The sequence below is a fragment of the Leptinotarsa decemlineata genome, unplaced genomic scaffold, assembly GCF_025532065.1.
Source record: "Leptinotarsa decemlineata unplaced genomic scaffold, Ldec_3_MD MMD2_tig00026328_RagTag_RagTag, whole genome shotgun sequence".
NCBI lineage: Eukaryota > Metazoa > Arthropoda > Insecta > Coleoptera > Chrysomelidae > Leptinotarsa > Leptinotarsa decemlineata.
The window spans coordinates 4,861,863-4,933,951 of record NW_027412688.1 but is presented as its reverse complement, the minus strand read 5'-3'; the positions used below and the strand labels follow the sequence as shown (position 1 = coordinate 4,933,951).

General features: G+C 35.7%; 3 protein-coding genes across 5 annotated transcripts; 1 reads left to right on the top strand and 2 right to left on the bottom strand.

The window, feature by feature from the left end:
- Nucleotides 1-3,535: 3,535 nt before the first annotated feature.
- On the bottom strand, nt 3,536-10,075 carry LOC111514077 (uncharacterized). 2 transcript variants are annotated; one of them, XM_074182293.1, is made up of 7 exons: nt 10,003-10,075; nt 7,156-7,234; nt 5,151-5,294; nt 4,772-4,807; nt 4,469-4,583; nt 3,842-3,906; nt 3,536-3,661 (listed from the first exon to the last, which is right to left on the bottom strand). In XM_074182293.1, the coding sequence occupies exons 2-7, from the start codon at nt 7,225-7,227 to the stop codon at nt 3,644-3,646; spliced, it is 450 nt and encodes a 149-aa protein (XP_074038394.1). In that variant the 5' UTR covers nt 7,228-7,234; nt 10,003-10,075; the 3' UTR covers nt 3,536-3,643. The 2 variants fall into 2 exon arrangements, with proteins under 2 accessions (XP_074038394.1, XP_074038393.1); XM_074182292.1 differs by lacking the exon at nt 10,003-10,075 and adding an exon at nt 8,420-8,562.
- A 12,659-nt stretch (nt 10,076-22,734) lies between these two features.
- On the bottom strand, nt 22,735-39,351 carry LOC111515932 (uncharacterized). 2 transcript variants are annotated; one of them, XM_074182018.1, is made up of 7 exons: nt 39,283-39,351; nt 35,736-35,815; nt 32,691-32,834; nt 29,881-29,916; nt 27,587-27,701; nt 27,218-27,282; nt 22,735-22,860 (listed from the first exon to the last, which is right to left on the bottom strand). In XM_074182018.1, exons 1-7 carry the CDS (start codon nt 39,341-39,343, stop codon nt 22,843-22,845), a joined length of 519 nt encoding a protein of 172 aa, XP_074038119.1. In that variant the 5' UTR covers nt 39,344-39,351; the 3' UTR covers nt 22,735-22,842. The 2 variants fall into 2 exon arrangements, with proteins under 2 accessions (XP_074038119.1, XP_074038118.1); XM_074182017.1 differs by lacking the exons at nt 35,736-35,815; nt 39,283-39,351 and adding an exon at nt 38,280-38,540.
- Nucleotides 39,352-42,130: 2,779 nt separating this feature from the next.
- On the top strand, nt 42,131-60,578 carry LOC111512886 (uncharacterized). The gene is made up of 7 exons (XM_074182033.1): nt 42,131-42,278; nt 44,001-44,089; nt 50,781-50,909; nt 55,446-55,481; nt 57,234-57,339; nt 60,196-60,257; nt 60,486-60,578. Exons 2-7 carry the CDS (start codon nt 44,018-44,020, stop codon nt 60,501-60,503), a joined length of 423 nt encoding a protein of 140 aa, XP_074038134.1. The 5' UTR covers nt 42,131-42,278; nt 44,001-44,017; the 3' UTR covers nt 60,504-60,578.
- Nucleotides 60,579-72,089: the final 11,511 nt, after the last annotated feature.

The window sequence follows — 72,089 nt, the reverse complement described above, 5'->3', positions numbered from 1 at the left end:
AATTTAGATCACGTATTAAATCACTGAGTTCATTTTGAGAAAACAACTTTGGCGTAGATGTTTCACCCTCCCATTCACTTCCACTGGTAGACTGATTCGATTTCTGTGAATTTGGCAACATCATTGTTTCTGAAGGCATGCAAATCACTTTTGAAACATAAATAGGCCGAGGGAGATTTTCACTGTGTAAAACAGGACATTTTGTAGATTGTATGTCTGGATATCTCCACGTTTGATTTCGATTAAAACCTTTAGCATCTACTACGCAAAAGTAACAATCATCGAAATGATTCTCAGGCTCCATCCAGATCATAGGAATACCAAAGTCTAATCCAGAACGTTCTCCTTTTTTCCACAACCGCAAAGACTCAACGCAAGACTTACAAACTTCGTTAGGAACCCATGATTCATCTAATTTGTCCAGTTTTAAACCTAAATATTCAGCATAAGTCTCCTCAACAAAGTCTGTGATATTTCTTTTTTGTTTTTTTTGATATATAAATACCACAAATATAACAGAATAAATTACTACTATATTTGCACTTCCTTCGTGACAAACTCATGTCTAAAAAGACAAGATAAATATATTAGAACGGACACTCAACAATTGAAACAAAATATTAACATATAACAACTTATCCAGATTTCCGTGTTAGTACTTCAATATTATCAAATAACTGAGTTCTCAGTTGTTTTGCAGAGCAAGGAGCCCGAGAAGTGGGGATCACGTGTTTGTACGCGCAAAGAAGTTGCGCAGAAGCCTAATCATGACTGAGAAAATAATTTTTTTTTACTAACAAGCCGATTATTATTAAAAATACCAGATACGTAAAAATCATAAAAAATAGAGCACATTCAGTACTTTCGTGATTTAGGCACTCGAAAACATAAAAATTTGCAAAAATATCCAGGGCAACACAAAAAAAAAAATTTTGTAGAGCTGTGTAGACTATGAGATATGAGGGGTTGTGTTATATAAAGAATTGATCCGTTTCAGGTAGATTCAAATTCAACTCCAGATTAGTTCAGCTGAACTATTCAAAAAGTATATGAATTAGTAATGGCCTATCAACCTGGAGGGGTGTTACCAATTTTGTTACCAAATAATTTTGTAACTTCCAAGTCAGAGGTTTTCAAACTTATTCTGTGTACCGCCCTGAATTAATTATTTTCCAGCGCCCCCCCAAATTTTTTTACTTTACTACATCTTGAGAATCACAATCGCAGTCATTATTTCAATAATTGAATTATGTATGTCATGTGAAAATAATACTTTCTGATGAGAGGAATGTAAAACACCATTTTGTAAATTAGGAAAACTTTCATTCATGTTATTAAAACAAACACCTCAATTTGAATTTTCAAATTAATCTGATGTGAAGAATGGATTTGATGATTTTCAACAAGTTTGTTAATATCAGGCTCAAATTTACTCAAAAACAGCCGTAAGTCACCTTGTTCGATAATTTGCAACCGATTTCTCTTTTCAGTTAGCAACGTTGTCACAGCAATATTCCACGTGGACTGTAGTAGAATTGGCGGTTCGTACTGGATGATTTTTACTTACCGTGTTTTATGACTGGCTGAAGAGTCATAAAATTAAATTTGAAGTCATATTTCGATGACGGATAGAAATCAGTGAATGCGGCGTTGGTTATCGCCGTCGCGTTCAGTTCAGGAACTGATCGAGATTTGAGTGTTGAAATTCGATATTGGTGCAGTTATGATTACTTAAAATTTTTGTTATCTGTTTAAAATGTGGCGTCCTTGAACAAGTACTAATAGGAATAATTAGTGTCATAACAACGCAGACTTTTTCCAGAGTAGTGATTTCGATAGCGATGATGAACGATGCGATGAGATTCGGATGCATTTAAATATTGAAGCACAGAGAGTATGTTTCAATGTATATAAGTTTCTACGTATCAAGTTTGGTTTCGAGAAAAAAAAAACTATTACAAGCAACATCAGATTTGACCGAAATTCCCTTCTCAACTGTACGTAAAATAGTCAAAAACAAACATTATGAACGCAAGACACGATGTGATACAGGATTACCAAAACCTTCAGATGTTCATCCAATAAAATCATTGAATAAAACAATATAGGACTGTTATAAAAGCAATAAGATACCTACAATTGAAATCATAAGGAAGAAATTGAATACTTCTGGCCATAACATGAGCTGCTGTGACAAAACTCTTCAGAATTGGATAAAGAAACTAGGATTTAGATTTAAAATAATAAACAAACGTCAAGAAGTTGTGGAGAGCAGAAGAATAGTGGAATTGCGTAAAAATATTTAGAACAAATAACTGAATATAGACAAGAACAATGGCAAATTTTCTACTTGGACGAACACAGTAACAAAAGGGTGGACAGATGGTTCGGGAATGTGTACGCCTAACATGCCTGCAAACGAAGGATCGCGAATAATCATTGTGCATTGCGGTGGAAGAAAAAGATGGGTTCCGAATTCTTTGAAATTATGTGCAATGTTGATTATCATAAGAACATGGAAGCTAATATTTTCGAGAAATGGTTTTAAAACACATTGATCCCAAATTTGGATGCAAATAGTGTAATAGTTCTTGACAACGCTTTCTATCATTCACGACAGATCATCAAAGTACAGAATGTAAATCCGAGGAAAGATAAAATACAAAGTGTTTCAATGCATAACATTTTGTATTTTGAAGACTATCGTACCAAAAACCAACTACTTGAAGTTTTACAGACAAAAACATTTGAGAAAGTGTATGCCCTTGAGAGTATTGCTGAATAGATTGGACACACCATAATGAGACTTTTCCCGTATTTTTGTGTTCTCAATCCCATCGAGTTGATTTGGGGAAAGCATCAGGTTTAAAAATAATTCTCCAAAATCAGATAAGAAGGTAACAGAGCTAATTGAGGAAGAAGTATTTAATATTCCGGAGACGACTTCCACAAATATATCAAAAATATAATTTTATTTGAAAAAGACTATATGGAGATTGGGCACTTCCATATTAACGGTGGAAATAAATTCATTACCTATTGATTTAAATGACGGCAGTGATCGTGAAACAGGAAATATGGAAGAGGAATTTTCAGAAGATTTCGAAGAAAGTTAGTGATGTGTTTTTGAAGCGATCAATATATGTGAGTAAGTAGTATTCAGAAGTATTTTCAATTATCATCCTGTTATTTGAATCCCTACTTGCCCACTCTCCTATATAAACGAAATATTCATTATATATATTATATAGTTATTGTGGTTCTTATATAATCAGAAATGATAATTGAAATCAGTTAGCTTCCTAACTATATTATTGAAGTAGAACTGTTGAAATGTAGGTTGCACTATACCGTTTATTTGAACTATACTATTCATTGTAGATATGAAGTGTTTTCCTAACAATAATGTCTTTCCAAGAAACGTTTCACTTTATTCAATGATTCTTGCTAAGAATATGTTTCCAAAAATGTTCATTTGTTACAACTTCTTTGAGCTATACTATTCTGTATATTTTTCCCATCTCAAACAAACACACTTTTTGAGAACAGCTGTTTATTGGGGTTTCTTAAAAATATTCGCTTATATAAAAATAAGTACTGAATATGAATAATATTGGTCGATTTTTTTTCTTCTGTCGACTCCTCAAAACATGATGAAGTTCTGTAAAATAAATGATCATAAAATATTTCTTTCTCATTGTCATATCACGGGAAAGAAAAATAAATTAACAAGTTTGAAATTATGTCGAACTGATGGTGAATTTGACAAAACTAGTTTTTCTTTTAAGACAATTTCTTACTGCCCAATATTTGGGGGAAATACTCTGGAAGAAATACGTACCTCCGGATCTTTTTTGAAAATGCATTTGTGAGCATTCCATATTATGACATGTAATGGTCCTGTACCTGAAAAGTGAAAAAGTGATTACAGCTTTCGTTTAAAAATATATACATCCAAAATATGAAATATTATTGAGAAAGAAGTTTATATTCCTCATATTTCCATGAATGGAAGTATGTTCAGAAACTGCCAGCTAGCCGACCCGGATTCGCACGGGTGCAATGCTAATATTAAATATACATGCGATCACTGCTAATCATAAAGTGTTATCATAGGACGCTATTTATAGGCAGGTGTCGCCAGCCGGTACCGCCGCAACCGTTATGTCCCTGCATTTTGAATCAATCTGTAATATCTTCAGAAATATGCTCCTGAATTACATGCTGTGACAGGCCATATTGCAATGTATATCAGGTACTTAATTGGATGAGGATTAATACTGCAATGCTTAAAATCTAATGAGTAGTTCTGAAGATCTAAGCATACAAAGGGACAAACAGAGGGAAGTGACTTTGTTTTATATTATGTAGTGATACAAGAGATTGAGTCCAACTCACGAATTCAATATGAAAGTGATTTAATTAGAAAATCAACCAAGATATTCCTATTACTATATTTCTAACTTACTGCTAGCTTTAACTTCCTCAAAACAGTCGCCATAAATTTGGGTTCCATTACTTTTGAGAACTTCTGGCATGTAAGTCTGCAATTCGTCGGGATCGATTTCATTATTGACAGACATCTGAAAGTTTCAATAATTCATTTACTATTATTGTGAAACATTTATTTACTTCATTGAAGAGGATATCTATCTTCATTACCTACAAATACTCTTTGTGGTATTTGTAGTAAATGAAATAATAACCCGTCTTCTATTTCAAATTATTTCTCATTCAAGAAACATAAATGAATATTGAAACCAGTACTCACCACACCTGAACCAATCCAAAGGCATGTTATGTATCTCTGTGAAAAAAAAAGGTAGAATCACAAAAGACGACAATTGTTGTTACTTGAATATGAGTAATAATTTATAAAAATCATGCAAATGCTTCCTGTTGTAGGATGAGATAAATGAAGTTTGTGATAGGAAAAAAGGAAATTAACTTCTTAGTGGAAGTTTTTTTCTTCAATTCTGAAAGATTTTCATTCTTTATATAGTAGACAGTTCAGGAAGTATGGAAATATTGATATAAATATTCTGTCTTCTGAAAATATAAATATATTTTCTGAATCTCTGTGGAAAAAAAGGTGCAGTCAATATAGAATTCCGTATAACACTTCAATTCATATCCAGTTAGCAACATACCTGGATTCTTTCAGTAGATTTTTCATCAAAAATGTCAAAGTTTCCATTTTTCAATTCAGAAAGTTCGGTGTCTAAAAGTCCAACTATAGTGTCACATTTCTTATGCCACTCTTTCGCTAGGTTTGACAACTTTTCACCAAAGTCCTGCAAAAATTAAAAAGTGGATGACAAGTGAGTACATCATAGGATATCTGAAAAATGAAAGATGAAAAAAATTAAACTGTGAAATTTCAGAGATATCTCCTGTGATTATTTTGAATATTATATTCACATCAGTTTTTTACGGGTTTTCCTGCAGCTGAAAAAGCAAATGCGCCACTGGAATCAATGAAGTCGCCCTGGAGCGCCAATTAATTTTCATTGTTGTTTTTATTTTATTTTTATCGTTGTTTTAATAAAACTTTACATCAACACTATTGAAAAATAATCAAATTGGAGGCCTGATTATTTTGATGCTTTCGAATTATCATAGCAAATTAGTAAGCTGAATATAATGATAATAATGAAAAGCACATAATTACAATGAAGTAAACATATGTATTGACAGAAGCAAGTGATTGCTTATATGAAAAATACAAGATTTGGATTCTATGTTAAGCCATGCTAAATTTTCGATAATCCAGAAATTATTTATTATGAGTCAGAAATGCTCAGTTTTTCATTATCGAGAAATTAGTTTTTATAGGTTAATCATTTTCACTACCGGAAAATCTATGTAAGAAGTGAATGCTAGTTGAATCGAGTTATTGTTTTTTTTTAGATGATAACATTTGTTTTTGTTGACCATTTTTTATTTATTAATTACTTTCAATTGTTGATCAGATCACTGAAGAATATTTTTTTGTGTTGAGGATTCATTCCTTGAGTTCATGATTGAATGCATCCTTATTTCCTATTAATTTCACTTGTGAAGGCGAATTATTATCTAACTTTGGGCCTAAATAGAATACACTTCTCCATCCAATATTTTTGTCACATCTTGGGACCTTCACCATTTAGCTTTTCCAACGAATGGCATGATAATGTTCTGTGGGTTTGAGTTCAATTAATGATCGGTAAATACTAAGAATTATTTTTTGGTAGTATAACTGTCTTACATCAAGTATTCGACTCAATGAAAAAGTTTGTTGCTAGAAAATGTGAGTTTTTTGGTTTGAATGATTCTCAAAACCCATCTCTGTGAAACATTACCTTTTCCTAGGTTCGTACCTAACCTATAATACCATGAGATAAATGAGACTAATTTGATGCAGAATTACCTGCTTCCAAATGCATGTCCAAAAAATTTACTAAATACCTGAATCTACCAATTAGACCACTAATTTTTTTGTAATGGAGTTAGCGTGAAGGTCCCACAGTAAATGCCTATCAATAATAATATCAAGATACCTAAAGGATCAGATTCGGCTATTTGAATATTCTCATCAATATTCAGATGTCCTAGTTAGCGTAAATTATGTTTATATGAAGTGAATGTCATATAATGAGTTTGTTGTATCGAATCCCCTTTTTAGTTATCTGAAAATCAATCTCTGCATTATGTTTTGAATCTTTTCAGTTATCAGCATTATAAATTATCGCCGTATCGTCAGCAAAATTGAGAAATCGGCCTTTTGAATTGAAAAGTGGCAGGCTATTTATGTATAGCGTGAACAGTAATGGGCCTAACACAGTGACTTGTGGCAGACCAATTGTGACGTTATTCAACTTTTCAACATTTTTCCAATCACTTTGGATAACGATGAAATCAGTGGCCTATAATTATTTATATCTGTTTCATTATTCAACTTATGTAATGGTTTGACGGAACCAATTTTTGGGGCCTTAGGAAAATGAGCTGACTCAAAACATGTATCAATAAAAAAAATCAAAGGACGAACAAGATCAGAATTTCAGGAGATTTTTTGACTTCAAGACTATTTATAGTATCTAAAATTTCTTTGTTTGTCAAAACTACTGAACATGAATGCTGTGAATTTGATATGATTTGTTAGAAATCGCCTACCTCTTCTTTTATGTATGCATATGTGACGGATAATCCAATAGATACCAACGCAAATATGATAATCCTGTTCATAATGGAGCTGAAAATGGAAAACAAAAATCAATTCATCTGAAAAGATTGTAAAAAGTGAAATACAAATATAAATTATGGGTGGACGTTCGTGAGGTGAATTAAATGGCAGTAAATATGAAATCACAGTTGTGTAGAGGTGACAGATTCATTCTGCCAAATAGTATTATTCACTCATTCTGAATGATTTTCAGCTTATTGATTTGGGATCAATGCTTTCACAATCATGTGAATTATCCCCATTGAAACTAGAATGAATTTGTGTATGCTTTAGTCTGTATTCTGGTTGATATATAACAGTGTCCCCAATATTGAGCCTTTGTGTACTCCAGGAGTTACAACTAGTTCACACGATATTTTTCCTGAAAACTTTCTGGCTGCAGTTTCATAAGTAGATACTCAAAGAAATGACGGAACATTCATTATAGAAACGATGTAAAATCAGTCGTATCGGAGGTTTTTCAAAAATGAAGGTTTACAAATGCTTTAATATCTCCTTCATCAGTATTTTTTCAACACCATCAATCAAAGTAGTCTTCGTAAGTACCAAGTACCTCTTTGAATGGACCGCTCCTCTCATGTATTCAGTGAATATTCATCAAACATTTGAAATTACTTGTAGAACATTGAGTTTGAAAATTATTTGTCGAAAATTATGACGTCACTTGAAATAGCGGATTTCAAAAAAAACTGCTGTGTATATTCCATTTCACATTCTGATTATTGGATTCTGAGTTGATTGAAAAAACCAACTGCATGTTGGATTTTTTTCGTAGAGAAGAAACTTTAGATGTAGACCAAGAACCAACGTGCTCTTGGAACACGCACAAAGTACCTATCTATCGATTCATGAGTTCCTCTGAATGTCAACAAAACATTCGAAGATTCAGAGTCAAATTGAATGTTACTATAGAAATTCCTCTGCGCAGGCATGACTTATTACACATCAGGCCATATACATAACCCACTGTAGACACCTATTAATTGGCAAGTAGAAGGAACACAATGTCACCAAATTTCACCAACAATTTTACCAAATTCCTCTGTTAGTAAAGAAACATGTATTGTCTTCTATGAACTGAAGGAAACTCCATTTTTTTCATCTTTGCATTTTCAAAGATGAGGAAAGAAAAGAAATATCACCGAATATGTGGTTAGACGTCTTAGAAAAAAAAAATTTGAAATTATATCTCACCCCCGAGACACAAGCCTGTTGAACACCACATTAACTACTGAAGTGAAGAATTGTGGAATGCATGCAAAATTTCCAGATTGCTTTTTCGTGTTATCGTGATGAGGTCGAACTATATCAAAAAATAGCATCACCTGAGGTCGCGATAATTGGATCGGTGATTACATCAAATCATGTTTTTATCTTTTCAAGACAGAGTAACAATTTGATACTCTTCTGGATTGTGTCACATCACGAAAATATCAGATTGCGTGGAATATAAAGTGCTGACGCGAAGAAAAATACTGTGGCCTGATTAATTTTTCTGATGATGAAAATAGTCGCGATGATTGATATAGCCTTCAGAAAATTCAAGTATAGTGAATCAACACAAAGTTCATTGAGTCGAATAAATGAAAGTATGAAACAAATGAATCAGCAAAACACCAGAGTATATCTGGAAAAATTTTTGGAATGCATTTTCAGAATCGTTTTCTGAATTCAGAGTGATGAAAACATTTCAATTAAATCATTTCTGAAAATTCATTTTACTTGAATTACAGGCTCTTCAATTATAATTTTTTTTTCTGATGAAGATCCATAGTAATTTGTATATCACTTGAAGGAGGTCCTGTGCTAGCAAAACATGTTGTGATATATTTTTCAAATGAAGTTTGTGGAAATCAAATCGTGAGGTGTAGTTTTTGAAATCAAAACAAATGCCTTCGCAAAATCCATTTGTAAATGCTCGTTTCTATTTCTTGTTGCATTTCATTGGTTCTGAATTCCATTGTCTAATATGATATGAATTGATTTGAAATCCCTGAACGAATATGTTAAAAAATATATTAAAAAATGAAAAAGAGATTATCTGGAAAATAACATTTATATTAAGCAAAAAAACTGAAATTGCAATGAAATGAAGTGCAAGCAATAACCAAAAAATACAAACAATTGAACTATCAACACAAGATGAAATTTAAAATATTATTAACAAGAAATGAAAATAGAAAATTAAAACACAACGTTAGTCGTGTAGTAACTTGGGTTGTGACCCGAATACGATTGTAGATACTTTTTTTTTCATTTCTTGTTAATAACTTTTTCAATTCCATCTCGTGTTAATAGTTGAATTTTTTGGTTGTTGCTTTTCATTTCATTGTAATCTTAGTTTTTTTGCTCAATATAATTTTTATTTTCCAGCCAATTTTTTTTATCCATTTGAAAATTCTCCACAGATTTTTTCAGGGATTTTAAATCAATATCTGTATCATATTAGACAATGGAAGTCCAAACTAATGAAATGCATCACGAAACATTGTCAACCACCTTCAAAAAACTATTTCTAGGTGTTTGCATACAATAGAAGAAATAAATAAATGATGGAAAATGTAGCAATTTTGGAAAAAATACACTTCAAAATGCACAAACAAACTGATCGGTCTCATACCTCTTCCTTGAGATTATTGTCATCGATTCGATTTCCTCCGATTCATTATCGATTCAAACAAAAAATAATTTCGTCTTACAGGTTCAACAATATCATTCAAAATCATATTGAAGATGTTCATTATGGAAAATAGACAAAATAAATATATTTTTCTCACCTGCTTTCACCAAAGTATCAGTTTTCGATTCACACTTCAGACTGAAAACAACGCAACTTCTTGTCATTTATATATACTCGATTCATGTTGCAAATCCCCTAGATTTTTAAAAACAAGTTTAAAGAGTTCATAACCGACGCAAATGAAGGTTTTGTTTTTCTTTTAGTGCAGATCGTAAACGAGACCCTATCTTCAGAGTTGTTTAACATCCTTGACAAAATTAAAAAAATACACTTCGCATCTACAGAGTGTATCCTTTGAGTGTAATATTTTGTCCAAAAACCAATTTGGTTTTCGAGAGGGAAAATCAACGGAAGATGCTAGTTACAAATTTTTCAACATCAATTCACACTTCCCTAGATAAATCAGTGCCAACAATAAGTATCTTTCTTGACCTCTCGAAAGCCTTCGATACAGTTAGTCACCAAAAGTTACTGAATCATTTGAATTATTATAGGATTAGAGATAACGCCTATAATGTGTTGAAAGATCATCCGTCAGAACGAACGCAATAGGTGCGAATTGATGAGGTATGTAGCAGTCCTAGAAAAATTACTTATGGTGTTCCGTAAGGGTCTGTTCTGGAACCAGTACCTGGGAACTCATTAATCCTTAGCTCTTATAAGTTTCAACTTCTGAGGGTTGTCGTTCGTAGGGGTGCGACAGCTGGTTAAAGGAAAAACAGGATTTTTTCAGATTTTAGTACTCATAATTAGTTTATTCAACATAGATAGTTCGGCGAAAATCATAAGTTTTGCAGATGATAATATTGGTACTTATAAAGCAAACACTTGGAATGAACTTCAGTAAAATATTGAGAATAATTTTCTTGAAATAGCTGAATGGCTTCAGTACAATAAACTTACACTCAACTTCAATAAGAGCTGTTATCTATCATTCTGTTCCTATTCATCAGAATTGCCACATTTGGGAGATATTGATGTTGGTCTAGATTCAAAAATTCCCAACCCATACAATATCTTGGTATCATGATAGATCGGCATTCCAGCTAGGACCTTCAAATGAAGCATCTGTCGAATAAAATACGAGAAATACTTCCAAAAGTCAAATATTTGAAAGCATTTTGAGATCCTAAATACCTCAAAACAGTTTATTTCGCATTGGCACAATCACAATTTACATATGGAATTTTGGGATGTGATGGAGTGAAAGACTGTTTATTAGACAAGATCAACGTATTGCAGAAATGAATTTTGAAAATTATTTTCGAAAAAAATATCAGTTATTCTTCCGAAAGTCTGTATAAAAAAACTCAAATAATGGATGCTGGTCAAGTTTTCTGTCAAAAAATTCTTGGATTTTCAAAAAGCGGAAAACTAATACTGAAGTATCATAAGCATACTCACAATACGAGAAGACATGAAATGATTTTTCCTCGAAGTGAAAAAACAAGTGGCCAAAAGAACACAAATTATGTCGCGCCCAGATTATGATCGTTGATACCAGAAGACCTAAAGAATATTTCAATCTTTCATTATGGTAAAAGTGAGCTCAAGTTATGAATAATGGAAAATGAGTGTATATTTTTTTATAATTTATTGAAATGAATGAAACCAAAAGTGACAATATACCGAATATTACCCAAACACATGATTGTGACAATATACCAAATATGAATACTTACCAACTATGATGCCAAACACACTATTGTGACAGAGTTTATTTTTAGTGTTTTGAATATCACGCACAAGCAGCCTAATGACTGCACTTGTTTATTCACAAATCAATTTTATTATATACATATTTTTATTATATAGATACCTACCTATTTATATGCTGTATCTATATGTTGTGTATTACTGTGTATTTGTGAAATTTATTTTGTAAAAATTCGTGAATAACCTTTTTATTATTATTATTATCATAAGAGTATCAGTCGCGTATTTTAAACATATTCCTTTATATTTATTTGGTCACACATAATTTACATTTACTTTTTTTTCTGTCCATCATTTCTATCATCCAATTTCTACTGTTTCCTACGTTTGCTTTCGTAAAAGCACTCAAATATATTCCATCTACTTGGTGCTACTGTGACGTCATTCATTTTTTGGGGAGGAAGTCATGATTGACTATACCACAGTCGGAATTTTTAGATTGAAAAACCATGACTATGAGAAGGAGTTGGCAGATATCCCTGAATTTTCAACATCAGTGATAAAAGAACGACAAAGTGGCATACGGAAATATCACAAACAACAAAAGAAAGCAATAAAACAAAACCGGAGTATATTGTTTGATATCTGAAGCAACATTTTTTTTCCAAGTTTATATGTCGCTCAGGACTCAGAGTCAATGTGATTGAAAACATACCACATCCTCTTCAGATATCCAGTGGTGTCTCTCAAGGATCGAAATTGGGACCGTTGATATTCTTCCTTTATGCATTGCATTTTCAGAATACGTCACGCCATTTTCAGGTAGAGTTTTTGTCTGATAATACCCAGTTGAATGCAGAGTCAGATGCTAGAAATGCAATACACATATATAGAGGCGGCTCAAAAACTAAAGAAGGCTCAGGATAAGGAGTTTAATCCACTAAGCCCAAGGATTGAGTGGGGAATGGGAAAAAATACTAACGTGGTTCGAACAGAACTGGCTGGTATCTCAATCGCCACAAAAGAAATAATCAGAAAAGAAATTTCTGGCAAAAACATAACACTGCACTGCACTGACAGTAGACAACTCCTATAAGTCTTCAACAGACAATGTGTTACCCCAGGGCTAGTACTAGTGTGCCACCAAGATTTAGTCAAAGCCTCGGTAAATAATAACATTATCCCGAGGTAGGTTGAAGGGCACGACAGGCGTAAAGGGTATCGCATTGCGGACTCTTTAGTCCAGAAAGCGGCTGGACTAAGAATTTCAGGACCCAGTGACACCTACGGCCTAATAATTTCGACAATTGCGGAGCTTGCCAAATCACACTCATGCTCAATCCCCAAAGAAATGAGATGAAATCAAAGGATGTAGTCTTGCCAGGATCACCCTGGGATGACGCCGAGAAAATATCTGGCGATTACCAGGAAAAATCTTTGCTTGACAGTACGATTTCTGACTGGACACTGTCAACTAAGGAAACACCTCCATAATATGGGGTCAGTGGACACACCTCAATGCAGGATGTATGAAGTGTGAACAGGAAGATGAAACTGTTAGGCATGTCTTATGCGAGTGTCCCGAGTTATCGTCAATAAGAGAGTGTGTGTTCGGCGAGTCTTGGCCTACATCTGCCGATATAAAGGAGACGTCCCCCAGTGACCTGTCCACCTTCCTGGAAAGGACATGATGAAAAATGACCTAGGAGGACAACTCCTCGTGAAGATGTACAATGCGTCACATGTGGCCTAAGAGCTACACTCACCCTCCCTACTCTACAGATACAGATACCCAGTTGCATGATAATGTCTCTGCTCAGGATGTCGATATTGCATTGGATAACATTATCGAACATATTTCGGACCTGATTAGCGACTTTCGAAACATTCGTCTCTTCAAAAGATTCTACAGAGTCAGATCTGGTGATAGCCTGTTGAAAAACAACTTCTTTCCTGAGTATTACCACGATGGACATTGAAATATATTCGACAGACATTTATGCCAGAAGTTTCACATCAGATAGTCTTGCAGATGCATACCGTTCATCCCGCAGCCAGGAGAACGGTCTGAGAGAAAAATGTCTCAACTCAGTTGGGCTAAATATAGTTGCCTTTGGAGAAAGCATTCTCTCAAGGTCTCAAAGCTGGGGGCTAGATCTGGAGAATGCTGTGGATGCGATAGCAACTCAAAACCCAGCTCATGCAACTTTGCCATCATTTCCATTGATTTGTGATACGGTGCATTGTCTTGATGAAACAGCACTTTTTTTCCTCCAAATAGGGCAGTTTTTCCGCGATGTCCTTCTCCAAACGGTCTAATAACGCTATGTAATAGTCGCTGATGATGGTTCTTCCTTCTGAAGATAGTCCATGAATATTATATCATGCTCATTCCAAAAAACGGATGCCATAACTTTGCCAGCCGACTGTTGCATCTTTGCACGCTTTGGAGTCGGATCACCACGTGCAGTCTACTCAGATGACGATCGTTTTGAAGTTAGAGGAACAACTGATAAAAATGTTGACGAAGTGAAGAAAATTGTTATGGAAATCGTCGGACCACTATCAGAGAAGTTGGGCATTAAGCGTGTGGCAGCGAAGTCAGTTCGAAAATTGCTCAATTTCCACCAGAAAAACCGTCGCATGAACATCGCTCAGGAATTGTTGAATGATAATAACGGCGATCCAGATTTGCTCAAAAGCGTCATAACTGATGACGAATAATGATTATATGGTTATGACATCGCAACAAAAGACCAATCGTCTCCATGAAAGGGCACAGGAGAGCCAAGATCAAATATCGAGATTTTGCTGACTGTTTTCTTTGATTACCGTGACGTGGTGCATCAGGATTTCTCGCCACGAGGTCCTACGGTCAATAAGAAGTACTATCTTGAAGTTATGCGCCGCTTGCGAAAAGCAATACGAGGAGAACGTTCGGTATTGTGGAAAAACGATTCATGGCTTTCGCATCATGAAAATGCACCTGCTCACTGGTCATTGCTTGTTCGTAATTTCTCGGCCAAAGACACCACCTTAACCCTCCTGTACTCGGGTAGTGTCTGTGAGACAAATCAGTTCTAATTTCCATTGCTGAATCTACAGTTCGTGTAGCTTCGGGATTTTTAGACATCGGCACGTGGCTTAAATGGTTAGTTTGAGTCAGATCGTGACAGACATAGACACTACCCGAATATTGGCGTAACTAAATTCTCTGATGAGAGATTTGTCATTTTTGCTGTTTTCATTCCACTTGGTGATATTAAAAAATCATGGACCCGTATTTGTAAGATCTTCAAAGAATACAAACATTATATGATGAAGTTTCAACTGATGATAAGGTTCAATATGAGGATGGCGAGCCAAAATTAGATGTGGGCCGTTGTGAATTGAGTGATCACGATTCCAGATGAAGAGCTTGAACATGAAATAGTGAATAAACAATCTACAAGCGGGGGTAACACAAATGTATTCAATAAATGTAAACGTAAAAAAGAAAATCATACAGAAGTAATAAGGTAGTCTAAACACGCACCTATGACTAGAGTTAGAAAAAGACGTCAGAATCTTGTGACACATTTACCAAGCATAAATGGAAGAGTGAAGAATATTACAAATCCATTAGAATGTTGGTCTGTTTCCTTCACTATCGACTTGCTTGAATTGATCGTCGAGAATATAAACAAATATATAGCAACAGTTGCACCAAAGTACAAAGACCCACTGGATTTGCTACCTACAAATATTGTAGAACTGAAGACTGTCATTGGGATTCTCTACTTGATGGGGCTTTATAAAAGTGGGAGAAAAAAAACCAAAGACTTTTGGGCTGATATGACTCCTGCCTCGAAATTATTCGTGCAACAATGGCTCATCGCAGATTTACCTTTTTATTGTCTTGCATACGATTTGATGATGTTCATACGAGAAGTGAAAGAAAGAAGACTGACAAATTGTGCCCCATTGGAACTTTTTTGAATGCTTCGTACAAAACTGTAAGGACTGCTACACTACAGGTTTCTATTAGACATTGGATGAGGCCACTGTGGCTTTCGCATGTACATTCCCAAGAAGCCAGCCCGTTATGGTATGAAAGTGTTCGCGTTGACTGATGCGAAAACTTATTATGTTCAGAAGTTTATGTTGGACTTCAACCCAATGGTCCATACAATATTTCAAATAAAACATATGAAGTTGTGGAAAGGATGTGTGCTCCTATATATGATTCGGGAAGAAATGTTACAATGGACAATTGCTTCACAAGGTTGGACATTGTAGAGCATATGGTGGAAAATCATAGGATATCAATTATAGGAACTATTCGCAAGAATCGATTAGAAATTCCTGCAGAACTGAAAGATATCACGTCGGTGCAAGTGTATTCCTCCATATTTGCATTCCGTAGAAATGCCACTTTGGTATCATATGTACAAAAAAAATGTCCTTTCAATTTCTTCCATGCACTTTGATGACGAAATTGACGCAGCGAAAGGAGACCAGTGCAAGTCAGATATGATTACCTGTTATAACATAACTAAATGCGGTGTTGATTCGGCTGACCAAAGGATGGCTGCATATAATGTAAGTAGAACCACTTGCCGATGGTTATCTTCTATAATATGCTCAACATCTCAGGAGTAAATGCTTTTGTAATGAGTCAAAGCAATGCCCCTCCCCCGGATAACAATTACAAACAGCTTACGACTCAGTTATGGCAGATCTAACTTATCGAGCAATTATTCCACATATTAGAAAAGATATCAGGGGTTTGGCGCTGAAGTTCTTTGGTACGACCACTCTGACTCCGCGATCAAGGCGCTAAAATGAACATGGACATTGTGCTTATAGCAGAAATCGAAAAAAGAGGTATTTTTGCGGAAGGTGTTCGAAATGGCTTTGTTCAGAACACGTTAATACATTATGTAGAGATTGCGAAGATGAAAGTTACGAAAATTAACTTTATTTTTGATTAATTCATTCATAGTCTAATTTTGTCAAGTCATGCAGCAAGTGGAAAAAATAGGTGTTATTTTTTTGTTTGGATTAAATACACCTTTGATACTGTTAATCAATATATCATATATCTGTATCAAGATGGAGTAGTAGAAAGCCAAAAACTTTCTTTACCAAATCATTAAACAATTCTGAATGTAAAGTTGTTTTTAATCTATTCATCTCATTATGTTTTTCAAAACTGGAAAACGTGCCTGACAGACATCACCCGAGTGTGTACATTACTTTGTTTCACCCGAGTGCAGGAGGTTATATCATGCCTCAGCCATCGCATTCACCAGATTTGCCCCCCTGCGAATTTTTCCTGTTACCAAGAATATAGAAATCCATGAAAGGACGTCGTTTTGCGACGATTGAGGAGATAAAAATCGAAACGCTGATAGAGCTCAGGGACATACCAAAAGTGCTCCGAGGATTGGAAAAAACGCTGGTACAAGTGTATTATATCTGAGAGGGACTACTTTGAAGGAGAAAAATAGAAAATGATGAATAAATATAACGTTTTCCGAAAAAAATCAAACGAACAGCGTATTTTTGAGATGTTCAACTTTGAACTTTCAATATCAGAGTTTTTTTCGAGTTGCCCATATGGCCAACACATTTCTTACGAAACCATTCCTGTGTGCTGATGGAAATACGAAATTTGATGGGCAGAGTTATTGCAGTGGTTATATATCATTGAATTTCGTGATGGAAACCATCATTCGAAGAAGCTGAAAAACGAATAATTGATAATTACTCAACCAATCTAATAATTTTCATTTTGTTAAACTTTGAATCATTACATACTTTGCCGAAAATCTAGAAGGCAATAATTGCTTTCTAATAGACAGGTTGGTTATGTATCGTGAAAATATGACTGAGAAGGTTTGACGTACTTTCCGAGTATTCAACCCTGGAAAACATCCATATTCGCTGGAGGTTCACCGCTTTGTCTTTTCTGTTGAAATTCTCCGAGTGTTTGTTGATCTCTATCGCCTCCCGTACCAGTCGGAACGGGCTCGGAGATTATGTGAACCAGAACATCTTGAGAGGGAACTGAAATACCTTGAAGTGACCTTGAGATCGAATGGATACAGTGCCTCCGAGACCAGAAAAGCCATGAAACCGAAGGGCACCACGGTTCAGAAAGCGAGAAAGGATCATATGGTTGCACGCGCATATCTACCGTTTATCCCTAGGGTCACGGACAGAATTTGAAAACCATTGGGCAAACACGTCATCAAAACAGTCTTCAAACGCACGAGGAAGATACAACAAAGCCTCAGGTCGGCTGAAGACAAAAGAGACCCATTATCAGCAGCAGGGGTCTATCGCATACCGTGCACTTGTGAAAAGGTATATATCGGAACCACCAAACGATCCATGGAAACAAGACTAAAAGAGCATAAAAGGAACTGCAGACTAGGCCAAACGGACAAGTCAGCTGTGGCAGAACACGCACTTAGTGAAGGAGACCACATAATTTTGTTTGAAAACACAGAACAAATTGCCCCCAACCAGAGATACTGTAGCCGACTGGTACGGGAGGCAATAGAGATCCACAAACACACGGAAAATTTCAACAGAAAAGAAGAAGCGGTGAACTTCAATCGAATATGGAACTCCACTTGAAGGAATTCTAGAACAACGAACTGTTGTTTCAGGTTCAAGTGTAGGTACGAGTTCAGGTACAAGTGCAAGTACAAGTGCAGGTACAAGTGCAGGTACAAATACAGGTACAAATACAGGTAAAAATATAGCTACAAATACAACTGATTACCTGACAAGGCATAAATACGCTTCACGAAGCCTAAAATGTAGACATAGGACAGCAAGCCATGATGGTCAAACCTCTGAAAAAGCTAGCCACTCGTGCCAGCGAAACGTCAGGAAAAAATTCCAAAATTCCACGGCTTTCAAACTCGAAAAGCAATGACACTGAAAACATTCAAATCATTTTATGTTCCTACAGAGCCAGATATTGAAATGTTTACATCGAAAGACACTCCATTTAATGTCCATCGAATGTTTTTAACTCATATAGACAAACAGTGTCTCCGAGATGTTAACGATGCAGGTGGGTTCATAATAAAAAAACGCAGTTCTCAATATTTGCAATTGGAAGTAAAATTCATGATCCATTAACATTTCTTTTGTTTACATTCTTGAAAATAACATTGATACTATCAGACATTTTGGAACCAACTTGAATTAAATCTATTCACCGTTACAATAATAATGCATTGATCAACTTTTTTCATGTTCCACAATCTGAAAAATATGAAAACATATACACGTGTAGAGAGGGTAAACTTTTCAGTTCACCCTGATAAGTAACTGCGTGAATTCGAAGGGAATTTCAGAAAAAAAATTTCGTATTTGATTTTTTCCTACCAAAGAAACAGCTGATGAATCGTACAGATAGTCATCTTAACGCTACAATGATTTTTGCAGGTTTTTCAATGCTTCGTTTCAAAAACGTCCTTGATAGATGTAAAAGGAATTTCAAAATATGAAATATTTTGTAAAGGACAAAAATACAAGAACTATAGAAAAATCGTTGAGGCGCTCTGAAATATGTTCTGATAATTTCGATCCTGATAAATGTTAATTTATGATATGATTTCGATGTTTTTCTCACGCACTTCCAATGGCGCTTTCCATGAAGTTTTATCAATATGACTTTCACCACGAGAATAAGGTTATTTATGAATTGAATTTTCTGTTCTTTCTTCTGTGTCATTGGGTTATGTATGTGTCGATATAGATCCCAGTAAATTTTTTGTTTTGTGGTGAGCAATGAAAAGTGTCTGTTTCTATGGATATTTGCATGCACAAATTCACAGAGAGGGCATCCACTGATTCTAAGTATGACATCTTCGCCAACGTGGATGAATATCCTTGTCTAACCCTCACTTCTCACTTGACGTTATTTGTATCTGTAGAGTAGGGAGGGTGAGTGTAAGCCCACAGCACTTATGCCACATGTGACCTATTGTACATCTTCTCGAGGAGTTGTTCACCTATGTCATCGTCCATCCTTTCCTTCCCAGGAAGGCGGACACGTCACTTAGAGACACCTCCCTCATATTGGCAGGTGTAGGTCAAGACTCACCGAACACACACTCTCTTATTGACTATAACTCCGGGCACTCGCACACGCCATGCCTGACGACATAGAGGTGTGTCCAAAAGCCCCATATTATGGAGGTGCTCCCTTAGTTGACAGTGGCCAGTCAGAAATCTTACTGTCAAGCGTGGATTTTTTCTGGTCATCGGTCATTCATCTGGTCATTCGGCGCCAGCTTTCCAGAATCGCCCAGAGTGATCCTGGCAAGATTGCATTTTCTGATTCCATCTCATCTCTTTAGGGATTGAGCACGGGTGTAACACTTGGCTAGTTCCGCAATTGTCGAAGTCATCAGGCCGTAGGTGCCACTAGGTCCTTAAATTCTTAGTCCAGCCTCTTCCTTGGCTGAAGAGTCGACAATGCGATTACCTTCACTTCTGTTGTGCCTTTTAACCCACCTCAGGATAATGTTATTATTCACCGAGGCTTTGGCTAAATCTTGGTGGCACTCTAGTACTAGCCCAGACGTGACACTTTGTCTGTTCAAGGCTAATGGGGCTTGTATGCTGTCAGTGCAGATTGTTATGTTTTTGCCAGAACCTCATTTCCTGGTTATTTCTTTTGTGGCGATTTAGATACCAGCCAGCTCTGTTTGGACAACGGTGGCATTTTTTTCATTCCCCACTTGATCTGTAGGCTTAGTGATTTGAAGTACATTCCACATCCTCAGCCTTCTTAGGTTTTTGAGCCGTCTGTATTTATGCGTTATTCACTTCACGTTAATCAGTTTGACCGAATAGAAGAAGAATACTTTACATTTGTTTGTCTGCCTGACTGTGAAATGGATCGAATGAACAAAAAGGTTAATATGAAATCTGAATAACTATCAAAATGTTGGCTATGTTTTAAATATTACTGCTCCAGACTGCTCAGAGAAATCCTAAATCTGTGAAAATAAAAAATAGAAATTCAAACAATTGGCAAGCCACAATCTGTAAGTTAAAATCCACCAAAATGGTTTTTTGTGTTCAGATTGATTCGCAAACAGTATAAAATGGAAATTTGAAATATGGAATGTTACAGCTTCTACATATGTATGAAATGAAGTGAGAAAAACACAAAAAACATTGGTAGACAAAACTTTTGAATGGACGTTTACTGATTTGTGTGTGAATTATTTAATTATTGATCGACTATTATACCCTCAATTCTATATGTTGAGTCATTATTTCAATGTGTATCTGCATGAGTGTCAATGAGAAATCACCCTGTGGATTAGTTTCACGAAAGATATGAAATTCTCGGTATTGAAATGACAATTTTTCCTCACTTGGTTCATACAATATCCAGATTTTCCCAGAAGCTTCTGAATCAATTGAAGTTCCGGAAGTTAATTTATATAATTTGAGAATAATTTCTTCATTATTTCTGTATGACTCAATTCTCAGCTCAGACATCTTATAGGCCACTCCTCAGTGTATAGGTTAGGTTCAAAGTGAGTCGGTCTATTTGACCCTCCACCGCCACCCACAACGATTTATTGTGGCTCACACCTATTCACACTTGGCCAAATAAACCCAGCTTCTCAACGAAGCCGATTAGTTTATATGGTGAGTGGTTTTTCAGGTCAGATGGCTCTGCCGAACTCTTAAAAACCTGATTCGGTCCCTAGCGGGGCAGGCTGCTGTTTCATCGTTGATGAGGTAATCGGATGTTGAAGTTGAATATTCCCACCTTAATACCGGCGACAACATTTCCATATGGGGGTTTTTGCACTACAGCTACACCTGACGATGCTTTAGATTTAGCAGTGCAGGGCTTTCTCGCCTCTGGTTTTGGTAAATCATCACTTGAGCGCAAATGTTTGCTGAACTGCTCATGAGGGGTTTGTTCCTCCACCTGAGACAGATTCTCCGTACGCCGCTCACAAATTTGGTGCAAGGCGACTCAGTTGTTTCCTGGCTGCACCACCAGGTGCAGTTATTGGATCAGGAATTGGGGAGTTGACAGGCTCTTGCTCCTGAACCAAATTTACAGAGAGATCAGTTGGAGTTTTGAACTCGACATCCATCTCCTCTGTGGGCTCGTTTCTGAACTAAATTCACAGGAAGGTCAGTTGGCGTTGTAAACTTGACATCCATCTCCTCTGTAGTCTCGCTTCCGAACCAAATTTACAGGGAAATCCGTTGGAGTCGTGAACTCGACATCCATCTCTTCTATGGGCTCGTTCCTGAACTAAATTCACAGGGAGATCAGTTGGCTTCGTAAGTCGACATCCATCTCCTCTATATACTCAGCGTCAGAAAAAAAATCTTTACTCTGTCCATAAGACGACTAGCTAGGGAAAGAAGGTCAATCACGGCAGAGCCCCGCATTACTATGACAAGGCGACGCTACGACGAGAGGGCGCCCGGTATCTCGAAGGTTCCGTAGAGACAGCTGATAGGCTCAGTGTCATTCATTATCTTGGCTGGGATACACACACTTTAGGATCAGGCCATCGTTGGGGTGCCATTCAGTTAGGAAATAACAGAACCACAAGTGATTTTGTCATTCCTGTATCCAACGGAGCTGCCTGGAAACATGCATCCGATGGCCGGTTTGCTCAACCCCCACATTAAAAGCCAATGCACTCAGGCAGTGAAAGATAATAAGGACAGTCAACCCGCCTCTTCAGAGTGTAACATCCCTGCCTTCAGAAAGTAAAATGATGAAAACCTTTACTTTTTGAATACTTGGACTGCGAACTTTCAAGTCATATGAAATGATTATTTCCTAATTTTTTTGTGCAGAGGCATTAATAAATAATCACTTCTTTATTGTATCTGAATGAGTATTTGAACCCTGTTGTACATTGCTTCCTATCGTTATCTATTCGCATATTCATTTTTATTCGAGAAATAAAATCACGTCACTGTAATCATCACTATCATTATCATTTCATGACTGGAACTCATCACACAACTAACCAGTCTCCACCAAAAATGTCGTTTAAACGTGTTTTCCCACATGGATGACTACTCTGTATTTTATGTAAATGAAACACATTTGCTTGAAAAGTTGTTTATTTAATGATAATTGAACATAATTATTCAAATATTTTTGCAGAGGATCACGTTCTCCTTATGATTAACGTTTTTCTTCTTTCTTCCTTCATCAGCACATGAGGAAGTTCTGGAAAAAAATACAATGAGAAAATTGCTCAGAGTCAAGATCAGTCAAATACCAAAGTTCATTATTAGTGTAAAAACATTATTTTATAACATTACACATATGGAGAATATTTACTTTCTCCCACTTGCTAAGTGAAAAGTAAATAATACTTCACGACAGCTCAAGTTCGTTAACATTTCGGTCGTCGGTTTATGCATCCAAAGTGATTCCATTATATTGTGTCAATATTTTGGAATTTTATCATTTCAAACTTTGCCAAACATGGTGTATGGATGATGTCGTTTGAGTATTTGCTACGGAGCTGATGCGATTAGGAGACGTAATATTATCTTCTGAACCGACGTTGTACCAAACATGAGTAGAAAATAATGAGAGAAACCATCCGAGAAAAAGGCTCATAACTGACAATCAGGAGCCAGCCATCAGTACAAGTTAACAAAATTATTATCTTTCTTATTTCTATCTTTTGGAAACTACAACCCTGCGCTCTTGCTGAGGTGTTTTTTCTCCAGGATGGTGCTTCCACTCATGTACCAGACATGAGTTTATAATAGAGAAGGAAAACTTTCAAGTGGAAGGCTAACAACTAACAACTGCGAGTCAATCATCAGTACCATTCCACGAATTTTCTTTTTTATCTCTCTTTCGGAAACTACAACGCTGGGTTCTTGTTGAGGTGCTTCTTCTCCATGATGGTGACCTTCCTCATGTACCAAACATAAGTGGAGAACAGTAAGAAAATTTCCCAAGTGGAATCCAGTCATCACTATCATTTCACAAATCCCATGCTGTTTCAAAAACTATGACGGTGTTTTTTTGCTCTTCGCTAGGATGGTTGTCATGGTCGTTCAAATATTATGTGTGATATGAAAGCACATAATATATACAGGGCTTTTCATGATGAGCGTTAGTTAGCCGTTTCTGACAAACTATTTAACGGATTGACCTGAAAATTTCACGGTATGCATAAATCAATATGACCTACACGCCTAAAATATTTCAGACGAAGCGTGGAATTCTTTGAATGGTTACTTGTCAAGAGACTCAAGAGGATAAACATTTCCTTGACAATATCATATGGACAGATGAGGCCACAAAAAATGGAGTTTTCAATAGACACAACAGTCATTATTGAGCGCCAGAAAATCCCCATGTTGTCCGCCAAAGGGGTTTTCAAGAAAGATGGCAATTCAATGTATTTTGTGCCATGAAGAATGAGTCAATTTTTTATATCGAGTTTTATGATGATAATTTGAATGCATCAAAATATGAAGATTCACTGAGGAATGGAATTCAAATGATTTTAAATAATAGACCAGGAAGAGAACATGTATGGTACCAAATGGATGGTGCTCCACCCCATAAGTCTCATTCAGTCAGCGAAGCTTTAACCGAAATCTTCCAAGACAGATGGATTGGTAATAATGGACCTTTTCGTTGGCCTCCTAGAACACCAGATGGCAATCCATTAGATTATTCCGTGTGGGGTTTCATTAAAAATATGGTTTATTCTACTCCAATAACAACAATGGAAGATATGACATCGAGAGTTACAACTGCTTTCAATAGTTTGACTCCAGACTTGTTCAGAAGCGCTACACATGACAATCTTTTGAAGATATTACATATTTGTTTGAGTAGAGGTGGAGATGAACATATTGGATATGAACATATTCTGAAATACACTGACGATTAAATTAACTCATTAATTTATGGGTTTATTATTTTCAGTTCGTGTTTCAGCGTTAATAAAACTATTGTTTGAAGAGAAGTTTCATTCGATGGTTGAGGAGTATTTCAATAATTATCTTTTCATTGTATCATCTGTGACTAATTGAGAAACATCAAACGAAATCTGTTTTACATAAATGAGGGATGAACAAGGAAACCATATCAATTTCCATTTGAAACAGTTTATCTCGAAAACGGTTCAAAATATGAATAGTATTATCTGAACAAAGTTAATCTAAAATTGGATGTAGAGCTCGAAAATGTTGAAATATACAGGTATTCCATTTGAAAAAATTGAGTTCCACTCATTTTTTCATGACATCAAAGTATCTGCATTTTTTGAAGACCCTGTATGAGGCAAATGAAAGTATGACTCGGAGCGAAGATCCTCATAGCATCACTCCACTTCATTTCAAATTTGATGGTTTTAGTGCAAGAGAGTTAAAGATTATCAGCATTTATAAAAGTTCATGTTTGGTAAAAAAAATATCGAAATTAATTTATATATTCTAAACGGTAATAGATAGATATAAGGAAATAGTATGTAAATTTGTTGACAAAATGATAATGAATCATAATATGATATTATATACGGGGTGTTCCATTTGAAAAATCAAAGAAGCCGCTACTTTATAGTAGAAGCGACAACGCCGCTTCGTCTAAAATATTTTAGGCGTGTAGGTCATATTGACTCATGCATACTGTGGAATTTTCAAGTTTATCCGTTGAATAGTTTGCCAGAAACGGCTAATTAACGCTCATCATGAAAAGCCCTGTATGCACACTGTACTGCACTACTGAATCTTGCTTCAACTGATATAGCGTCGTAAAGTGATTGCTTTTTCTGATCAATAAAGGTTATAGAACACCCTCTACTTCATGTTTTTCAGCTCTTCATGAGGACTCACCAATCATGAGGCGAGATCACAGCCTTCCTCTACCAGTAGCATTGCATTTTCGGTTGTTTCCATGAATTTGTATGCCATGCATATCACATGGGGGTATACTGTTTCTGTTTACACATTCTTCATCAGCATTATGCCGCTTCGTTGATTTTATATGAAGTCCATACCTGTTCAATTTCCTCCACCTCATCTTGGTATAAATATAAATATTTTACGATTTTCTGTGATGAGTTTCATTGTTCAAAAAACAGTACTTCATTGCACTCCTATATCTTCCCTGCGCAAAATCCTAGATCAGTCAAATTGCGGAGAAAACATTTTGTTCTAGAGGAAATACTCCATTCACACTTTCAGTATATCAACCAAGAGAGTGTTCACTTATCTGTTTCGAATTACCTCCAAAGAAATGGTATAATTTTGGTTTTGGTAGTATTTTTGATGTTTCTTGACTTTGGGGCCCCAAATTTGCGTTAACGTAGCCATTTCGTAGAAGAATTCAGGAACTACTAACAACTGCTGTCTGTCCTTACCCATGCTGCGATTTTCTCAGGCATTACCTCCACATGAAATCAGAGCTCGAAAACAAAGCCCTTGTGATTCAATATCAGACAGTGCTGTTTCGATTTCCGAAGGTCTCATCAGGGGTACTAGACTGAACCACGTATGCCTTGCTAGACTCAATTGCCTTCAAAGGGCAAACCTGAAATAGCGGAGATGACACCATTGATCCACGAATATAAAACATGAACAAGACTCTCCAAGAAGATCTGTTAAAATTCAAGCCCAATATCGACCGCCAAACAAAATTTATCATCTGCCTTCAACTGCAGTCTTCATTGCATGGCTTGATTTTCAAGAATAGCCAGTCCAGCAATTTTTTTGTGGTTCCTTTATGTTTGATATTCGTGAATTAATTTTTCTGTTGATCCAATAGATGGCGCTTCCGAAAAGAGAGATATCATCAACTTTAGTTTCTCAAGGTTGTTCTTTGAAAAAAGTTGAGTCCAGCAATGCATTTGTGATATCTGATAAGACCTTGGCGTGTCAAAATTTGCTGTATGTTGTGGGATCACGATGTTCTGATGTTATTCATGAGCTCTGTTGTCCATAAAGGGAGATGTAATTACCTTCACTTTCAATAAATTTCCAGGTGACTACTGGAATGTTAATGTTCTCAAGCGAATGCTAAGTTTTTACGAGCGTCTGCTTCAAATATTCCACCAAGGGGTGAAAAATTGTTTTAACTGCTCCATCTCATGTTTTTGTGAATCTCAATAGTAAAAATCATTACGGGATTTCATTTGCCATGTTCTGAGAATGAAACTAGATACATATCTATAGAACACAGAAGTTTCGTCCCAACAGTTTTCTTTCTTCTTCGGAATTGTGTTTTTACGTGTGATGGATAATGATATTTTTTCCGATTCTGAGAAACTGGAATACTTCAAAAAATGTCAATCAAAATGCCAGACATTATCGACTTCACCCATCTAGAAACTTGGGAATTATGTATATTGAATATGGAATGGAAGATGTTGTTTTTAATGAATAAATGATTAATGATTACCTAGAAAAAATTCAGATGTTCTCGTTTTGGAAAATATGATTCAGTTACTTTTCTCAAAATCAAAAATGTAACGAAAGATGAATTCACAATCTCATAAAAAAATTCATTTCGAGTTTAATGTTGACAGATATTTCTATTTTCACGAAACACTCACCTCAGGATCTTTTTCAAAAACGCATCTTTCCACATGCCATATTGCGATATGTATAGGTTCTATTCCTGGAAATTAAAAAAAATAAGGTACGGATTGAATGGTACTGTAGATTCAACCATCAAGTGTTCAGAATATTGCCAACTCGATTGATTGATTGAAATTTACAATTGTTTCTCTGATTTCGTTTCAGAGATTTTTCGTCAGGGATACATATTTGAAAATAACCATACGTTTAGCAGTTTGAACATATTCAAGATTGAGGAGTGACATTTCTCTTTCAATTAGATTGAACTGTCAATTCTTCGGAGTTGAAATGCAGTGATCAATAAATTGAAGAAGAATTCAATATTGTTTTTGTTTGAAACCTACCGTTGTTTTTAACTTCTTCGATACATTTCCCATATATCCGTGTTCCATTACATTTGAGCACTTCAGGCATGAAAGTTTGTACCACATCAAGGTCAACTTCTAGATTAGGTGACATCTGAAAATTCGAATATTCATACAGTATGTCTCAGTAGATTCGAACCACACAGAAACCTTTTTTATTATTGATTCAATAAAAAAGTTCAGCAGAGACGGAAGCCTAAAATACAACCATTGGATGCATGAAGTGTAAAGTATCTTTTTTCTTGAAAATATCTAGAATTGAAAGAGGGCGATGATATCCCCCCTGACAAAGAATCTATGGTATCAACAGGGAACTCATTCGTCGAATATCAAGCGGTGAGTTTATCTTTGATACTCGAGGATTGAGTCAGCTCTCTGTCGATCTTAACGCTTCAAAGAGCCTCGTTCATCTTTGATATTGAAAGTTCTGTGTTGATCCCAAAGATGGCGTTTTTGTGAGAAAACATGTCATCGCCCTCAATTACTTAGGCTCGTTCTTTGATGACAGTTGAGTGCAGCAATGCATTCGTGGTTTGGCCTAGCACCACAGATGAGACCTATGGCGGTCCGAAACAGTGCTATCTGGTGATGAATTCAATATTGAAAAAGTTGATGATTATTGCAAATCATGCTCAACTATGCAACTGCAGAAATTTGTAAGGTTTCGTTTGATTCTTGAAACTATTCTCTAACAATAACAGTAAAAATTCAGCTGTAATTATCGAACATGAAATTTTGGATGCACTGAAAACAAATGTTTGCTAGTGAACATCAGAATGCGTTAGCATTTATAAGATACTGAATCAAAAATATTTGTAAAAACCAATTTGTCTTCATGAATCAATGAATCTTTCAACAGATTCTTCATTTCATATGCTGATTGAAATATAATAACATTTTCCAATGAGCCTATGGTCAATATACGAATGCAAGGAATCCCAATGCAGTACTTTATGAAAATTGATACGATAGGTTGCCTTTTATGTTTCGAGATTTGGCAACCCTAGTGTTGCAATCTGGCAACTGACAGCTCTATCGTAAAGTTGGGACATTTTTGAGCTTATACGTACATACGCGCGCTATGTACGTATAAGCGTATGTACGTATACGCGCGCTATTTGTGTTGTTTACAGTAACTTAGAAGATTCACCTCCGCCCAAAAATGGAATTGAATCGTAAAAATTTGCGTGCGATTATTTTTTACAACTTTCGACGTAGATCAACTCAGAAACAGTGCATGGATGACTCAATTCAATTTTTGGCAATGAAGCTCCATGAAGAACCAGTGTTTATCGATGGTATGGGGAATTCAATCGTGGTCGTAGTTCACTGCAAGACGAATTTTGTGAAAATCGTCCAAAACCAGTTGTTGGATCATCAATGGAAAACCATTGATGCTGTCCGCGAACTGATAGTGCATTAGTGGGACCAGCATACATTCAATATTGTATAAACATTTGACTGTCAAAAAAATTTGTACGCGTTGGATCCCACATAATTTGTCAATCGCTCAAAAGAACGCTGGTGTCGATTGGTCGAAGGAAATGCTCAAAAAATACGATCGCGGTGCTTCGAAACATGTCTATGACATCGTGACAGGTGATGAATTGTGGATTTAGGCGTATGAGCCCGAAAATAAACAGCAGTCGACTGAATAGGTGTTTCAAGAAGAGCCAAATCCAACAAAAATTGTGCGATCACTAAGCACTTACAAGCAAATGGTGGCCTGTTTTTTCTGAAAAACTGGACATGTCGCAACCGTACCACTAGAACAACGCAGAAGAGTCAATTCTGAGTGGTACACAACTATTTGTTTGCCAGGTGTCTTCCAAAAAATCAGGAAAACCAACCGCCGAAGACGGATCACTCTTCACCACGACAATGCGAGCTCTAACACATCGGTTCAAACAACTGCATTTTTGAGCATCCAAAACATCGATTTGATGAGTCATCTGCCGTATAGTCCTGACTTGGCATCGAATGACTTCTTTTCATTCCCGCAAGTAAAAAACAAACTGAGAAGTCAACTTTTTTCGACACCTGAAGAAGCGGTTGCTGAATTCAGAATGCATGTTTTGGAGATACCTCAATCAGAGTGGCAAAAGTGCTTCGACAATTGGTTCAAACGCATGAAAAAGTGTACAGATCTTCATGGGGAATATTTCACGAACAATAAAGTGATTTTCGATTGTTATTATTTGTTTTTTTTCTCCAATCCCGAAATATAAAGGACAACCATCGTATACTTGGTTAATACCCATATAAGTACTCACCTCACCTGATCCAATCCATAAACATGTTATGTATCTCTGTAAAAAAAGCAAGTAGTGAGAAACAAACGACAACAGGTAGTAGTTGTTGGGTTTTTTCTTTCTGAGGATAACGATCATTCTATGAGGAATATAATAGGTGAGACGGTGGAATAATGAGACATTGAAAATTTCACCCAATCCAAAAAACATATGATGTTTCATATCATAGCGGTTTGGGGCGTATCCTGTCTATATTGTTATTATATATTTCACCTGTTCGGAACTGGTCCAATTAAGTTTTGAAATTTTATAGTTTGAGCCAACGTCTTTCAGATGAAGTTACTTTCAGTTCTAAGTGTCAAGGTTCCATTCTTATTGCATGATACAGATACGTCACAAGACTGAACTACAGATTCAGTTGAAACTGATCTTCGAATTTATGACAGACTGAGTGTTGTACTATTGCAGGTCGAGGTTCCCGAAAATCAATTCATTTTATTCGTTCGAAGGAACAACATGATTTCTGTGGAGGATCTAATTGAAATCAGATACAATCTGATGATGAAAGCTGAAGGAATTCGGTGAAGCAAGTGTTTCGTCTCGTGAGCTTCATATTTGTCAACATCGATGGGAAAATGTGTGACATTTTGCTACTTTCGAACTAGACACCTAAAAAATGGTCACTAGTGTACTCTTCAATGACCTATCTTGAAACATAAAGAGTACGGGACGAATACACTGGTGAACATATACGTAGAGATCTTCATATAAAAACTGCAGAGATGATAACCAAATAACTGTTCAACGAAGCAGAGATTGGCACTGGAAAATTAGGAACAGTGGCTGCTCACTGGACCCTTGAAAAACCACTTGAAAATATGAGACTGTATATCGAAAACCTAGCTGTAGGCAATGCACCAAAGAAGCAGAAACAGTTCGTCATATTCCATGCGAGTGCGAGACACTGCAATACACGAGGCGAACAATTCATGGACAACACGGATAGTGTCAAGGCAAATATGACATATATTAAGTAAGGGACCTGTTAAAATCAGTACAAGGAACATGATTATAAGGGTCATGAAAACATATCAAGCTCACGAGACTGCTCTGTTTTCCGGATACTTGAGAGAAATACAGAAGACAGACGTAATGATGAGTTTCGACATGAAGTCGATATTATTATTTACTTTCCGAAACTAATCATTGGGTCCGGGAAATATGTTCCCTAAATAGACGCAAGAAGCCAAGGACGACAGCTTCCTAAATTTGTCCGGCTAAGATTTCTGCCTTGGCGCGTCAAACCAGCATAATCTCAAGATGCGGGAGTGGAGAGTAGATTTGTGTCGCCAGGAGCAGAAAACTCTACGACAATATCGTCTTGTTTTGATGATTGGGAAGAACTTCATGAGGCTTTTCAGCTTGTATGCCTATGGGTGGAAAACGAATAATTCCAATGAAATCGGCACTTCTCGTTCCCCACAATGGATTCAATATCCCCGGGAGCGTGGAACAATAATACCGGAGGCTCAATTTCAGACTTCAGCCCACTCTACCTGAAGGAGGCAAAGTTCAGGAGCTTGAATTAGCGGAGGAATTCAATGCTGTTGAAGGAGACTCAACGCCTTGGCATATTTTTAATTTGCTGCAGGGCTCAAACTCAGTGATAGAGTTGTTATCGCCCCGTTCAGTATCGAAAACTAAACCAGGTTCACCAGCTGCTCGGGTAGCTGCCATAAAGAGAAATACCCCAATTCCTGCTCTTTCATGATCGCAAACCACGCAGAAAAAGCGATCTGGATTTTTGACGATTTTACCAGATCCATCAAGTACCATTCTGTCATAACGACATGCCAAACTCAAAAGTCCACAGCGCCCCTGTTGTCAGGGGAAGTACAACTATGGAACGGATGATTTGAGATGCAAACTCCTATGAAGGTACATCATTTTTTGGGTCTTTACGTTGAGTTGATACAGCTCTGTTAGAGTTTGTGCTGATACTTGCCGCGAAGAGAGTTCTCTACTGTCGTTGTTTCACCCCGAAGTGAGGATACGTCTCATTATTATTATTATAATCTCTATTATCATTCTCATCGAAGGGTCAGTAGGTCGGGCCCTATCAGCAAAGCTTCGACTATTCGGAGGCGCTCTAGCATTTTCAATCAATGACTATTCCCACACACTGCGGTTACTGATCTTCGAATTCGAGGATTATTTTTCCTGAGCAGACACAATGAGTCAAAAATGAGATAATTCTGCATTAGCGCGACTAAGCCGGCATTGTCTTGATATTCGAAAGTGAATAGGGCTTCATTTCACCAGGGACTCAAATGATCAAAACAACCATTCTTATCGAGTAGCCCGGAGAGAGTCCGTGTTTTTCCTTTTCGAAAGGTATTCGTCTCGGCAGGAGCTGAAAATTCCACGTCTTGCTCTGATGGCCGCGAAGAATTACAACTCATTTATGAACATGTATAAGCCTGGGAGTGGAAACTAAATAGTTCTATTAGATTCGGCACTTCTCATTCTTCAAAATAGATTCAATTTTTCCCGGAGCAGAGGGCATTACCGGTGTGCCGTCAATACCTTCGAAGTGTCATGGATAAAGCACCCTTAGGGCCGCTTTATGGCTTTATGGCGATGGATAAAGACTGAGAACGCATATGCTTGATTTGCTCTCAGGCGCCTCGCGGTAGGCCCTGCTCCTTGTATCAGGAACCTCTTTACCCATTACGTAATTGCGATAGACTGAGTTGTTATTATTATTATTGTTATCAATACTATTCGGGTCGAATTCTACAAAAAAAGTTTAATTGACTACATAAATTTACCTGAATCTTCTCAGTAATTTGCTCATCGAAACCATCAAAGTTACCATTTTTTATTTCATCCAGTTCTTCGTCCGAAATTCCAGCTATTATATCACATCTTTTGTGCCACTTCTTACAGAAATTATACAATTTTTCATTGAAGTCCTGCAAAAATAAAAATTATATTGAGGATACCGTTTCTGACCAGAAATATAAAAAAAGTTATGTATCTTTTTGAAGGGCAAAATACAAGCACTATAGAAATATTCTTAAAGGCGCTCTAAGAGCGGAGCCTGTATGAATTTAGCAACTCTCATTGGATTTGAATTGCTGGAGATTCAATCCATTTGAAAAACCATTCTCAGAAAGTTGAGTCCACATAAACGCGGTTTTCCAAATGAACGAGTTTTTGAACAGTGAAGTCCGAGGTGTACTGAGTGGAACCTCAATCTATCTATCTGTAGCCACAGTTCATTGCGTTTTTCTGTATGTACTTGGTGCTCTTGCACTCTTGCGCTCTTGGTGCAATCAATTGAGCCCAGTCACTTGAATATCTTCTGTGAAATTATCAATAGAAGAGAGACAAATCTCCCACCTTTCTTACATGTTCGAGGCTATCAAGCTTGTTAGTGATGTTTGTCTCTTCAATCAGGCAGATGGCTCTTTTTTGGATGGAATTCCAGCAGCTTCAGGGCATGCTTAGTGGCGGAGCTCAATACATGAAAACAATACTTCAAGAAAGACCTGACCTGAGCTTTATAAAGAATGAAAATTTGCTGTGGTGGGTACAGTTTTCTGGTTCGGAACAGTGTTTCAAGCTTTTGAGAAGCAGCCTTCGCTATTTCAGCGACATGATTGTGCCAAGACATATTGATGTCCATTTTAACCCCCAACAAACCTATTGAAGCAGAAATAGAAATTTTCTGTCCTGACATTATTATATCCTGTTCGGAAACACCAATTTCTTTGGGGAAAACCAATGCCTGGGTTTTGTGGCATTGAACTGAACCTGGTTACTTCCACACCAATTCGAAATCACTTCTAGATCCTCATTAAGATAGGCCACCTCCTGCTGCCGGAGAAGATGTGAATCCGCAACCGATGTTCTGGAATCCAAACGTAATGACGACACATTTGTGCTGTCGTGAGCAAAGCAGTATATTGGATTCTTGTTTTTTATTCGATATATAATAAAGAGAGGGTTGGAGACAATATAGATACCTGGGGAACATCAGCGTTGATGATGAAATTATTCGAGCCACTAGCAGGAAACGCTCTTTCAGGAAGCTGGAGAGCCATACACAGAAATAATTCGACAAGGCATATCATCGAGTTTGGCTAGCAAAACGTTATGCCTCACACGCTCAAAAGCCTCAGAGATATCAAGCGCAACAGCTCTTGATTCTCCATACGATAGAAGGTCGACTGCTGATATTTGTTTCTGAAAGCCATAATGATGATTGCTCAAGATTTGAAGCCTTTCAAATATTGAAGAATATGGAGGTTTATGGTTAATTGATTTTTTTGGGAATAGGCTAAACGCGAGGAATCTGCAAAATACTGGTGTGAGTTCATTTGCACACTTTTTGAGTACGATGACATGCCTTCATCAGAATCAGACGCCTTGTTGATAATTTCCGTCATTATGGATTCTCTAGTACGTAATGCCTTTTTTATGGCTGTTTTTCTAACAGAATGTTTCATTTTGAAGTTGTTTTCTTCAAGAAAATGTGTGAGCTCTACTTCGTTAATGTAGGATCATATCGTGATAATGATACGATGAAGTATTATTTCACAATGTCATTAACCTTGAATAGAAATATAGAGGTAGGATCCTCTGCTATATTATGCTGGTGGAACAAGAAGCATCTGCAAGAATTTCTTCAGTGTGGACACTGGTATGAATATCTGTCAGTTGATATTATTCAATATTCATCGTGGTATTAACAAGGGAAACATTTGTTTCCTGGTAGGCATTCTCCAGATACTACTATGCAGGAACACTGGGAGAAATAAATCTTTGAAATGAATAATTGTCCTAATATGTTTGCATAGTTTTTTCGTTGATATAACAGCCACACAATTTGAGGAAATGAGTTTTCTAAAGCAATCTGTTTGATATGACATATTTCCCAAAAAATTCTACCAAAAGGTATAGCTAGGGCATTTTTGAATACTGCAGTTGTTGTTTTTGAAGAAATAGGCCATGGTTATTTATGTAACTCGTACAACCAAAAGGTTGGGGTTCTGTATCTGTTTTGATATTTCAAGCGCCTTCTCAAAGCTAGACATCATAAACTTCAACAGACCCCATAAATAACTTTTTCAAAATTTATTCAGTGTTGTCTGGAAGTGTTAGGTGTTACGAATCACACGTTTAAAGGTAAGACCTCGTTAGTCCTTAGCTCGCACAAGTTTCTCAACTTCTGAGAGTTGTCGTTCGTATGGGGGCGGCAGCTGATTAACGGAAAAACATATCTTAAACAGTTTTTTTTTTAAACAGTTCCACATATATTTGAGTTCTCTCAGTGGATATGAACATTGCGTTATGATGAAGCTGAGTGTCAGACCCAACACCCTGTGTAAAAAACTTGTATGCTCAGTTTGCAATCATTCGTTGAACTTTGAGAATACATGAAGTTTCATGTTGAATAATAATGAATCATCAACAGAATTTATTATTTTCCATATCATTTCAGGCAACTATGGTAGTTGTATGAAGGCTATTTTTCGGGTTTTCTGGCCGTGGCCTGCTGGTTTTTATGCCTGACGTTTCGTCTACTGCTGCGGTAGACATTTTTGAAGGCGATGTGGTAACGGTAGCAATACCAGAGCTGGTGCTCTGGTTCTTGTTCCTGTTATATCCAATGCATCTACTATTATTTCCGTATTGGGCGCTTTGTTTATATAGTTCTTAATTGGTATATAGTTCATAATATGGAAGTATTATTATACAGAAAGTGATGATGGGTGGTAATTCTAGTGATATTATCTATGATTTGATTCATGAATCTCTTGAACAGACTTGTTCATTATGATGAAATTGTTGAATTCGTTCAAACATACCTCTTCTTTCACGTATGCATTAGCAATGAATAATCCAATGGACATCAACAGAAATCTGAAAACGTTGTCCATAATGAAAGCTGTAATTAAAAAATTTGATTTATTACTCGTATACATTCCAACAATAAATTAGGGGTCTTTGGAAAATGAAATTTCTTGGCTTTCTATTCCTCCATGATAATAATAAAGATGAATTGCGAAGTGTAGAGTGATCTACTCTATTGAACGAGAAATATGCAAAACTCCCAAAGAAAGTTAGAAAAAAATAACTTGGATGAAACATAGAGATATATAGAGCATAAATAGAGGTTTTTTCAGAAACAAACTGAAAAAAATCCTTTGGCAACAAGTCTTTCACGTGAACCTTAAATTATACGAGAGGAAACAGAAAACAGAAAACGTTAAATTATAACCGTTTTTACCATTTAGTTTGTACTACAAACACAATTAACAGGAACATACAATGTGATATATGTGTGCTATTTATATAGGATGTCAACTAAATGGAACACTATTATACTCAATGGTACACTTCGAGGTTTCGGGACAAGCTACTCAGCACCTCATCAACACCGTTTTCGAAATCACCACACGATGAAAAACTCATTTTTTCAATGAGTGTATCGCGGAGAGAAAAATAAATCTGTTTTTGTCACGATGACAATATGTTACATATAGTCAGTGGGCATACTTGAAGGCTGGCTATAAATCAAATCATCAAAAGGAACAACACTGTAGGATGGTAGACTGATACCTATTGAAAAACAACTACTCCCGTTGGATTATATCCGACATGTGTCAGTGCAGGATTCTTCAATGAAGTTATTTCTTCATATGCTGTTGGCGACTGCCCCAATAGATTTTTAATTATTGGAACACAATTGTAGACCAGTTTCGGGCTGTCGGATATAATCCAACGATCTTCATAGTATCAGCCAGGATAGTAGTTGTTTTCTGATAGGTGTCAGTCTATTAACCTACAGTTTAGGGAGTTGAGACTGGCAGGAAAGAATTGTTCCTTCAGATGACAAACCTGTTGGTTGTTGTCCGCTTCAGCCCAGTTCGAGGAATGATACTCTGAAGGAAGTTGATTTTCAATTATCGCAAATCATCGATTTCATGTTGATGATAGACATTACATTTCACTGACGAGTGGCCCGAAACCGGTCTGCAAGTGTGTTCCAATAATTGAATACTATTTCGTCAGTTGTATCGCCAACAGCATATGCAGGAATAACTTTAGTGAAGAATCCTGCAATGACACCTGTCATGGTATCAGCCAGGGAAGTAGTTGTTTCCTAGTAGGTGTCCATTAACCTAGAGTGTAGGGAGGAACGAATTGTTCCTTTAGATGATTTGACTAAATGTTTACTCATTCGTACGGTTTATCAATTCCAGTCACAGATATTTCATTTGAATAGAAAAGGGGAATATTTTCCAGACCAGTTTTTTGAAAAAAAATTTTTGACTTGCAATTTTCCCATTATTTAACAATAATGTGGGAAATTTTCAAAGTACGACTCAGTTTGTAGTAGGAATATTTTGGTAGGGAATTGAAATAGGAATGCTTCATAGGAATGTCCAACAGTGTAAAATGTTATTCGATTGAACAATATCATTCTCGATTGTATACTTTGAAAATCCGGGACAAAAATGCCTTATCTTATTTTCTTTGGAAGTTTGGTTGTTTCTCATTTTTTTTATTTAGTGATGGAGAAGTTGAAAGTCGAAAAACCGTTTTCTCAAAAAAACTAATGTTTCTCGAAAATTTGGCTCTCAATTCTCATTTGGGAATAATGAGAATCGGGAAAACTCAACAAATAAATTCAAACAGATGAGAATTGATAACGTTTTCTCCACATTACCCTTCAGATTTTGCGATACTTTTTGAGAAATAGAAACTGTATTTCATCATCAGTTATAGTTTCAATAATCATTATACTGAAAGAAATAGAAAAGGAGGTATTGGGTATTTATGTATGTACAGTTGTTTCATGTATGTGATTTCAAAATAATATTGATATGACATGAGAAATATAGACGAATACCACGATCCACGATGTTTACATTTCATTGAAAGCTTTCCAGAAATTTCATTCATAGTATTGACAATTTGATTTCCAGAGGAATCATCATTATTTTTTTAATTATTTGTTTGTCTTCCAGAATGAGTTTGCACCATTTTCTGATGACACCAATTTTTTTGGTGGAACACATATCGAAAAACACATATCACATACATTTAATATTGAAAATTAATTTTTGTTGATATATCATTATGCTATACTTTTGAATATAACGAAAATCTGGAAAAAACAATACTATTCAAGCTTATTGCTTTCATTCAAGGATATCCCCGGAGCTTAGAAAAAGAATAATTCAGTCGAAGTAACAATTACATTCGATGGAAAAGTAGGAAAAATGTAAAATATGATCAGCTCACAGCCTATGTTTTCGACACAAAATCAGTTGCAGAAAACTCATTTTCAGAAAATTTTCGAAAAAACTTCAACCAATGAAAAAATGAATCGGAAAGTTCCTCACCTGTTTCATCAATATTCTAACTGAAGAGAAAGCAATCTTCAGCCATTTATATATAATCATTTCGTACAGCAGATTTTCGTCTTTTGAAAAACAAGTTTTTAAGATCATCTTCCATTCGAATGGAGATTTTATATGTTTTTTAGAAGATCTCAAAATGAATTTTATCGTAATAGTATTCACATGTCGCGATTCGTAAATGCAATTATGAAAAAAGAAATCACGCAATGGAGGAATAAATGAACGATTCATATCAATTTGTATGCAAACTGATTGTCCTTGATGAGAAATGAATTCAAACATATCGTGTTTTCGACAAGAGACAACACTTGAAAGGATATTGCTGTGGAATATGCATTAGTGTAGGGGTCATCATTTCTGGACATAAATATACAGGATGGGGCACCCCATACGACACGGTCCCTGTAAACCAAACCAATAATTTTTTCGGGAATTTACCCATTTCATTATACAGCGTGACTCACGGTCGATGGTAGGTTAGACGTTTCTGGAAAACGCAAAGCATGATTTTTCTGAAAATTTCACCTCTCACATTTCCTTACCTGTTCTATCGATCTGAAATATTTTCAGCATTGCGGCGTTTTCACTTCTATCAAAAAGTCCTAGCAACTTTATTTTTTTGAATGGAACACCCCATATATTAATAAATTTTTCGAATTGCTCTGGTATTATTATACTTTTTTATTGATAATATCCATTTATATTTTCCGATTCCGGAGAGGAAGCCTTAAGGCAGCAGACGCGCGGGTTGATGAAAAAAAATAAGTTTTTCAAATGAAGAAATGCATGTGAAGTGAGTTTGAATTATACGTTACGTACAGTTTACGTACAGCGCCATCTGCCCGCGAATAGATCTAGCAATAATGTCGATAATTCTGTCAAATACAAATCCTGAGCTTGAGAGTTACAAACAAGGAAACAAACATACATACAAACATACAGGTGAAGCTGATAAAAGCGTGTCAAGAGGTAAAATTTCACTTACATGGAACACTGTCATTCTCACTGCTAGCCTTCCGGTGTTTCGCCATAAGAACTTGCCTCATTGGCTTCTCAGTAGCAAATACGGATAACATTATAAGAAAAAACACTCAATTCGTTCATAATTACTTCTTTTTGTCACGGAATGGGTCGAAGTTACCCATGTCGTCGATGACAGTACGTAAATAACATTCATTCGTTCATTTGATTGAATGGTATATTGAAGGGTATATATACCCTTTCAATTTGCTAATGATGTTTCGTAGATTATCTGTGTTCCATAATCGTTTCTAGTAACAATGCATTCAATTATCTGCAGGGCCGTCGCCATGGGGGGGATGGGGGAAAAGCCCCCCTGCTTTTTCGATTTGGGAAAAAGTTGGAAAAAATTGGGAAATTTTGGGCCATGAAGATAGAAAAAATAATAGTAAGAAAATGAATAAAAATTATGAAAATAAAAATGAGAGAAAAGAAAAGGAGAGGTAATAAGAAAAGGGATAGAACCAGGAGAAGGTTGGGATTTTCCAACATGCATAACTTGAAGAGAATTCTGAGTTGTTTGAGATCTTACAAAAAGTTTAGTTTCTCCCAAGTGAGAAAACAGTCCTGAACAGTTCACAAGTTTTGAAGTAACAATTTTACAAAATTCCCAACTTTTTGCTGTTTTTTCGATTTCGACTTGGAAAAGTTGGAAAAATTCGGGCCGTGAAGATAGAAAAAATAATAGTAGAAAATAATAAGCACAATATCATTTAAGTGTTGTTTCCTTTCATTTGTAGTGACTATCTATACATGGTAGATATGGTGGAAGACCAAGGACCTTGGTTCAAAGTAGAATAATTCCCATTATCACTTTTATAATCACCAGAATTCATTTTTTGCTTATGATGCACTGTTTGGAACCTTCAATGTAGTAATGAATATCACTGGAGTTTTTCCTAACACCAAATCGTTATTTTTAACACTTCGACACGTGTTTCGATCACCAAGGGAAAGTCAAAAGATGTTGCACTGAAAAATTCAACCCAGCAAGCACATTTGTGCTGTCCACAGTGATGTGAGCTGTCAGGAATAAGCACATACAGGTATATTCCTGACAGTTCACATCACTGTGGACAGCACAAACGTGCTGGGTTGAATTTTTCAAGGCATCGTTTTTTGACTTTCCCTCTAACACAAGATAGGTTCACAAAAGAAAGACGTACAATACAGGAAATAGCAGCTACTAACGGTTTCTCGAGGGGTATTGTAGATGACATAATCAGGAAAAAGAAGTTTAGGTTAAGAATGAACGAAATCTCGACTTTCAGAAAGGACAAAAACCAAGATAAATACATGTCAGTTCCATACCACCAATATTCGAGGAAATTTGGAAAGATTTTCAAGGAACTAGGTATGAAGGTGGTTTTTAAAACAAGACATACACTATAGAGCCTTTTGGGAAGTCCAAAAGACAAAGTCGATGATTCGGAAAAGTCTGGAACTTACGAAATTGAATGTAAGGACTGTGATGCAAAATATTATGGACAGATGAAAAGATCTATTGAAGTGAGATATAAGGAATAACTAGCACACTTGAAATATGGAAGACCTTGAAAATCAGCAGTCGCCCATCCTATTTTGCAACAAAACCATTCCATAGACTTCAGTTCATCAAAATTAGTTAGACAAGTTAACAACAACAGGCAACTAGATGCCTATGAGAGTATAGAAATAAGTAAACACAATAATATTATGAATAACGATGACGGACTTATACCAAAGAGCATACTATATAGCTTGTTAAAATAATATTGTTGGGTTTACTGATTACTACATAAGGACACATTGCAAAAATAAATTTAGATAGGCAATATTGTGAAATTATTTTTCATATAGCTGAAAATTGTTTTATATACAGCTAATAACAGTTAAACATATACATATTGTGAAATGATTGATGAAGAAAAATTGTAAAATTAATTCAGATTGGTACACCTGTATGGGTTTACCTGGATGGTTTACCTGTATGGGATATAGCATAAATAGGGTTAGCTTCGCGTTAGTTTCTAGTTTTAATCTTTCTCTTTGAAGATGATCACTTGGTGATCGAAACACGTGTCGAGGTGTTAAAAATAACGATTTGGTGTTGGGGAAGAAAAAACTCCAGTAATATTCAAAATTTTGTTTTGTTTGTGCATACCTTAACGGGCATAATCATTCAGCCAATATTTGGATAGCTAAGTAAGAAAATTATCATATTATAGTAGTAACTAATCCCTCGGCTTTAATGTCTTTGAAAATTGGGAAATTTTGCTGGTGAAGTTGGGAAAATTTGGATTCCCTTGTCCCCCTGGTTTTTCTTTTCGCTACGGCCCTGATCATCTGTTGTCCATCGATTGTAATTTCATACACTCCCAATCAATTCATTTATTTGTAATGAGAATGTTGATATTCAGATTTTGCAATTATGAATTACTCATCATCTTTCAATTATTTTCCACCTGTACAAAAAAAGAATTGTGGTTCCCGTTCCCCACTGGTATATATGTTGCACTTGCATGATTTATTTGAGCCAAAATTCTTTTCTCGATTGTACTTCCTGATAGATGTTGATAGTGGACAGTTACCATCTGTCTCTATCATTTGAGTTTTTAAGAGGGACAGCCACATTTGCCATGCTTTATTCTTCATTTTTTCACGTTGTATGGATTTTCAGAATACCCTTCATTCAGATATTCTATTTCTATTTGTATATATTTTCAATGTTCACACATATACTTTGATAACCTTGAAAATGCATTGAATTATCAGCATATATCTGAAAGCCGTTTTTTCACTAATTTGAACTACAACTTGTGAGCACGAAGTGGCAATTGCATACTTTGTATAGTCGTCTTATCAATCAGACTTGATTTAACAGTAAAAAAAAAACAATAAAACCTGTAATGTTGGAAAAGCCATATTCAGTAAGTAATTTTACATCAAACTGTGAAAGTCAGTCAACTTCACTGGAAGAAGGTGAGAACTGAATAATATTTCATTGCTAAAATAATTGTAACAAATAATTTCAAGTTCATAGTAGATCTTTTAAAAAACGACAACCCTCAGATGTCGAAACTTGTGCGAGCTAAGGATCAACGGGGTTTCACCTTTCAACGTGTGACTTCTAACACACAATACGAAGCAGAGAAAAATTCAATTAGACAAACTATTTGCTTCTTGTGATGCACTGTTTGGAACGTTTGGTGTGGTAATGAATATTACTGGAGTTTTTTTCCAAACACCAAACCGTTATTTCAACACTTTGACACGTGTTTCGATCACCACGTGATCATCTTCAAGAGAGAGTATGCTCTTCCTTGTCAACTGAATCTTAGTTTATATCTTGTGTATGCGTCATTCGAATTTTCAAACCAACCAAAACATTGTCTTTTGAAAATCCATGTATTGAAAGTATTCGTTTCTTCAAAAAACATGCGAATTTTCTCTGTAACTTGACAATCAACTACTTTTGTGTTCTGTGGAAAATTATTTCTCAGTATCAGTTTTTGGTGTTAATTAATTAAGAAACAAACCTTTGAATTATTTTTTTTGGAAAATCGATTTTTTTTCGAAAATTATTATTATTCATGCAGTGTTTCGTGATGGGGAAACTTGACAATTGAAATATGTGCGAATTTTCTGTTTGAGTGTTGAATTTGAATTTTTAATTTTCTCATACCATATATTGGCAATATCTCACGATTTTTTTGTGATTTTTCGAATTATCAAAATCCTTTATTGACAGAAACATAACTTATATACAGATTGGAGAACAAAATTGTTTGCAACATATTATTGTTCATTCATGCACATAAATTACTTGATTTTTATAAAAATATGATATAACTATCCGATATTTGATGAAAATCGTAATAAAAAAAACACTTCAATGGGGGGTTTCCATTTGCCAGTTTACAAAACCACAACACGTATTTTGCTACACAAAACTGAATGAACAAATTCAGTGTCATGTTCTCATAGTAATTTGAATCCTATCACTACCTGACAAATTGATATATGACAAAATCATTACATAAAATATTCACTTTTCTGAGAGAAACTCATTAAACTGGAGGCAGTGTTGTGACACCTGAAGATGTTATCGTAGAACGAAACACGTTTGTAAACGGTCGAGTGAAAATCTTATCGAAGTGTTTTTTTTATGAATTTTTGTACTCCTCAATATTATTGCTTTATTAGTTGAACACATATTTTTTTGGAAAAGGGAGCATCACTAGCGTCACTAGCATTCTTCTTCTCACTAGCTCATAAATATCGATTTTTGAACATTTTTGTAATAAGTTTTTTTTCTTTTCAAAGTTTTCTTATCATATGTATTTTAGATATTTGCAATAATTTTCGAGATACTTGCAAAAAATAGAACCAATTATTAATTTTCCACTAATTTCTTCGCAATTTCAAGCAAATTTTCTGTGCGGACTTCTTATATTCCAAGGAGTTCATTTTGAATTGAATATAAATCCAAAAGGCCTTCGATGTTTGATGAGCTCATTTATTGATACCAATCATCGACATATTTCAATGACATGAATTTTTTTTTATAGCGCCATTCAATAACGGTAAGTTATATCGAGTGCGGTTTTGACCAGTGTATTTTCAATTCCTATCTATTCTGTTTGATATATATCTATTGTTACATAGCCTATATCATTTGATTCAATAGGATTTATATTTCAGATTATTAATTTAACAAAATGAGGTGGATTGGAATGTTGGCTTTCTCCTTAATTGGACTGTCTGCTGCTAACGCCTACTTGCACGAAGGAGTAAGTTGATCTACGCGGTGTTTCGTAATTTGCGAATTGTTACTTTAGTTGCTGGAACAATATTTTTTTCGGAAAATTTTTGAATCAGAACATTCAATGAAAGTTCAACTGAAAGCTATCTGTACATGAGACCTATTTGATTGAAACTATTACTGCGTGTATTATTCAAAGCAGTTAAAACCACAGCAATTTTTTGATTATGACTTTCGTTTGTCTGACTGTCTGATTGTCTGTTCATATGTTCGTGCGACATGGCCTAATCGATTTGGGTAGAAATACAAAATAGGTAGTGAAAATCACATTGCATTGATTGTTTTCAGAAATCCTCTGGTACGTCGAACTTTCCTTAGGAGTCATGAAACAAAATAAAATCGCAACTTTCAGACTTTTTTGTGATTCATTCAGGTGAAGGCGTCAGTTCTATTGAACTGGCAGATATTGCATTACTCAAAATAGTCGTCAAGAGTGATTTGATGTTTTCTTACTCTTCAATTTTTTCTATCTGGGGAAACATTCAAACACAGTTCAATTATTAGACTATTGACATTGGCCTTTCCTGAAAGTTTGAGTACCATAATTATATTTTGAATCGTAGTTGCCAATTGTTGCCATTAATTGTCGGCTTCATTACTCATGACGAAAAATTGATTTTTCCTATAAATTAGAATTCTGTTTTCCATGAAAGGTATTTTGTTATAAGTTTTCTCAAGTGAACTTTTCTAAAGGAATCACTGCCTTCATAATGTGAGTGATGTTTTGATTCAATTATCATTTTTATGAACCAGAGAGTCCAAAAATTGACCGAACAGAGTAATTCACCTAACAAGTGTGAAAAATATCTTTTTTTTTGGGGAGTAGACAAAATTCTAGGACGAGCCGAAGGCGTGTTTGGATGTGTTGCGTACACTGTTTTTCTGACAACCGTGTAGAAAAACAAAACAATGAGGCATATTTCTTCATTATATTTCTTTGTCGAACAAAATTTTAACCATTTCAATTCCTATTTGTATTGTATTTCATTTGATTTTTCAGGCAATAATTGTGATGTATTGCAATAGTTGCGATAATGTATTCATTGCAATAATTTCGAAAAAAAAGCCAATTTGAAAAAAAAATTATGTCAAATAGTTGTCAGTCGTTATTTCGCTGCTATGGTAATAATCAATAGCATTTTCAAAACCTCACCTACCAAAATTTTCACAAATACAATTCCGGCTTAGTTCGGGAATTTCGTATTTGTTGAACTAGGTCGGAAAACTGCGTCTTTTTCAAAGGAAAAGTGCACGAAGGGTGGATACTTCCCGTACGGTTGCCAAAAATGAGTATTTTTCTAAACATTTGATTCACGTGTTTATATTTGTTGTTTGATTCACTTGTTTTATGATTGCACTCCAATTTAAAGTTCCATTCGGTTATACGTAATCGAAAAATCACTTTTCCTTCTCTCAACACCCGGACAAAATCATACAATATGATGCACAGATGATTATCTCACTGCCAAGCTATTCAGTGATTACTTATTTTCTCTTTGTTTTTCTAAATAACTCTCAATGAATGTTCACCTCAAAAACACCCTAAATTAACAAGATGATCATTTTCTTGGGGAGAAAGGACTATTGTCTCGAACGTAAATATTTCAAAAAATGTATCAAAATTAAATTTTTCACATATTCATTCCATTTATAGGTGAAATTCAAAAATGAAACTGAGTAATGAAACTCATTAAATGGTTTATATTGTGTTTTCGAGATGAACTTTTCAATTTGTCCTTCAATACGCCTCAGCAGTTTTTCTATCGAACACTATTCATAAATATAGAATATTATAAATTGAAGTCTCACGCTGAATTAGTAATTTTTTTCTATTCTAAAAGCAGAAATTCCATGATAGTCACTATTCGAGATATGAAAATCAATTCATTCGTAAACTGTACAGGGCCGTGTTCTCAAAAACACAGTAGAGTACCCACCATTATATGAAATAGTGATTGAGGGAAAAGAATTGGTTTCAATATCACAAAACATGCAATCGGAATATGTAAATCGAAGTCCTGCATCGTGTCTATCTGCCTGAAGCCAACAACCTCATAAACTACCAAAAGGATTTTCATACGATTTTCAAAAATGGACAGAAGAATTCAATAAGAATTGCTGTGTGTATGTTGCTATGCAACATACACATGTTGTATGTATGTTGTGCTATGTATGTGTTGTGATGTCTATGTATTGTTATGTGCATGTAGTCCTGCTGCCGAATGAATGAGAAATAACATGCAAGACTTCATGGAAAATGAGAATTAAAACTTTATATATTTCTATATCACTTGTATTTGTAACTAACGTTACTGCGGTTTCGTCCTACCAGGGCATTTCCAGAAGAATACAATAAACTAAAATAATTAACCATGTGCACTCTTAAATACCTAAACAGGGTGTAACTAAATAAGTGTAAAACATTTCAGGAGGTTATTTCTTATCGGAAAAAAGATAGGATCTTTTAGGAAATTTCATTGAAGCATCCCTTGTTAAGATACAGCCCCTTAAAGAGGGTACATTAAATTTGTATAACAATTTTTTTCACAAGCACTGAAAAAGTTACAATATTGAAATTAACCTGACGTTTTGTACTACCAAAAAGACACTTATCCAGAAATTTATTTGGTTTACCCCATGGTTGTAAGGGGTGGAAAACGCAACCATTAAAATTTATTTCCATTGTAACTTTTTGTCTTACCATTTGAAAACTTATTTACGATAGCTTGTTTCATTCTATACAAAAAATGTCTCCTGGGTTTTTTGTCCAAAATAAACCAGGTCGCTATTAGCGATAGTTACAATCAAATTGGTATGACGCTGTCAGTTTGTGAATTTTCGAAATTAAATTAATACTATCTGTGTGTTGTTGTTCTGTTCTCAACTTGTTACTTTAATAATTCACTTGTAGAGATTCCGAATCACGTTAGTTCACGACGTTTCGATTGTTGGTATCTAGAATCGTCTTCGGGTGATGACTGGGGTCATCACCCGAAGTCAGTCATCACCCGAAGACGATTGTAGATACCAACAATCGAAACGTCGTGAACTAACGTGACTTGGAATCTCTACACTTTTTTTTTATTTTTTCTTTTTTTTCATTCCTTTAATAATTCACTTGTTATTAAAATGGCATACACAAATGAGGAAATGGCTGATATGCATTACGTTTACGGTCGGTCGCAGGGGAATGGGTTAGAAGCTTCTAGAAGATATGCTGAAATGTATTCTCAACGGCAGCATCTTCCACATAGAATATTTGCTCGACTTCATCAACGATTACGAGAATATGGTTCATTCAACAAGAGAACGCAGGATTGTGGTTGCTATCGAGAAGTACGAACACCACAGCTTGAGGAAGCAGTACTCAATTTGATTGAAGAATAACCTACTACCAGTACTAGAAAGATTGCTTTCCAGCTAAATGTTGATCATATGACGGTATTTCGAATTTTACAGGAACTTCTCTTATACCCTTACCATCTGCAACAAGTACAGGCACTGTTACCGCGAGATTTTTCGAACCGTCTTGAATTTTGCAATTGGATGCTGGAAATTAGAAGAAATTGTGACTTACTGAAGACGATAGAATTCACAGACGAATGTAGTTTTTCTCGGGACAAGATTATTGATTTTCATAATTACCACATATGGGCTGATGAAAACCCTCACGCTATTGTCGAAACTAACTATCAAGGACAGTTTTCTCTTAACGTGTGGCTCGGAGTTATTGAGGATGATTTAATCGGTACTCATTTTCCTCCTCGATTGAATGGTGAGGCATACGTTCACTTTTTAAGAGAAGTGCATCCAGTACTGCTGGAGGAAGTTCCTTTGGGCGTCAGGAAGGATATGTTTTTTATGCATGATGAGGCTCCCGCCCATTTCAGTCAAGTAGCACGTCAGAATTCAACTGGAACACATGCAAAACAGTGGATAGGTCGAGAGGGACCACAGAACTGGACCGCTCGATCCCCGGATCTCAAATCTCTCGATTTCTCTATTTGGGGTCATTTACAGCATTTGGTTTATCGTACTCCTGTTCGCGATGTAGAGGACTTAAGAAACCGCATCATCGATGCATGCAGGATAATCAGAGAGACTCCAGGAAAATTTGAGCGAATACGTGGCTCAATGCGCCGACGTCTAGACGCATGCGGAATGTCTGAAGGTAGACATATTGAACATTTACTATGATTTCTACATGTTGTGTGTTTTGTTATTAATAAATTAGTTTTGTTTATTACCCTTCAATCGTTCAATGCAGGTACGAACTACAAAATAACAATAAATCCAGTTCGCATTTATGACGATGTATTTCTGTAGTTGTTCGTAAAATAATTTTTTGTTACGAACTGGTTCATTTTGGGCAAAAAACCCAAGAGACATTTTTTGTTTAGAATGAAACAGGCTATTGGAAATGAATTTTTTATTGGTAAACAAATGATAAGACAAAAAGTTACATTGGAAAAAAAATTTAGGGGTTGCGTTTTCCACCCCTTACAAACATGGGGTAAACCAAATAAATTACTGGCTGAGTGTCTTTCTGATAGTATAAAACGTCAGGTTAATTTCAATATTGTAACTTCTTCAGTGCTTGTGAAAAAAATTGTTATACAAATTTTGTTCACATGTGACAATGTGGGTATGCTAATCTGAAAACCGGTGAGTAGACCAGGTCAATTTGGTCATTTAGTAGGTAACATTCGCAATGCTTATGATTGATTTCAAGGATCTCAAATAATTGAGTTACCAACCCTTGCCTACGTAGTGCAAAATTTTCGTATGATTCAGATTCGAAAACTTGGTGTTACATTCCAATAATGGGTTTGAAAATTTCGAAGCATTTATACCTTGTCTGAAGGACCCTTCAAATTCAGCGTACCGTTTAAAGAAATTTCGGCCACATTGTCCAAAATAAACACTATTACACTCTGGACACTCAGGCTTATAAACTTTAGATTTCTACATCTCATCCACTTTATCTTTGGCATTAGACAGAAAATTGGATAACCTGGCAGTTGGCCTGAGTACCACTTCCACATTGTTTTTTTCTGGAACATTCCGCAATCGTCTCTGTTCTTTCACCAAAATATGTATATTGAATCATACGTGCTTTTGATGCTTTGTTTTTTGACTAACTCCACCATGTAGTACCGTAATACCGGCTACATACATCAAGTTATAAGCAATACTAACATCTGGATGTATCTTCCATGAATGTCTGTCAGATATAATCCAATATCCAACATGATATTAGCCGGCAAAATAGTTTGTTTTCCAGCAGGCATTTATCAGAATATACTGTGTAGGTACGTTGGAAGAGACGAATATTTTGAAATTCAATTTCGATGTATTCATTTTCTGGTTCGTATAATTTATTGATGTTATCATGAATTGGTTGGAATGTAAAGATGTTATCTGTGAGGAATCGGGGTTCTGGTGTAACCCATGTGAGTTCTCATCGAAAACACGCTTCAATCACTCTGAGATATGACAGAACAACTCATTATACTTTTTTTTCATGGGTTTACAAAAATCGGCAATGACATGTGTCTATCTTTTGAGAATAGTGTACTATAGTCATATCAATGTTTGGAATAATTGGCAACAACCAAGTAGTTGATTTTTTTTATCTCATGAGTCAATGTAAAATCTCCAAATATGACATGTTATAATAGCTTGATTATGAAAAATCACCCGATTTTAAAAAAGTTATGAAAAATCTAATTTCAACAAAATCACAGCACATATAGTTGGGACAGCTTTTGTGATATGCTTTACTGTTCATTAAATCACCATAAATCAAACCAATCACTCTGTTACTCATATAATGCGGTAATTAAAACGCAGATACGATATAATTCCTTATCAAATGAATACGTGCATTTCATGCACTTCATAATTACCTTTCACACCGTACAACTCGAAGTGAAATATCAGTAGTTATCGCAATATCAAATGTATCCTTCGAGAAAACCGATGCGTGATGAAGAAAGGTTGCAATTGCATTGGACTGATTATACGTAGTGGATAATTTTGAAGGTTATGGTTGCATTTTGTGTCTTTGGGTGAATACGAATTTACCTGCTACTAAAATTGGAATTGATATTGTGAATATACTTTTGTTTGGGTTAATTTGAATAAAAATCACTATTATTCGTAGCCGGGGTACCAGATTTCGCTTAGTGAGTTGATAAGAGATTGTATGGTATTCGTGTGGTATTTAAACAGGTCAAAACTGCTTTATATTTCAACCAATAGTTAAGGACCTACATGTACAGAATGACCTAAAATTGTACAAAATATCCCACAGGATTCAAGAATGTTAGGGATGTTTCAGAACCTTTCAGACTATTCCCGAACATTTCTGAATATTCCAGAATGTTTCAGTGTGTTTTAGAATATTCGAAAATGTTTTCGAATACTCTCGAATGTTTTGGATCATCCTGGAACATTCTAAAGTGCAAATCTGCAAATCCTCATATCTTTAAAAGCACATTTCTCAGGTAGAAACGAAGGCCATCTTTACGGACAAGCTCATGTGAGTTGTAAATAAAGTTAAAAAGATACCTTTATATCCTACGTATAATATAAAATGATTTTTTTGACCACCAATGAAGAAATGAATATGAAATTGGATTTATTTTATTCTATAGGATCTCAGTGGTCTCCTGAGGCATGCCGCTAAAGAATGGCATGCTAAATGTCAAGTTATAACTGGCGTATCTGATGAAGAGATTTTCGGATTGAGAAGTGGTAATTTCGCAGTAGCGGAGAATACAAAAGTGAGTATGTTTTTGATAACTGATACATTGTATCTGCTTTTTTATTTCTACTACAAAACAGTAGCTTTTCTACACAACATTTATATTTGAGTGACTGTATGTAAGTTTTGGAATAGTACCAGTAATTGCATGAAAACTGCTTTGTGAATTCCCAGGAGTCACATACTTTATACAGTAGGTAGAGGGGTCCAAAGTAAGTGGATCCATGAGCGTTACCTTGATACCAAGATTGGTACCCATGTCTTCACATGAATCCATCGGTACTAATCTTTCCAAACCATAATCTCATCCTGCCCCAATCGGAAAGATCAACTCCTTAAATCGATACGACCAAATAGCCTTACATCCTTCCTGTTGAAAGGACTTGAGAGGATACTGGAGGGACACATCAGGAATGTGGCATTGTATACTTCCCCCCTGAATACCCACCAGTATGCTTATCAAACCGGTAAATCGATAGATTTAGCATGAAAAACCATGTAGAGAAAATCGATCAATCTCTTGACAACAAGAAGATTCCGATTGCTGTATTCCTCGATATTGAAGAAGCATTCGACAATGCACTACCTGAATCCAAAGAATCATCTCTGGCTAGGAAAGGTATAGAATTGACCATAACTGGCTGGTAAACAGAACTGCAACTACGACTCTTCAAGGCGAGACCTTAAGGTTCATAGTCATCAGGAGGTTCCTTCAAGGTGGCGTATTATCTCCCCTTCTGTGGCTGCTCCTGATGGATAGTCTGCTTGATCCCTCGACAGATGAAAATTAGATCTGGAAGCTTATGCAGATGACCATGTCATCTTGGCAAGGTCCACGTTGGGAAGGGTAGCTTGTGATATGCTTTGAAGCACGATGGACGTAGATCACAGTTGGTGCTGGAGGGAAGAGATGTCTGTCAACCCCAGCAAAACTGTCATAGTCCCCTTCACCAGGAGGAGAAAAATGGACGATCTAACGTCACTTTCGCTCAATGGTGAAGTCATTCCATTTGGAACGGAAGTGAAATATCTTGGCATTTTCCTTGATGAAAAACTCACTTGGAACGCTCACACACCTAGGAACCTATGCGGCTGTATTTCAAGCGGAAATGTACGTTGTTGAATTGTGTGCTGAGAGATTTGAACGATCCAACCTCATACAAAAGTCAATGAGAATATTTTTGGACAGTCAAGTGGCGTTGGGAGCTTTTGGCTCCTACCAAGCAACGTTTAAATGGGTAGCAAATTGCCAAAAACGACTCTCCTCGATAGGAAGACTTAACAGATTGTCTCTGGTCTGGATTCCTCCCCATACTGGCCTGGAAGGCAATGAGGCTGCTGACCTCCTTGCAAATAATGATATTGCAAGCAACTTCATCGGTCCAGAATCTGGCCTGGATGGCAAGAAGATTTATGGACTTCTGGCAGAGGCAGAATCTTCCAGGATTGGCTTATTCCGAGGCATTCATTAACCCTTCGAAACTTGATACCAAACAGTTGTTGGACCACACACAGTAGGGATGAACTACAATGTCTAAAAGGTTTTTCTATGGGTCACTGTCATTTGAATCATCATATGCAGACTCTGACTGTCGTAAGACAGTGTGTGTCGCCTATATTCGGAAAATGATGAAACAGCAGAGCACATACTTTGTGCCTACCCCTCTGGGGACCGAATCAGGCATTTAGAGTTCGGCAGAGCCGTACTATTACCATCTGACCTCATTTTTCTCAAGTGCTATGCCGGCTGAGAATGATTCTATGGCAGTAATTCCAAAAGAAGATAACAAACAAAAGTTTCATCTGCGATGAATAGTAGTTCAAATTTCAATGGCATTTGAACAAGAACTACTGAATGCTTCATCATCGAATGAAATTCTACGTCGTTGGAATGAATGAAACCTCACGATCTCTTTGAGTATGACAAAAAATGCAATGCTTCAAGTGGAATGTTACTCTTGAAGCCTATTCGGGCACGTTTTTCAAGCTTCCTGAGAATCTGCTAGTATGTTGAATTGATGCGAATTGGTGTCAAACCATACGCTAATGGAAACGATGTCTTACGTCTGTAGTCTGTAATATCTGGCCAAACAATACCGGTGAAGCTCTGAAGGAGACATCTTCCACTCGAACCTCGCATGATTGAAGGAAAGCTAAATTTTCATGTGTGAAAATGACTATAATGGAAGGGCCTCCAGAGCTACATTGTAAATATGTTCTTTCGACCGACACCTCATATCGACCTCGACATATTTTGAATGAAAGAATAGTTTCATTGCTCAACGAATAGGGTTTTTCAATATGAGTAGCAATACTTTGTATAGGCATAAGGGTAAAACTATGCGTTAATCCTTCTTCAGCATCCAGACAACAATGACCTGTAAGTAGGCCCGTAAGACGACAAAGGTTATCACTGATATAGTCTAGAATTGGTTGGTAACATACTTCTTCTTGCAGCGCAGTTCAGTGTTTGTTTGACAGCGCCCTTCTATATGAGGAAGTATAAGTGCCTAAATTGACAAGAATTCAAATCAGAAACGAATCATAAGGTCTTTTTTGAGGAAGTCTTCTTAAATCAGTTCTCTACCAAGTTGGGAATTGCTTTATGAAAGTTAGGTTCTTCCAGACTAGGTAAGGTAAGGCTAGGTCCGGAGTGAGTGGGTTTATTCGACTCACCAACGCAAACCCGCAAGGGTTCATTGTTGCTCACACCTATTGACACGAAATGAACGAAAGAAACCTAGCTTCTTAACGAAGCCAATTCGTTCGTATGGTTAGTGGTCTTTCAGGCCAGATTGTGAAAATACGGCTTTGCCGAACTTTAAAAACATGATTCGGTCATCAGCGGGAAAGGCACAAAGTATGTACTCTGCTGCTCCATCATTTTCTAGACCCACTGTCCTCTGACAGTCCGAGTCTCTGCATATGATGATTCAAATGACAGTGACCTGCAAGAAGGCCTGTTAGATATCGTAGTTCATCCCTACTGTCCGATAACTACTTGGTATCAAGCTTCGAAGGGTGAATAAACGCCTTGGAGTAGGCCCAACCTGAAAGATTCTGCCAGAAGTCCATGAATCTTCTTGCCATCCAGGTGTTCAAAGTTTGTTTGGCAAAGCCTAAAGCTATGACAATGACAAGTTCTGGTCCGATAAAGCTGCTTGCAGCCCCCTCCTTTGCAAGGGAGTCAGCAGCTTCGTTGCCTTCCAGGCCAGTATGGCTAGAAATCCAGACCAGAGACAATCTGTTGGATCTTCTCATTGAGGAAATTTGGTACCAATTTAGACGTTGCTCGGTAGGAGCCAAGAGCTTCCAACGCCTCTTGAATGTCCGAGAATATTTTTATTGATTTATGTATGAGGTTAGATTCTGTCAATCCCTCCGCACCCAATTCAATAGCATGAATTTCCGTTTGAAATACAGTCGCATAGGTTCCTAATCGGCTTGATATCTCTGTCCTGGATCGGCACTGGGAAACACCTGCACCAGAACCGAAAGTTGTTTTTGGTCCATCTGTCCTTTCAGACTAGCAGATGTTCTCAGTGATTGATGTATGAGGTTGATTTCTGTCAAACTCTTCATACACAAATCAATAGTGTATATTTGAATTTGAAATGCGGCCATATAGGTCCCCTGTACTGGATCTGAAACTTTATTAAACTAAAGGGGTTTCTTCACAACTATGGATCAATAGTTATCTGCTCTTAGAATTTCTTTTCACAGTAGGATCCAATTCTCTATATTTACTATTAGATCTGTAGGAGGGAGTTTGTGTTTCATAGTTGGAGGTAATGAGCTGAATATCATTTCCAAAGTTCTGTGACTCACAGTCTCCTAAAATTCGCATGAGCCTGTTTTGTGCAATTAGTAATATCCACAATTCTCAATGTTGCTTTCATTCCATTATTTAACGAGGTCTATTCAAAAAATAAGTAAAATTTGATTTTTACGAACAAGATTCATTTATTCAACAATCTCTCTATATTAGCACGTTTCAAATTTGTAGTAGTGTACATCCGTTTTCTCTTCGCGAGCTCATGTTTTCATATTATTTTAAAGATGGAAATTATGTTTTCTGAAACGATCTGTCAGTTCAATGATTGTGTTCGACTTTTGAGGAAGAATTTTGAATTAGTTGAATTCTCAAGGCTCATTTGCGAACAGTAGGTATAGTTTTGACATTGCCTCTTGAGTATTGTCTTTGAAGTGGGTAATGAATGGGGTGAACCGTGATCTCTCTGAAGGTGAGGGTATTCATCAAGTCTGCCTCCTTACCCAAAAAAAGCGGTAACATAATTGACGCCTGAGTTATTTGCTCACTCACTCAGTATAATGGCTAATCGAAAGTTTTTTCAGTTACCCTGTCCACGTTAATTTTTTTTTTATTGCTGTTTCACTGTTTTGTATTAGATTTGACTGTTTCAAAAAGAGGCTAAACAATATTCTATCTATTTGAAGTATCTTTATTCGTTTAGTAGATTCCTATTTTTGAAGTAGCAATCACTTGCTACAATGAAAATTCAGTAAATTAATTAATTGGTTGATTTTTTTACAGAGATACCACTTATGTATTTTCATCATGGCAAATGCGGTAAGTATAACAGCTGTTAGTTCTGAATGAGAACAGAAAAAATATGGAATGTTAGTAATTTACGTAAGAATTCCGGAAAATATTGTTATAATGAAATCACTACAAGGAAAATCTTTTTTGGTGAAAAATTCAAGGCATTTTGTTGAACTACTAGGGGCAATCGAACTTACAGAGCAGAATCAACTAATCAATTTTGATGTGAAAAGCCTCTACACCTCTACAAATCCTACAAAGGAAATTATCCGAAGACGGGGACCTGAAAGATAAAACGATCTTACCAATACAAGTAAGCAAGATGAAGGACTGACTGTCAATGGGATCGCCACTTTTACTGGCTATAGCTAACATATATATGGAGTGGTTTGAAACTCTGGCCATTGAAGAAGCCCACAAGAAGATCCGAGTCTGGTTGAATTACGTTGACGAAACTCTCATAATATGGAACCATGGGAATACAGAACTAGATACCTTCCTGAAGCACATCAACAACGTAAGACTTTCCATCTCTTTCACAATGGAGAAGGAAGTCCAAAACGAATTGCCATCATTAGACGTATTGGTGAAGAGGACTGACACTGAATGGGAAACATCTGTATACCGAAATTCCACTGACACTGAACTGACTGTATCTGAACAAGAGATCCAACCACCATCAATCGTCTAAGAGAGGAATCATCAAAGCTCTAGTAGATCTCACTTTCGGGCTCTCCAGTACGAAGGAAGGTTTCGAGAAGAAATTAGGCATCATCAAAAATGACCTTCAACGGAATGGTTACTCCAAAGTGATAGTGGAACAGACTTTGGCTAGAAGACAGCAAGAGCCTCACAAAGGAAAGAGAAGTCGCCACAACCAGTACTTGTACTTCCCTATATCAGAGGATTGTCGGAAAGGATATGAAGAATTGGGTCCAAATATAACATCAGAACCGTTTTTAGATCTGGAAACACTATCCGTAGCAGCTTCACAAAAATCAGGTCACCAAACGCGGACTGCGATTCCAAGAATTCCATTTACCGGATACCCTGCGGGTGTGGAGAATCCTACATCGGTGAAACAAAGAGGCCATTGAAAGTACCGAGCACAAGAAATATACACAGCGAAGAGAAACCAGCAAATCAGGAATAGCAGAGCATGTTTGGACTCATCAAGGTAACATCAAGTGGTCTCAAACTGTAATCATCCACAAGGAGGAACACTGGTTTAGGAGAAAATTCAAAGAAGCCGCATATATGTTGTTCAACATCTCATTTTGCCAAGCTATCATAGAGATACCTAACGTATGGGATACTATAATCTAGCTCTCTCTAAAACCGATGAAGCGGAGAGAAGGAAGAGCTTTTGAAGGAATGAGTTCCGTCATCACCCGAAAATTATTGTGGATATTGACAACTGAAACGTCGTGAAGATACTTGGCTTGAAGTCTTTCAGTAATATTCAATTTTAATTTTTTGTTGATTTTTCAATTGTTCGATTTCAAATCATTTTATATCATATATTAGACAATGGATGTCCGAACTGATGGAATGCAAAATTACTGACAATTAAGTTATATTATCATGATGAGTAAGAGAAAACAATGAAATAATAACCACACTCACTCTCTTTTTTTTGGTATCAGTGTGATATATATGTCATATTACCAGTATTTCGAAGTTTTTGCTAGTAATATTATTAGCTGTTATCAACGATAGTTCATGATTTTATAGCTATAGATTCCATGTTCAGTAAAGTTGTTGTTTCTGCTATTTCAGATAACCCCAAAAATGGAATTTGTTGAAAGAATTTTCCGAAAATACATACCGGATAATACTATGGTGCGAAATTATAAACAATGTTTCCACGAATCCAAAAGAACGCGTGAGTATAATATATGAGGCAATTTTCAATAAGTTTGGCTGTTGAATTTTGTGAATATTTATAAGTTCCCAAGCTGAAATTCGGTTTTAGATGTTTCGTTCACATTTTTATCATCTATCACTTGCGAAAATATTGAAATTCAATAATTTCTCCGGAGCCAAATATTGAAATTCAATAATTTCTCCGGAGCCAACCCAACCTTCGTAATAATGATGAACGAAATGGTATCAATGGTACACAAAGCCCCGAGTACAATGAATTCAAATGAAAAACAATCAAGTAACTGATTTCATTGGATTCGAATATCATTTTTTCGTGAGAATTTAAGCCTGAAACGCCTGAAAGATATATTTAATAGAGAAACACCTGTCGCAGTTTTGTAAATTTTCAAGTGACAGTCTCACAACAATCTATGATTCTAGAATCCCTTGAATTTCAATTTGAAAAATATGATGATGGGTGTCATGAAAATTATGGTTAATCACAGTGATTGAATGAAAGTTTCAAAATTGATCAAATTTCGATTCGAAAGTACCAATTTCTCAAGAATTTTCTCACTGATGTCTCCAGTCAATTGATCCATTGACAACTTTCAACTCATTTCATATATCAAATGACTTTATTGCATTATCGAGTTGCAGTTGCAAGATTTTTCCAGTTGAGAACTTTTCACAATGTAATGAATTCGTATCCTCTTGCCGTATCATTCGACAGTTTTCATTTCCTGAGACTGTCAATCCAATTAAAATGATTTTCCAGTCTTATAAACTACTCAAAATGAATATAGAGTTTCTTATTAGTCAATGGGCTATGCTTGAAGAGTGGCAATAAACAAATCTAAAGCAAATGGAACTTCAAACGTTCAAGCCAGTCTCTATATACCTACACAGTAGGTTTAATGGACTGACGTCTATCAGAAAACAACTACTCCCCTGGCTAATACCACGAAGGGCGTTGGATTATATCAGACAGGCGTCAGTGCAGGAATCTTCACAGAAAATGTCCTGCATATGCAATTGGCAATACAACTGAAAGAGTCGACCTTCAATTATGGAACGGGCACACTTGCAGACCGGTTTCGGGCTTATTAGCCACTCATCAGTGCAAGATAGTGACCATCATCGACCTAAAGTCAATGATATTCCACAATTGAAAATCGGAATTCTTTCAGAGTATTTCATTCCTCTTCCGAAGTTGGAGCGAACATCAAAAATGTCACTCCATCTAGTGGACGAGGAACTAACCAACTGCACATCCGTAATTTGCCCGATTCCTCTAAATAAGGAATAAAAACTTTCTTATTAGTCAATGGGCTATGCTTGAAGACTGGCGATAAACAAATCTAAAGCAAATGGAACTTCAAACGTTCAAGCCAGTCTCTATATACCTACACAGTAGGTTTAATGGACTGACGCCTATCAGAAAACAACTACTCCCCTGGCTAATACCACGAAGGGTACCACAACTCTTTCAGTTGTATTGCCAATTGCATATGCAGGAAATTTTCTGTGAAGATTCCTGCACTGACGCCTGTCTGATATAATCCAACGCCCTTCGTGGTATTAGCCAGGGGAGTAGTTGTTTTCTGATAGGCGTCAGTCCATTGAACCTACTGTGTAGGTATATAGAGACTGGCTTGAACGTTTGAAGTTCCATTTGCTTTAGATTTGTTTATTGCCAGTCTTCAAGCATAGCCCATTGACTAATAAGAAAGTTTTTATTCCTTATTTAGAGGAATCGGGCAAATTACGGATGTGCAGTTGGTTAGTTCCTCGTCCACTAGATGGAGTGACATTTTTGATGTTCGCTCCAACTTCGGAAGAGGAATGAAATACTCTGAAAGAATTCCGATTTTCAATTGTGGAATATCATTGACTTTAGGTCGATGATGGTCACTATCTTGCACTGATGAGTGGCTAATCAGCCCGAAACCGGTCTGCAAGTGTGCCCGTTCCATAATTGAAGGTCGACTCTTTCAGTTGTATTGCCAATTGCATATGCAGGACATTTTCTGTGAAGATTCCTGCACTGACGCCTGTCTGATATAATCCAACGCCCTTCGTGGTATTAGCCAGGGGAGTAGTTGTTTTCTGATAGGCGTCAGTCCATTAAACCTACTGTGTAGGTATATAGAGACTGGCTTGAACGTTTGAAGTTCCATTTGCTTTAGATTTGAATATAGAGACATGTCCGTAAAATGCAATAAGTGAAAAAATATGTATTATTTTGTCAAACATTTATATTTATGAAATAAATATTTATGAAATTTCCGTGATTCATTATAGCTTCGGGTTTCAGATGATTATACACTGGTGGTCGCTAAGATACGCTTCCGTTTTAGAAATTGTTGTAGACCAAGTGGGGTAGTTCTGATGTTTCCGCAGGATGGTACCAATGATTGATATTTCTATTGATTTCAGTCATAACCTGAATGGCGTTGCCAACACTATTATTTTTATCAGGCTATCGCAAAAAATCTCGTAAGTTGACGTTCGCACTGACACACGAACGGTAGTATCGAGCAAATTTGCATGAAAAAGCTATACTTATGAATCGCTACACCAGTGTATAGTTATCGCATTCCGGTCCCAATGAACACGTCCAGTGAAATTCTTCTTTATTTATTCTTGGCATAAATACCTACAATATAAATTGATGGATGTTGTCATTACTAGGTGGTAGAAAATCATTATGAAGAAAAGAGAAATGAAACTTTCAATAAGGACATTTTCAAAATTATACATTAATGTATGAGTTTGAAAATCTCCTTAAAGGACGAAACTGCAGTCACGTTAGTTATAAATAAAAGTGGTAAGTTTCATTTCTCTTGTCTTCAACTACAATATATTTTTTCAGAAACACAACCAGAGGAAATAATATTGGGAATGTTACACTGCATGTTTGCGAGAGATCCTGTGGTGAGTCACCATGTAATATGTTGTTCATAAATACGTTTCGGAGGTCTGAATTTCATTTTATCAGAATTAGAATACGTAAACTCGTTCCACTGTCATAAATTCTACAACATCATTGTAAAGAATTTAGAATTTTTCATTCGATTCCCTTGGTAGAATTGATTTCGAAATGATTTTAAATGAATATTGAACTCAATGATTATGATTTACCGTATTTGTTTCATTTTTCAGAAATTCCTGATAGTCTAACGGATGATCCAAATTCAACACTGAGGTTTTTTGAATTGTTATGTATTGCTTTCTTGAATAAACGTTGCATATATATTCAGTTATTTCATTTCAGAAATGTGGGCATAATATACAGCGTGACTCACGGTCGATGGTAGGTTAGACGTTTCTGGAAAACGCAAAGCATGATTTTTCTGAAAATTCCACCTCTCATATTTCCTTACCTGTTCTATCGATTTAAAAAATATTTTCAGCATTGCGGCGGTGCCACTTTCATCAAAAAGTCCTACCAACTTTATTTTTTTTAATGGAATACCCTATATATTAGTACATTTTTGAAATTATTCTGGTATTTTAACATTTTTTTGTCGATAATGTCCTATACCTATCTCTATCTGTTTTCGAGATAAAAAATAAATTGTGCTAAATATGGTCCAAAACATAGCCTTTATTGAAATTGAGTACATCAGTACTCTCAATTCATGAAAAGTAGATATTTTGATGATAGTTTGAACAGACTCGAAATATTCAAATAACACCAAAAAATCGACTCCATATCATACAGGGCGTGCTAAAATTACTATTATATCCATTCCTTTTTTCAAATGAAACCCCCTGTATATTACTCGGTAAATTGAAAGACGGTGAAAAATGCTTCAAGATGATACATCATGTCCCTATACCTAAATTATTTTTTTTTAGAATTTGGATTTGGGTAGCAGTGGAATTATCAAGCTAATAGCAGTTCGGTTACTTTTATAAGTAATTTACAAAGAGTTATCGACGGTGTTTCGAGTCATCTTCCAAAATGAATGCAAATATCGATTATTCAAACGAAGTTCTTATGAAATTATTTATTATACACATGAACAAAGTGATCAAATCATTGTCAGTGATCCTGAATTAACACCAATGAACGAGAGGAAGTTTGTAAGGTTACAAAATAATTTCCTTAACTATGGCTCAGAGTTTTCAGAGAACAACTGTACCAAAAATCAGTAATTTCTAGGTAAAAAGTAAGATTCTGTGGGCTAAAACATGTGAAAGTACAGACAATAACAAAATAGGATGATTCAAAATAACAAAATTGTAAACAAAATATCATATTTTCACAGTAAATGCTGAAAATGTTGTAAACACTTTAAATTGTTTTTTTGTACGCGATTTGTGGTTGCTTTTTCAATTTCCTGGGGATCCAGATCTTCAATACTCCGCACTATTCGCCGTCGCAATTCTTCTTTGGTAGACACTGGATTATTGTATACCCTTACTTTTAAGACACCCTATTGAAATAAGTCAAGTGGCGTGAGATCGGGTGATCTCGGTGGCCAATCCCACGGCCCTAAACGCCTAAACCAACGATCGTCGAAGAGTTCGTCAAGTTTCCTGGAAACTTCCTGGGTGGAATGAGCTGGCGCTTCGCCCAGTTGAAACCACGAATTCCTATATTCCTCTAAAGGCAAATTTTCAAGAAAATCGGTTACAGTCGTCCTTAATATTTGGAGATATCTCTCTGCATTCAATGTGTCTTCATAAATAAAAAAGCTAATTTTATTGTTCTTCAGAATACAGAAAACATTCAGGTCAAATTTTTCTTGAAAACCCATTTCTTTTGTAACATTAGGATTATGATCAGCCCAAAAATGTTTATTCCTTCTATTGAAAATACCATTTCTCGTAAATTTTCATTCGTCGCTCCAAATTATTTTTGACAAAAATTCCCGATCTTCCTGTGTTTGAATCAAAAGGAATTCACAAAAATGTATTCCACGTTCGAAGTCTTCTGCTTTTAGAGTTTGAACTTTGGTAAATTTATACGGATGCATTCCGTGATTTTTCAAAATTCGTTGTACTGAAGCATGTGATACACCTAAATCTTTTTCTGCGCTGCGAATGGAAGCTTCTGGATATGCATATAAATATGCCAAAACGTTAACAGTATTGTCCTCATTTGGAGTAACAGGTTTTGATAATGTTGAAGGCGCTTTTAACATGGAGCCATAGTTAAGGAAATTATTTTGTAATCTCACAAACTTCCTTTCGTTCATTGGTGTTAATTCAGGATACATTTGGTTGAATTTTCTACAAGTTCTGGCAATGATTTGATCACACTGTCCGTGTATAATGAATACTTTCATAAGAACTTCGTTTGAATAATCGATATTTGCATTCATTTTTGACGATTTTTTGAAACAACGTCAATAACCATTTATCAATTACTTATAAGTCACCAAACTGTCATAAGCTTGATATTTCCACGGCTACCTAGAAATCAAATTCTTCAAAAATTATTTTTTGTACAACTGTTATTCAAAATCTCTTCGATAGAAACACTTCAATCAGAACACCTACCAAAAAATCATTTAGGAAAGTTCACACATGCAGTTCGTGCTATTGGTAATATTGAATCCCTGTGAAGTTACTGACGATGACGAAGTAGTATTCAGTCCAACTGTAGAAAGTCCTTCATGACTAACCAATAATCCTCATTAAAATAACGTGAGTTTGCGTATGCAGTTGTAACATATGCCTTTTAATCCAAAGATCGTGTGTTTCAATCCCATGGATCCTATAATTTTTTTTATTATCAGCAGTAACGTTATGCAAACAAATTTGTATGATACATTTGTTGAAAGTGATTTTATTTTGCTCGTGAGTTTGCTACACTTGCTGACGCTCGTTTTGCCATAATCCCCACTCACAAAATAAAATGCCACTTTCAACCCTTGTAGGTAAAACGTGAATAACTATTTTTCCACAAAAACGGCTTTATTAAGAAAACTTGACGATTTAGGTATAGGGACATGTATGTCATCTTGAAGCATTTTTCACCATCTTTCAATTCATCGAGTAATATACAGGGGGTTTCATTTGAAAAAATGAACTTTCCACTTTTTATATGCACAATGGAAATAATAGTAATTTTAACACGCCCTGTATGACAATCATCAAAATATCAACTTTTTTGAATTGAGAGTACTGATGTACTTGATTTCAATTAAGGCTATGTTTTGGACCATATTTAGCACAATTTATTTTTTATCTCGAAAACAGATAGAGATAGGTATAGAACATTATTAACAAAAAAGTATTAAAATACTAGAGCGATCCCGAAAATGTGTTAATATACGGGGTGCTTCATTCAAAAAAATATAATCGCTAGGACTTTTTGATAGAAGTGGCAACGCTGCAATGCTGAAAATATTTTAAATCGATAGAACAGGTAAGGAAATGTGAGAGGTGAAATTTTCAGAGAAATCATGCTTTGCGTTTTCCAGAAACTTCTAACCTACCATCGACTGACCGACGTGACCATGAGTCACGTTGTATAGAGAAGTTCTTGAATAAAGTCAAAATTTTTGGGAAAGGTTTTGGTTTCATACCTCTACATTTTTGTACAAAATGAAATATAGTTTGAAAAACTGAAAAACACGCTTTTAAAGAACATCGAACTGGAAAGTTATTTTTTTTGATAAGCTCAAAACAATAACTAACGAAAAATTCTAGTATTACTGTGAAAAAAGCGACGGGCGCTTGATATACAAAAAATATGGCACAAAGCGTCCAAGCTTTTTTCACAATAATACTAGTATTTTTCGTTCGTTATTGTTTCAATCCAATAAAAAAATATGTTTTTAGCTCGATGTTTTTCAAAAGCGTCTTCTTTAGTTTTTTGAACTATATTTACTTTTCATTTTTCAGTTTCGTATGCTAAAAAAGCGTGTTTTTTAGTCTTTTCAAACCATATTTATTTTATCTAAACTTTGGGACCAGTCAACCATGTATTGTACAAAAAAATGACTATTGATATTTTCCGATTCCGGAAAGGGAGCCTGAAAATCAGCTACCAAGCCCAAGGTAGCAGGCGCGCAAAGGAGGGTTACAAATAAGGCAGCAGGCGCGTGTGTTAGTAAAAAAAATACTTTTTTCAAATCAAGAAATACATGTGAAATGAGTTCGAATTATATCAAGGAGATTACGCACAGTGCCATCTGCCCGCGAATAGATCAAGCAATAATGTTAATATATCAAGGTGGTTACATACAACGCCATCTGCTCGCGAATATATCAAGCAATAATGTCGATAATTCTGTCAAAAAAGATCCCAAGCTTGAGAGTTACAAACAAACAAACATACATACATAGATACAGATGAAGCTAATAAAAGTGTGTTGAAAGAATGTGGGAATCTGTTAAAAAAAGAAAGATTACCACATTTATTTGTATAGAGATGGAGAAGTAGAAAGCCAATATCTTTTTCAAAAGTAATATCTCCTGAAAATAACTCCTTTCAAGTTAGAAATATTCATCGATGGATGAAAATTTCTCTTATTCCTTTCCGCGAGCAGAACATCAAACCATTTTTTAAACATATTTCCGGATACACCTTTTTTGGTGATGATTCCTAAATATTTTGATAACTTGATTTGCTCCTGAAAGCATTTAATATATTATCTGTATACTGTACGAGCGAGACAATCGACTGTATGATCAAAGAGAACGATAGTTCAATGTGAATTTTTGATTAACACAGTTTGGTTCCGGGCTTTTGTTCGAAAGTAACTGTGAAATTCTTTTGTATAAACATGGAAAACATGTGAATAATAGGCTGTATAGTAGGTTAATTTGCCCGTTGCACGATTTCCTTTTATTGAATTAAGTTCAGCACACAAATTCGCGTTTACTCAACTTGTGCGGCACTAACGGCTTGAGGGATCGATATGAGAAAGCAATTTGGAAGAAATGCAAATGCAAATGCAAACGGAAATTAAAGAACAATTAAGGAATTTGGAAAATATACATAGAAAAATGAAAAAATTCATGTGAAATCAAGTAAACCACTGAAATTGAACGTGATCACATGACACATTATGAAGATGAGCTGACTTGAAAGCTGATAGCTCAACAATTATATACTTGTGAGTATAATATTCGTGAGATGAGAGGCAGAGAGGAATTACGTGGTACTTTAAAGAATTTTCCATATAAATAGTATCCAGATGATGTTGAATCATCCACGTAACATCTTTCTCAGATGAAATTCCAGAACGAGAGAAAGTAAATAACTAAGAAATATTTTTTTCTCAAGTACAAAACATAAGCACTACAGAAATATCGTGAAGGTTCTCTAATAGTCGTGCCTGTGCAAAAGTAGCGATCCATGTCGGATTTGAATCGCTGGAAATCAAATTCATTTGAAAAAACGTTCTCAGAAAGTTTATTCCACATAAACGCTGTTCTTCGCTCCACAACTTTTTGAATCGTTATGTCTCAAAAACGGTGTTTCGTAGGGAAAGAAGTATTGATACATTTTTTGTAGATAATTTTATGATCTACAGTTTTTGTCTGATTCATGATATTTTCATGATAAAATTTACCATTTTGCTGAAAATCGCGAAAAACTCAAATTTTTGACTTTGAATAAAATTTTCTCCATACAGGGAGAGATGGAGAACTTTCAAATTTCATTTTCATTCATATTTTGAACAATTTTACTGATTTTCAGCTTGGTGGGAATTTAGGTAGCATCGAATATTTAAATTGACCGGACTAATGACTGAAGTCGGTACAAATTTTTCAAATTGAAATTGAACACCCTTTATATTTTCACTTCGTATCAAAACTGCAACGTTCTTGAGGTATTCATTTGTATATTCAGAAAATTAAGAACGTTGGGGAGGAATTTGCAAGCACTCTTTACTGTTGAAAATTTAATGGGCAATATATGGATCGAGTTCAAATTGAAAATAGTATATTTTTAGGAGTTATTGATTTATGAGAAAAAAATGTTTGACCATATTGATACAAAAAAATGTGGAAAAGTTAAAAAGTCGTTTCACAATGTTCAAAGACATTAACAACGTTAACGAGGGCTATTTTCAGTACAAAGTTAGTATTGCTTTGCTGACGACAGCACACTTGTCTCGTCATTCCATTTGGATTCCAGGATATCGACTGTAGATGCACATTTTCACCGGCAGCAGGAGGTTGCATATCTTAATGAGCAATTTGAGGTCATTTCGAATTGGGATGTAAGCAACCAGGTTCGATTAGACGCCAAGGAAACTCAGGCATCGATTTTCTTCAAAATAAAAATGTTTTCGAACCGAATATAATAATGTCAGGACAGACATTTCCGCTATCTGCTTCGATAAGTTTGTTGGGGGTTGGAATGGACATAAATATATCTTGGCATAATCATGTCGCTGAAATTGCGAAGGCTGCTTCTCACCTCATCAACTTTTGATTATTTATAAAGCCCAGATTAGACCTTCTTTGGAGTATTGTCCTAATGTATGAAGCTCCGCCTCTTAGCGTGCCCTGAAGCTGTTGGACTCCATCCTGAAAAGAGGCATCCACCTGATTGGAGACCCGAACATCATTGGTAACCTTGATAGTCTGATAGATTTTTTCACGGGAGGTGTTCAAGTGACTTGGCACATTCGATTCCACCAGTACATAGTAATGATTATAAGCTACTATTCAAATTACTAGAGGCCTATATAGTACTTATAGAGAACACGTATATATTTGGTGATTTCAATATACCCAGCCCAACAGGTTAGAACCCACCTTGGTATTTATGTAATTACCAAAAAGTAGTTAAGCCTAGGCTAGTCGATTATTGTTGGGGCTGGACGTGGGTAAGGAAAATATGTTTTTAACAGTCGAAATAGATAGAAAAAAAGTAACCCCCGGGGCGCCAGTTGAATGGATTCAACAGGAAAGGGGTGGAGAAATAGCCAAAAAATCAACAACGAAGCTCCAAGCTTGAACTTTATATTGAATTGATATATAGAAAGAAATATTTACACACTTCCCTAACAACTGTGTAATAACTCAAAAATTAATTTTCATACGTTATTTGCAACGAACTAATGTAGAAAACAATCAGGCAAATATATATATATATATATATATATATATATATATATATATATATATATATATATATATATATATATATATATATATATATATATATATATATATACAGCTGTTTCAGCCTATTGGGCATCGTCAGTACCGGGCAGGCGGTCCTCGATTGAAGACAAAATGAGAAAAAACCAAGAAAGTACTTGATAAAAATAGCTGCGTAAACGCAAGCGAAACATAAGTGGAACCACCTATTGGTGTGACACCCAATGACTTGCGTTTACGCAGCTATTTTTATCAAGTACTTTCTTGGTTTTTTCTCATTTTGTCTTCAATCGAGGACCGCCTGCCCGGTACTGACGATGCCCAATAGGCTGAAACAGCTGTATACCGGTGGCTCTTAAATTGAAATCAATATGGGAATGATCAAAGAGTACTTATCTATTTATTTTTTAATTTTCATGGAATTATTTTCCAGCAGCTTGACTGCATTAACCTTTCTAGATTTCATATCATTTCTAGAAACATGTGGATTCGTTTTCCGATGGCATTTCAGGTTAGCTTCCCAAATTTCTGCTACCGCAGTTGTCGGTTGATTGGTCAAACCACCAACACTGACATAAAAATTTGGCAAGTTGACTTGGGTGTCACACCAATAGGTGGTTCCACTTATGTTTCGCTTGCGTTTACGCAGCTATTTTTATCAAGTATTTTCTTGGTATTTTCTCATTTTGTCTTCAATCGAGGACCGCCTGCCCGGTACTGACGATGCCCAATAGGCTGAAACAGCTGTATACCGGTGGCTCTTAAATTGAAATCAATATGGGAATGATCAAAGAGTACTTATCTATTTAGTTTTTAATTTTCATGGAATTATTTTCCAGCAGCTTGACTGCATTAACCTTTCTAGATTTTATATATATATATATATATATATATATATATATATATATATATATATATATATATATATATATATATATATATATATATATATATTCGCGCCTGATCAAGTTTAAAGAATCAATACAAAAACAAACGTTTCCAGAAAATATATTAATACGCCGCTATAGGCCGTTTTGATCACGATATTACTACTGGGGAACTCTTACCATGGAAAAATATTGAATCAAAATATTCGAGTATTGAACTGACACCGAGAGATCACTACATATATTGAAAGTGAGAGAACAAATGAGTAGTGAAAAGTATCTGTCTGAATCTTGATCTATCCAGAATCTACTTTTCGATTAACTACAATCAAACTCGATAATTATTAATGACTTCCGTCAACAGCTGTCTTAGGTGCACAGAGAAAAGGTAAAAACTTCAACTATCTTCTTATTTTAAGGAATGAATGTAGATTTCAGTAATCAGACCGCTCCAAAATATATCAACAATATCAGGGCATCTACTCACGGGGTATCATCATTTTTGATATTTTTCATACTTGCTATGATTCTCCGTTGCTACTTTCTAGAATGTCTCCTCGTATGTCGAAGAACGACGGGTTTGATGCAACTGTAGCTTTTCCGAAGGATTTCTCCAAATATATATCAGATAAATATGCCTTGAAAGCTTTTTTTACCACCAAAAAAAGAATAAAAGGTCGGACAGTGCTCGACGTGAATCTTCCACAAGTGATCTTATTATTCTTGTCCAAAAAACCTAAAACCATGTGTTATGGAATTGTCTACCAATATTTCAAGGATAGGAAATGAAACTATTGAATTGACTGATTTGACTGACCTTAGATGTTTTTAGGTTTCGGACAGTCCCTAGCTAGAACCTTGATTTCGTGTTAGCTTTAGGATAGATACTAATCTGAATCGTTTTTAAATCCTGACCGTGAAAATTTCCTTAGTTTTATTTACTCCTGCTCACTAGACAACCCACCATCCCAGCAATATTCTGATAAAGTAAATAACCTACAGGGCGGCACTACTAATTCTTCTGAATTCAGAAATTTAAACCGTTACAAGGCATTAACTCGAATATTGATATATCTAATGAAATAAACAAAGCTTTCCAAATTTTTTTAGATTTTAATGGGTTTGAACTGTATAATGACATCACAAATTGTCAGGGCAAAATTTTAGACTTGGTAATTACTTCTGAGAATAATTTTAAACAGTGTGGTGTCAAGAAGGATTGTATCCCCTTTGTTAAAGAAGACATGTATCATCCAGCTCTGGACATTAATATCACAGTAAAATCCACCAAAAAATTAATGTACCAAATTTAGAGTCATTATTTAACTTGAAAAGAGCAGACTCTCGTAGGTTAGGCGAATTAATTAGGGACGCAGATTGGATAAGAGTTATAGAGGAGAAAGTAGATGTGAACGTGGCTTTACACAAATTTTATAATATTTGGTACAACATAGTAAATGTGTGCCCTATATTATAAAAAGCATCATGTATATCCCGATTATGATATAGTTAGAACTACCCATGAATTCAAAATTCTATCTTTGGAAAATCGAAGAGTGCTTAACATTTTGATGTTTCCATTTAGAATTATTAATAAAAAAACTAATTCACCAACGTTACTTTCTTTACTGCGATTTAATGTGTCTCCAAGAAGCATGCGCTCTTCTGTTACATTTAATATACATAGAACTACTACAGCTCCTCTTACAACCATGTGTCGACTCAAAATATGTTTAAAAACATTATAATCAAACAAATTATTAATTCATCATCAAAATGCTAACTCATGGTCAAATTAAAACTAATATTGTAAAAACCATAGTTTAAGTTCACTTTTACTTTTATTTTCGCTTTTATGTTCACTTTTACCTTTATTTTCGCTTTTATATTCACTTTTACCTTCATTTTTCATGTCTATTGCTTGTAAATCAATATAAATTATTTGAAATATTATATATTTATCCATGTAATTAGACCAGTAGGTCTGATTGGATACAAATAAATAAATAAATAAATATAAGAAATACACGACGAATTGTGACTGCTCATCGTTTTGAGATTCAACTCAGTACACCTCGAACTTTAGTGCTTCAGAACTCTTTCATTTGGATAACTGCGTTGATGTGGAATAAACATTCTGAGAATGTTTTTCCAAATGTAGATAATATCCAGTGATTCAAATCCAACGTGAATCGATACTTTCGCACAGGCACCGCTCTTAGGGCTCCTTGAGGATTTTCCTGTAGTGCTTATGTTTTGCCTTGAAAAAATCAATGGAGTATATCTTCGCAATAATCATAGAAGAATATTTCAATTGTTTTTATTTTCGATAACAGTTTATATGAAAAATTCATTGATGTGTTTTTCAACTCTTAATAGAAATGAGGTGTCTCAAAAAGAGTTTCTAAAGACTTTTCTGTTTAAAACTGGAAAAACTTTAAATTGTATTCAAGTTATATATTGTATGACATTCAGTAACTAATTCCCAACGAAGGATGGTATTAGCTTTGAGTCGTACGAAATCAATCCATTCATCAGAGTAGAATACTATTTTGGTATTTTTCTTTGTCGGTAATCATACTATGTTTCAATTATTTCAGTGAATGCTATAGTACGAGGTGGAAATCAACATAAAACTGTGTATTAGTGAGCATGATTATAGATAGGAGAGAATAATAATTTTTCTCTTTTTTTTTTCAGAACACGCATCGAAGGACTTTGAGAAAAGCTGAAGAATCATTCTTCGGTAAGTACTACTTTCAAATATGAAATTTTGTGATATCATCTTAGATAAGAATAAGTTTTTTCGTCGATCTCACTCAAATATCTCACTAAAAGCAATAGTGTCCATCTAATTCATCAGTTGTTTTGTCAGAGAGGTATATATATCTTCTAATCAATATTAGTAAAACCAACTATATGAATTCCAGAAACGGTACGGAAGCCCCACTAATTATCATTGTAGATAATTCCAAAATTGATGAAACATTTTCCTCGAAATTTTAAGGATTATGATAGATGAAGAATTGCGTTGGACTGATCAGGTGAAAGCAGTAATGGGTGAATTAACGTCAGCTTGTTGTGTCATGAGATACCTCAGGGATCACATAAGTATTAACAATATCAAAATCTTTTATTTCGCTTGTGTCCATTCGCGTAATATTTTGATATCATGCATCAACATCTGAGGATATATTCATCTATCAAAAAAAATCTTAAGAACTATACTTATCCTGAAAAATGATACCTCTTGCAGACATATGTGATATTGTAATATTACATATTGTAATATCACATATATTACAATATTGCATATTTGCAATATGGTAACAAGAGGGAGTAAACATCTATGCATTCCACTACATAGAACAAGTATATTCGAGAAAGGTCCATACTATAACTGTATGTAAATATATAATGAACTGCCTCCACATTTCAAAGAAATCAATACTATGAGTGTCTGACGAGTCATCCTGATTTCATCCAGGTTTGGAGACCAGCTCCCCTACCCTTTTGGCTGATCATTGGCCTTGAGAGGGACCAATGGGTACATAACTGATAGATGACGGCATGAAGTCGTTAGACATCAGTGCCGCCCTTCACGGGATACCCCTACCTGGCTGGGGTGGGATGGATGAAAAAGTTATTCATCCTTTAACGAGGGACATGAGGGCCTCATTCGACAGAGTGTCGGGGCCTTCTATATCGGGAGGGGTCGTCTACAGCATAATCTGTGGCTTCCCTAACTAACGGGTTTTCATGACTTTCCGTTTTTTCGAAAACTTTCTCATTCCTCGAC

Excerpts from the sequence above, each read along its gene's own strand:
- LOC111515932 (XM_074182017.1), bottom strand. The coding sequence starts at position 38,528 with ATGAATCGTTCATTTATTCCTCCATTGCGTGATTTCTTTTTTCATAAT. Across the intron at positions 29,917-32,690 it reads AAATTACTGAGAAGATTCAG|AGATACATAACATGTTTATG; the intron begins GTAAATTTATGT and ends CTTTTTTTACAG. Across the intron at positions 27,702-29,880 it reads TATGGATTGGATCAGGTGAG|ATGTCACCTAATCTAGAAGT; the intron begins GTGAGTACTTAT and ends TCGAATTTTCAG.
- LOC111512886 (XM_074182033.1), top strand. The coding sequence starts at position 44,018 with ATGAGGTGGATTGGAATGTTGGCTTTCTCCTTAATTGGACTGTCTGCT. Across the intron at positions 50,910-55,445 it reads CAGTAGCGGAGAATACAAAA|AGATACCACTTATGTATTTT; the intron begins GTGAGTATGTTT and ends ATTTTTTTACAG. Across the intron at positions 55,482-57,233 it reads TTTTCATCATGGCAAATGCG|ATAACCCCAAAAATGGAATT; the intron begins GTAAGTATAACA and ends CTGCTATTTCAG.
- LOC111514077 (XM_074182292.1), bottom strand. The coding sequence starts at position 8,547 with ATGCTATTTTTTGATATAGTTCGACCTCATCACGATAACACGAAAAAG. Across the intron at positions 4,584-4,771 it reads TTTGGATTGGTTCAGGTGTG|ATGTCTGTCAATAATGAAAT; the intron begins GTGAGTACTGGT and ends TGAAACTTTCAG. Across the intron at positions 3,907-4,468 it reads TGAGGAAGTTAAAGCTAGCA|GTACAGGACCATTACATGTC; the intron begins GTAAGTTAGAAA and ends TTCACTTTTCAG.